Source organism: Scyliorhinus torazame, chromosome 1, assembly GCF_047496885.1.
Source record: "Scyliorhinus torazame isolate Kashiwa2021f chromosome 1, sScyTor2.1, whole genome shotgun sequence".
Lineage (NCBI taxonomy): Eukaryota > Metazoa > Chordata > Chondrichthyes > Carcharhiniformes > Scyliorhinidae > Scyliorhinus > Scyliorhinus torazame.
In genome coordinates, this window is record NC_092707.1 from 44,558,875 (window position 1) to 44,630,963 (window position 72,089).

The following is a 72,089-nucleotide window of genomic DNA, read 5'->3' on the forward strand; positions in this document are numbered from 1 at the left end:
CACCCGCCTTTTTCTTAAACAGAGCCCCAAAAACAGACACGAAACAATAAGAGAAGGCATAACCAATTTAAAAACAGGAAAACAAAATCAAGGGGAAAAAAACAGAAAAAAGGGGCCCAATATAGGCCAACAAGTTGTCTCAAAGTTTGAGAGTTCTCAGACCCCCACCAGTCCTTTTCTTTTAGCAGAGTCCAGCACCTCATCGGGCGCCTCAAAATAGTGATGCTGGTCCTCATGCGTGACCCAAAGACGCGCCGGATACAGCAGGCTGAACTTCACCTGCTTCTTGAAGAAAATAGACTTGATTTGGTTAAAGCCTGCCCCCTTCCTCGCCACCTCCACGCTCAGGTCCTGGTACACCCGCAGGGTACTGTTGTCCCACTTACAACTCCGCGTTCGCTCGTCCCACCGAAGAAAGCATTCCTTGTCCAGGAACCTATGGAATCTCACCACCATCGCCCTCAGAGCGGCCCCCGTTCACGGCTTCCTAGCAAACACTCGGTACACCCTGTCCACCTCCAACGGTCGGGGGAATGCCCCCTCCCTCAGCAGCTTTTTGAACATACCCGCTACGTATGCCCCAGCGTCTGCTCCCTCAGCCCCCTCCAGGAGCCCAATATTTCTTACGTTCTGCCGGCGGGACCGGTTCTCAAGGTCCTCCACCTTCTCTAGGAGCCTTTTCTGCTGTTTCCGAAGCATCCCCTCCTCCAGCTCCACTGCTGTTTGATGCTCCTCAAGTGTCTTCTCAACCTTCTGAATCGCCCGATCCTGGGCGTCCAATCTACTCTCTAGCCGATCGATCGATTCTTTAATAGGGTCCAAACATTCCCGCTTCTGCCTGGCAGAACCATCCTGGATGGCCTGCATTACCGGATCCGTTGGTCGCTGCGCTGCCACCCCAGGGGTCCGGTCCTCGGCCATACTATCTCCCGCTGCAGCTTCAACACAGCTCATGGCTAACTTCTTATTTCTGCCTTTTCGTGTGCTTTTGGTCCTTTTCTCCATACACCAATAGGGGGAAACGGTGCCCAATTGCCTCAGCCTTCGAATTTGCTGTTTAAAACCGGAAAAAAGTCCGGGGGAAAGGTCCAAAAGTCCGACCAGAGCGGGAGCCACCAAATGTGAGACTTACTCCTTCATAGCCGCCACCAGAAGTCCCCTGCTATTTCCAATATTAATAGGACATCCCGTATGGAGTTAGGAAGACAGAGTCTGCACTATTTAAAAAAATCAGGAGCATTATTCCATTCCATGAGCACAGTATTATTACTGCTGCAACATGCGACGGACCTCCAGGTTTGATTCAATGACGGGGTAATTTACGAGACGGAATGAATTTATTTCACTTAATCTAACTGTTTAACAACAACAGCAAAACAACTTTAATTTACGTTGTGCCTATTACATAATGCATCATCCCAAGGTGCGTATTGAAACAAAATATGACACCGAGCCACAAAGGAGGTACGTCAGATTACCTAACTCTTTGGTCAAAAGTATGGGATTTTCCACCCTTACCATTGATGGGGTTTCCCGTCCGCAATGGGTGACCCCTCCCCCCACCCCGGGTGGGTTCCCCAGCAGTGGGGCGGGCGAGCCTCACAAAAGGCCGCAGACATTGGCGGGACCAGAAGATCCGACCAGCGATCAATGGTGTGCCGCTTTGGCCGCCAGAAAACATGGCATGGGGCGGGGGCTGGAAAAACCCACCCTTAAGAGTCAGATCTGAAGAAGTGTCTTAAAAATGAAAGCGAGGTTGGGAGGGAGTTCTCAAACTCAGGGCTGACGCAACTGAAGGCACCGTCACCACTGCTGCAGCAATTAGAATTGGAAATGCACAAGAGACCAGAGTTAGAAGCATGCAGTTATTACAGAAGGTAATTGGTGGAGATCACAGAGATAGGGAGGAACTGGGCCATGAAATAATTTCCCACTTCCCACCATGACCAACTTGTCTCCCAATCTCGTAATCTCATTCAGAAAACAATTAGAAATGGAAATGGTACAAATGCTGCCAATGTGGGAAGATAATGATGCAGGCAACTGTTGAAGAGATAGGCATGTTGGCATGGGTACATATGGAGATAATGAATGGAATGGGATGGAGGATGTGGACAATTGAAGAGAATGTTCTGGGTTAAGGGTTAAACATAGGAATGAGTATGTAAGAGAACATATGAGAGTAATCTTTTTTAGGCGAAATCAAGGGAGAGGACAGGTAAAGGCAGGTGAGGGGGGGGAACAGTAGAGGACGAAAGGTAGGGTGACTGGTAAGAGAATGGGTAAACAGAATCCAGAGGTAATCATGTCGGGAGGTGTGCCACTGCCATTTGACCCTGCAGCAGATAGCTGTCTGAGGTGAGTAATTTATGCTTTTTTGATTGAATCAACCTGGTATCTTGAGAGATTAAAACTCTCACAGGAGCTTGCAAGAAAATGACGAAAACTGACGAGCAGTCTGATGTCCCAGTGCAATTGCATTAGACAGTGAGGAGACCGAAGAAAAACAGTCAGAATGTAAACAGTGTCTGTAGCTTAGTCTCATTAAGCTAATTCACGAATAAATTATCATACTCAACAGCCTCATTTTTACTCCCAGTTAACAGGTCTTCGATGAGACTGGTAATTACAGGAATATTTCTGTACAGTGACACTCGATTGAGAGGGGATGAGAGGGAATGGAGGCAGTGTGTGTATATATAAGTGACATATCCTGGACAGTGGGGAAGAGGTAAGTATGACTGGAGGAGGTGGTGGTGGTTTTATTCAGCTTTGCAGTACTTGAAGCTCTGTGAACAAAAAACAAAAATGACCTCTGGTATGGTGTACAGTTTAAATGTAACCTCCGACCTGACCCAGTAGAGGGAAACAAAACTTTTTTTTTTCACTTTTACCTTCCAGGTTCCGCTTGCGATTTCTTGCAGTCGTTTTTCCCACACTGGACAATTTATGTTGGTAGGGGTGTTGGTGGGTGCGGATTGCTGGAGGAGGTGTGCAAAAGTGGTGTGCAGGAAGTGCTCTATCCGCAGGCATGGGAGGGGAAGCATCATTAAGCTGGTAACTTCTGCCAAAACAATTTACTAATTAATTTCCACTTGATCGACAATTCCTTGTTTGCCCAGGCAGATCCTCTGGATACCAGTGAACAAGCATCAGCTCCATAAATAGCTGTAGGCAGTTGCTTGAATGGGAGACAGGGGATGTATGTAACTGCGTCTGAGGGCCCATTCAGATTGTGAAGGCGATGATTGCTTGCAAAAATATTTCCTTCACACAAACCCCTGTTTGATCGTTTCATTTTATGTTCTCGGTATAATTTTAATGGTGAGTTCTGGCGGGTTTTTTACGTCCACCCATTCCACGAAATGCTGTTTGTGGCTGAACTGTTGCACTTCAGGGAGGGTCACTTTTGTTTTTATTAACACAAGGACAGAAAGGCAGAGTAAAAGAGAAAGGAATCCAGATCGGAATGTCTTCTGTTTGTTGTTCGTGATCATCTCCACCCTGCTCAAGTTACACCTTTCCGGCACTCCCATAATATATTTATATCTGTAACCCAACCAGCTTCTTCTCCTTCATTAAACTGCCTTTGTTTATCGACCCAGCTTATCTATGTGACCACTCTGCTTTACCTGATGTTGTACATCAATCTATTCATTTATCTATCCTATCAGCCTATTTGATCTACCTGCCTCGTGCATCACCTTTCTGACTATTCTCTCACGAATCTAACTTTTCTGTTTTATCTAAGTTATCACTCACTCTGTCTTTATCCCAAATAACTTCCCAGGCTTATCCATCGACCCATTTTATTTAAGTTAGCCTATCTTATCTATCTCTTATCCAAATTATCTCTCTGCATGACATTACATGTCAAACTTATCTAGGTTATCAGTCTGCCTAACTCTATTTATTTCTACCTACTATAAATTATAAATCTACTATTTTGACTCATCCTTTGAGAGTACCAGTAATCAGTTTATCTAATATCAACCCATCTTCCTGATCATCTATCAGTGATCTACATGTTGCTGTACCTTATCTAAGTTACTCACCTGTCTATCTGTATTTTACCTCATCTTCTTGCTGTTAATCTACGGTGCAATCTGTCTGAATGACAGTTTGCCTATGTATTTATTAGCTGACTGATTTCCTGTTAACGCACAGTATATTTGAATTTATTTCACCGCCTGTCCATCATCTTTCTGCATCTCTATTAATTCATGTTTCATCCATCTATTCAGCAGGAGGCACTGCTCTATAAACAAACACGAAGGGAGTGCTGACAGAGGAAATAAATATTAGGGAGCAACTGATTAGCATTTGATCTCAGCTGGGCTCTGTGAGTGGTGCTGTGGAATGCCTGGCTGTCTTTAACGCTGAATAATTTGATTAGATCAGAGGCTTGCCTGCTGCTCATGCAGCGATAACCCGAACAGTGTTACTGAGGCTCTTTCAGATGCTAAAATATATCACTTAATCAACTCCACCATTTCAATTTAGCACAGTTGTTGCATTGCATGGATGATAAGGTTTTAAGGACCCCACAGATTGCCAGCAACTCTGTAAAGGTCCACTTTCCCTGGCTTGACAGTTTTGCCTGCCAGTTTGAGTTGAACCCTGATTCACCAGCCTCAATGATCACCACAAGCGATCTGAGACTGAGACTATCTCGGCACTGCCCACCCCTACCCTCCCACTGTGGATGCTAGAACCATCTTTAATCCGGTTTAATCCAGTTCACAATAAGAGTCTTCCAAAGGGCATTGTATGTATCAAGCTGCTTTGCAAACAACTTCGATCAGAGAGCTCGAGAAAGAGATAGAGAGAGAGAGAGAGACCTTGGTGCTTGCATCCCTGGGCACGTTGCAATTCTGTATACACAAAGAATCATTGAATCATAGAAACCCTACAGTGCACAGTGAAGCCATTCGGTCCATTGAGTATGCACCGACCAGCTGAAAGAGCACCCTACCTGCCCTTTCCCCATAACCCCGCCTATCCGTAGGACACTAAGGGATAATTTAGTATGGCCAATCCACCTAACCTGCAGATGTTTGAACTGTGGGAGGAAACCAGAGGACGCGGAGGAAACTCATGCAGACACGGGGAGAGTTCACACAGTCACCCTAGGCTGAATTGAACCCGGGTCCCTGTGAGGCAGCAGTGCTACCCACTGTGCCACCGTGCCTCCCTGCAAGCACAGTAGTGTCATTTTCAACCCACATCACAAATAGAAGCAAAAAAAGCATGTGGGTACATAGGGAAAAGAGGATGCCAACGTCTATGTCAGCACTGGGCTGCTTGGACAGCATCTTTATGTGCTTCCACAATATATCTTTGCTACTGGTGGAAAGCAACACAAAAGCCAATTTTCCTCTGCTGGTGCACAGGTTTAACAACTGGTTCGAATCCACACTCAAATTTCCTGGGTCCGCTCACTTGCATTATTACTCACAGATCCAGGGGCAGCCTTGGCAGTGCAGCGATGGGAGCAGAGAATTTATATGTGTATTAAATCGAAAGGAATAGTAGCAATGAATGGGAAATGTTAGAATGGGAGAAATCATTCAGAAAGTCTCAGATGGTAGCAGACTTCTCCAAGATTGGAAGGGCAGGGAATTAAGAAGTGAAACAGAATGAAGAAATTAGAAATCAAACGTGAAGTTTCGAGGTTCTATCACTGGTTGTGCCAGATCTTTGGTGCATGTTAGTAATAACGGCGGGGCTGATGACAGTGATTATGAAGTCAGGGTCACTAGCCCCTGAAGCAGAGCTCAGGTGACCATGGGAACAGGAGAGCACCAATGTAGACTGGTTGGACAAACACTTCCATTCTCTGGACTTCATCCCACTTGATTTAGAAGCTGTTCGGACCGAAAGCCCTCACGCTCGATTATCCCTCATACCCTCCATGCCAATTCAGTATCAACTCAATGCCATCTCATAACCCCACACATGCCTCATGGCCCCTGATACCCTCCATTTCACCTCCATAGCCTCTGACCCTGTTTCACCATGGACAGACCTTTTTCTTTTAATAAATTTAGAGTACCCAATTCATTTTTCCAATTAAGGGGCAATTTTTGCATGGTCAATCCACCTAGCCTGCACATCTTTGGGTTGTGGGGGTGAAACCCACACAAACACGGGGAGAATGTTCAAACTCCACATGGACAGTGACCCAGAGCCAGGATCGAATCTGGGACCTCGGCGCCATGAGACAGCAGTGCTACTCACTGCGCCACTGTGCTTCCCGTCCATGGACAGACCTCAGGAGCCAAATAGAAGTTAAATAAATTCAACTTCTAACAATCTAATACAGCTCTCACTCCTGCAAATTTGATCATGTTATGATCCGGGAACAGACCCTCTAATTCTTTGGTGTGGTCTGGTTAGGGACCTTGTTTAAAGTAGACAAAGATTGAGATCCAAGACACTTGTTAATAAAATAAAGTCGCAAGATTCCACAACAAACAAAATAGAAAGATAAAATAATATTTATCTTATACTCTCATGTTCAGTGTTAACATGAGTTACATGCAGGCTCATAGGCAAACTGTGGTCGAACACATTACATTGCATAATAAATGAAAATGCAACCAAGACAGAGTCCATGGATTTCTCAGGAATCCATCCAGATATTAGTAAATGCTGTGAGTCCATCAATCCCTTTCAGTCTCTGTTTCTCTCATGAGGGATTCTAATCATCACATTCAAAGAGCTAGCCTTGGAATTCTCTCCATAAATTTCTCCAACTCGGACTGGCACCATGACAGCCCACATTGTAGAGTTTTTAAAAAAATTTTAGAGCACTCAATTAATTTTTCCAATTTAGGGGCAATTTAGTGTGGCCAATTCACCTACCCTGCACATCTTTGGGTTGTGGGGGCGAAACCCATGCAAACACGGGGAGAATGTGTAAACTCCACACAGACAGTGACGCAGAGCTGGGATCGAACCTGGGACCTCAGTGCCATGAGGCTGCAGCGCTACCACTGCACCACCGTGCTGCCCCTACCTTGTAGAGTTTTAATCTCATCCTCTGAGATTTTGTTCCCCAGGATTCCCAAGTTTGCACTCCAGCACCAACTCACAACTCTTTCAGCTGAGCAGAAGAGTACCACTACAAATGGTCATCTTTGCCTGAATGACCTGCAGTATGGAATAACCAACTGCCTGCTGCCTTCTCATCTCCAGGGCTTCTCCTGAGCTCTCAATGTTAAAAGCCTGCAGCACTTTTATACTTGGCGCCTTTTTCTTTGCACCTCCTCCCAATAGCTCCTTCCCTGGTTCTTTTTCTTACTCGAGGACATCTTTCTGTTCCCTCTTCCTGGCTTCCTTTCTTGGGTTCTCTCTTTGGAACCTTTCTCTTTCCCCTCTCCCTTTCCCCTGTCAGGGACTCTTCTTGATCTGGTGCTCGGCTCCTCGATCCTGTGGTCAGGGATTTGGTGCATTTTCTTTTCATACAGGTGAAATGGACCCTGTTCTCTGCCCGAAGAACTCCTAACAAGTGAATGCACATACGCTGCCCACTGCCGGTCCACCTATAAGTGGAAACTTCCAGGACCTGCTGAGACCTGTAGTGCCCAGACCCCACTCAATGATAAGCTAAGTCGGGATTCCTGACAATAATCAAAAAACTCCCATTCCTAAAATCCATTCAAAGCTTTTAAACCTTTTTGAATGGTTAATCTCTTGCAAAACAAGCTGCTATTCAGACCTCACATCAAAGACAGTGAATCCTGCAATAACCTCTTTAAACTGTTAATCAAGCTATGAACTCAGAACCCCCTGCTGAGATAATTGTGCATTTTGAAACTCATGTGAATCACATCCTGCTCCCTTGTACCTATCAGCATAAAAGTAGATGTGTTGGAAGTGGGGGTAGGCTTCTGGGGCGAGATTCTCCGACCCCCCCGCCGGGTCGGAGAATCGCCGGGGGCTGGCGTGAATCCCGCCCCCGCCGGTTGCCGAATTCTCCGGCACCGGATATTCGGCAGGGGGGGCGAGAATCTCGGCGCGCCGGTTGGCGGGCCCCCCCTCGCGATTCTCCGGCCCGCTGCTAAAATGCCTATCCCGCCGGCGTGGATTAAACCACCTACCTTACCGGCGGGACAAGGTGGCGCGGGCGGGCTCTGGGGTCCTGGGGGCACTCTATTCCTTCCGCCTTCACCACGGTCTCCACCATGGCGGAGGCAGAAGAGACTCCCTCCACTGCGCATGCGCAGGAATGCAGTCAGTGGCCGCTAACGCTCCCGCGCATGCGCTGCCCGGAGATGTCATTTCCGCGCCAGCTGCCGGGGCACCAAAGGCCTTTTCCGCCAGCTGGCGGGACGGAAATTGGTCCAGCGCGGGCCTAGCCCCTTAAGGTTGGGGCTCGGCCCCCCAAGATGTGGAGCATTCCGCACCTTTGAGGCAGCGCGATGCCCGACTGATTTGCGTCGTTTTGGGCACCAGTTTGCGGACATAGGCCCAATACCGGAGAATTTGTCCCCTGCATCTAGCTGCAACCCACCATTTTTAAAGGTCTGAGGAGTCTGTCCAAATCTTTTTTTTTTACATAGAATTTACAGTGCAGAGGAAGCCATTCAGCCCATTGAGTCTGCACCGGCCCTTGGAAAGAGCACCCAACTAACCTACTCACCCTGTCCCTGGAACCCCGTAACTCCACCTAACCATTTTGGACATTCAGGGCAATTTATCATGGCCAATCCACCTAACCTGCACGTCTTTGGACTGTGGGAGGAAACCAAAGCATCTGGAGGAAACCCATGCAGACACGAGGAGAACGTGCAGACTCCACACAGACAGTAACCCAAGCTGGGAATCAAACCCGGGGCCCTAGCGCTGTGAAGCAACAGTGCTAACCCACTGTGCTACCGTGCCTCCCCAAATTCAAAATCTATGCGAATTCAGCACTGAGTTCCCATCTATCTATTTAAGTACCTGTTACAAGTGGCTTTTAAATTTGATTAATGTTCCAAATCATGTATATTTCATTGCTAAAGACAATCTCAAAGTAAGCTTGCCAGTATTGCTAATGCTGGTGATCAGGAAGACCATTTTATTATGGATCTGCCCATTGACCAGCCTTTGTAAACCTTATAAGTTCACTTTGAGGTTTCTGCCAATTGATTGAAGCCCATGCCTCTGAGGCCTGAGGCATGATCATGCTAGTAAAGTCAACACATAAAAGGTCCCAATAAATCTCTTCTCCTGCGATCCAGCAGAGCTCAATTCACTGCAGCCCCCTCATGTCCCACAGCAGGACCACCAAGTAAGAGTGCGACATCTGGGGAGAAGTCTTCCCAAATTTCCTCTCAATTGCTATACTACCTGCAGCCTCAACTATCCAAGTCTTGGTGAATCCTTGTTTCCAATGCTTTGATCGCTTTAATTAGAAAACCTTCTTTTGACAGAATAAATACTTCATCCCACATACTTTTCCTAATTGACCATGTAACCTGGGGGTGTGATGCTAATGACAAATTCCATTTGTTAAAGGCCCACAGTTAAACCAGACTATTAGTTGGATTCCTAGCCCAAAAATGATTTTGCCATTCTATCAGGTACTAAGTACATAAGAACATAAGAACTAGGAGCAGGAGTAGGCCATCCTGCTCCTCGAGCATGCTCCACCATTCAATAAAATCTGGCTGATCATTTTGTGGATTCAGCTCCACTTACCCACCTGCTCACCATAACCCTCAATTCTGGCCTTCTTCACATACCTAATTTTCTTCAATCCATTAGTGTCCAAAAGGTTAGGTGGGGTTTCTGGATTACGGGGATGGGGTGGAGACATGGGCTTAAGCAAGGTGCTCTTTCCAAAGGCAGGTGCAGACTCGATGGCCGAATCGTTCCTTCTGCACTGTAAATTCTATGATCTATGATCTTTGGTGTTTTGCCTTCAGATCTGTGCTCTATAGCTCTGGAATTTCCTCCCTAAAACCTTCTGCCTCTCTACCGCACTCTCTCCTCCTCGAAGGTGGTCCTGAAGACCTAGCTCGCTGACCAAGCATTTGACCACCTAACCTAATGGGTGAGATCTTCTGGCTGTTCACCCCGCATGATCGCCCGGTCCCGCCGATGGTGCACCCCCACCATGGGTTTTCGGGTGTTGTGGGGTAGATTCACTGGGACATTCCATTGGCAGCGGTGGGACCAGAAGATCCTGCCACTGGCCAACAGCAGGCCACCTCCTGCCACTGGGAAACAGGCTGCAGGGAGGCCAGAGAATCTCGCCCCATATCGCCAAAACTCATTTGAATGTTTGTTTGAGAACGCCCCTGTGAAGTGTAAATTTTACTACATAAAATCTGCTCTGTAAATTCTATTGTCTGGATGGTAGATAAATCTCAAATCAAACCATTTATTGGCATCAACAAACTTTTCATTCATATGTCAACAATCATAGCATACATGCCAAATTGTTGGTTTAAACTATATATGTGGCCCATGGCTCCATGATATGTAGCTGTGCAGCCCACAAAACAAAACCTGGAGAGCCCTGCCTTACGGGATGCTCACAGCAGTTCAATGATCATCACATTTGGGATTGCATGGAGCGGCCTGCATGGTGACTGGGAAATGCTTGTTAAATAAAAGCTCCCTCCTTTTTCTTTCTCAGCTCCTATCCATTCCCTTCCCCAGGTCATACTGCAAATTATGCTTATTGTAAAATCACAGTGAATACATTTGTCAGTCACCAACACTTTTGAGTGTAAGGTAACACACTGCTGCCTCAGCAACAAGGATCTTACATGTGACAGTGTTAACTGTCATCCTCATCCATTTGCAGGAAAACAGATGACAGAGGGGCTACATCTGACTGAGAAACTCAATGAACCTTCCTCTTTGTACCCACTGAATAATCCCCCCACTGTTCCAGCTGCCGATCCTGTGCTTTGCCAGGGGATCAAACTCTCACCGAACAGCTTCACTTCAAAGTGGCAATAAACCTCAGTCCCTCTTATCCCTGAGTCAAAAGGATGTGGTTTTCGGGCAGCACGGTGGCACAGTGGGTTAGCCTTGTTGCCTCATGGCGCCGAGGTCCCAGGTTCAATCCCGACTCTGGATCACTGTCCGTGTGGAGTTCGCACATTCTCCCCGTGTTTGGGTGGATTTCACCCCCACAACCCAAAGATGTGCAGGCTAGGTGGATTGGCCACGCTAAATTGCCCCTTAATTGGAAAAAGTGAATTGGGTACTCTTAAATTTATGAAACAAAAAAGAATGTGGTTTTCGGTTCCACTCCATGACTTGAGCTAATATGGCAATGCAGTGCAAGTAGCATTGGAAATACTGTCCCTTGGCTGAGATGTTCAAATGAAGTCTGCGATGGCTCACATAAATATTCGATACCTCAATAGGCACCGTGTGATGAATAAATATGGGGATAACCCAACACCAAAGCCTCCTCCATCACCAAAATCGTACGGCACCTTGCTGTGGGCAAAATGGCTGCTGCATTTTCTACAAGAACTCAGTCACAATGCTTCAAACAAATTCACTGTTGGAGACATTCCTGAGCAATGCATCATTGCTGCAAAAATTAAAGATGTTCTTCCACTCTTTCCCTGCAATTTTTAACAAATAGTTTCAGCTTTATGGGTATAAACAAAACAAGACCACAATGGAAATAAAATAATATAATTCTGACAGAATCATCTCCAGAATATATCACCGCTTAGTGCCTTTGATAAGCAGAACCACTTAATTTGGGGTAAAAAAAATTACCTCCTTTATTGATATGTTAAAACTCAGAGCTGTCAAGCTTGGCTGTGCTACATCTGAGTGAGTGTTGGGTGCAGTTGTTTTTAACTTGTTAGACACACACTAGATTGCAATCATAAATAAATGATTTGCTGTCTCTTCATATTCTGGTTTGTTGCTTTTAAAGGAAATATGTCATAAAAAATCGCACATCTCCAAAGGCAGAATAACTGTTAAATTATCATAATCTTACCTTTCCATTCGCTCCATAATAGACAGCTAAATTTGATTTTCCGTACTGAGGCATGCATGTTGGCTAGTCCCTGGGGGCTGCCATGTTTTTTTTAAACAGCTCCTACACGTCCTTATTGGATTAACCTGTAAAAGTTAAAAAGCTTTCCTTTTTGATTAGCTGCCCCAATTAAACCTGCTCTCAGCACCAACGGCCAAGTCCCACAACCCTCATTGCCTTTCCAACTTTTCTTGCCGTCTAATTTTTCCGCCTTCAGTGTTAAAGGAGTGAACACATTGCAGCTATTTGACACCATGGGCACAGCATAGAAGATAAAAACCGTACTCTTATGACCCTGTTTTATTGTTTGTTCATTCTGGGAAGCGAGCCTCTGGTACTTTAGGTAAATGTGGGCACTTTTCATGAGAATCTACATGTCCAGTGGGTTTTTCAAGCCACTTGACCACAGATATCATAGCAAGGTCCAATCTCACCAACTCTCCACAAACACACTTTCTTCAGGATCAGCAACATGAATTGGGCGGAATTCTCCACTACCCGGCGGGGCAGGGAGTCCCGGCGCCGAGGAGTGGCGTGAACCACTCCGGTGTCGGGCCGCCCCAAAGGTGCGGAATCCTCCGCACCTTCAGGGTCTAGGCCCGCCCCGGAGTGGTTTGTGCCCTACCGGCTAGCGGGGAAGGGGCTTGGCGCCACGCCAACCGGCGCCGAAGGTCCTCCGCCGGCCGGCGCGAGTTGGCGCATGCGCGGGAGTGCCAGCGTGTGCTGGCGCCATCCCGGCGCATGCACGGGAGGGTTCGTCTCCGCATTGGCCATGGCGGAGGACCACAGCGGCCGATGCGGAGGAATAGAGTGCCCCCACAGCACAGGCCCGTCCACAGATCGGTGGGCCCCGATCTCGAGCCAGGCCACTGTGGGGGCGCCCCCCCGAGAACCCCGGAGGCCGCCCACGGAGCTGGGTCCTGCCGGTAGGGACCAACCTTGATTTACGCCAGCGGGATCCTCGTTAAACGGGCGGGACTTGGGCTCATTGCGGCCCGGAGAATTTGGGCGGTCCCAGGACCCATTGAGTTGTGCCGGTCCCCGCCATTCTCTGAGGCGGGTGGCGCGATTCACGCCGACCCCCGCCGATTCTCCGACCCGGTGGGGGTTGGAGAATCCTGCCCAATGCTTTTAATGCAGTGAAAAATTCCAAGGTGCTTTGAAAGCTGAGTGGAATTATTGGATACCCGAGCAAGAGTTAGGGGAGGTGATTAAAAACTCAGTCAAAAAGGTCAAATTTGATAAAGTTTTTGAAAGTTGCGAGAGCGGTAGCAAGGCTGAGCAATTTTGGAACAGTGGGCTATGAGGATATCTCTTGCCCTGAACTCCAAGAGCATATTTTAGCACCTCTAACACTGCTTGACCACCTTTGCTTTGAACAAATTCATTTGTAAGCCTTTGACAGTTACTCAAGCAAGATACGATGCTAACTCACTGGGACTCGTGAGGACTCTTTCTGAAGGTAGTGTTGTAGGTACGGAGATCATTCCGTATGATCAGCGAACATAATTGTTTGACAAGTTCAATACTTCAGGCCCACCTGATGAGACATTCCTAACAAGCCCTCATTCTTAAAGAACAAACGGAGAATCCAGCCCCATGTCTATTTAGCTGGTATTACAGTTTTACACTGGCTGTGGAGGGAAGAGTCTGGTATTTAAGATGCCACTCTTGAATTTTCCTCATATGATATCAAACTAAGAGAGAGAGACTCCACTCTTGAGAAACACCCTTCCTAAAAAGTTAGTTTGACTTGCTGAGCCTTAAACAGAATAATGGTGGCCAGCTTGCAAATGAATGGGCCCGGGTTTATCTGTGAGTCATGTCACAGTAGGACAAATTGGGGAAAAATAAATCATCTGTTAGTTTACTGGTGTTTCTGTACAATTCTAATTATGTTAATTCAGAGCAGATCATGGACAGACCTTGGAGCTTTCCAATCCAATGGTACTGTGTAGGAGGGGCGTAGGAGAGTGTATGCACATAGGCTCAGAGTCAAAGCAACTGATGTTTTGAGGAGGGATTTTACCTCGTTAAAGAGATGAGAGAGTAGAGATAATGAAGGGAATTATTATTTGAGTTGGGATGTTTGCTTTACTGCTGATGAAAATTCATCGATGGTTTGAAAACTGGTGCCCCCCCCCATTCATGAGACAGTGAAGGAAGTGAAAGAAACTGGCGCAAAATTAGCATTTTAGAAATGCCCAAATGGTCCACTTAAAATCTGACCTTCCGGTCCTAAGCCAACCTAAACTGAGTTGAAGTAAGTGTCACTTGTCAGCACTAACTCGCCGCATCGAGTGAGCAGTACGATTTAACACGATCGGCCTCATTTAGTTTCAGCATCCCTCGTGTTCCTCTGACGGGAGTGCAGAAAGCTTTGGGACAATGTTGTCAAGAGATTACTTTGCAGTATGGGATCATTGTTTCTTTGTTGAGAAAACAATTGGCTCCTTTCTGTCCCACAGTGGAGACAATTCCCTTCAGTGGAAGCTTTCAGTTCTCAGACCTCGATTGTTGCCAAGAGGCTTCTACTTCTCCTTTTGTTTAAAAAAAATAACATTGAGTGTAAAACAGTGGTGTGGCCTGAAGTGCCTGTAAACCTGGTAATTGAATATACACATGTCTGACCTGCAAATAAAATCATCAAAAAAACCCTAATATTTCTGCTCATTGGGGAAATAGACCAATAGTAAGCCACAAAACCTTTCCAAAGAATTCCCAAATCAGATACAGGCGTCGCTGTAGAAACAGAATAAAACTTGCAGTGTACAGTTCAGCAGTAATCCTGTGAATTGATTTTCAGGATGTGGGTGACACTGGCAAGGCTGGCATTTAATGCCCATTTCTTGTTCCCCGGAGGTTCCCCAGAAGTTTCTGGGGAAACTGAAAGGTCTGAAGGTGGATAATTCACCTGGACCGGATGGACTACACCCCAGGGTCCTAAAAGAGATAGCTGAGGAAATTGTGGAGGCACTAGTGATGATCTTTCAGGAATCACTGGAGACAGGAAGGGTCGCAGAGGATTGGAAGGTGGCTCATGTAACACCACGGTTTAAGAAGGGAGGGAGGCAGAAGATGGGAAATTATAGGCCGGTTAGCCTGACTTCGGTCATTGGTAAGATTTTAGAGTCTGTTATTAAAGATGAGATTGCGAAACACTTGGAAGTGCATGGTAAAATAGGACTGAGTCAGCACGGCTTTGTCAAAGGGAGGTCGTGGCTGACAAATTTGTTAGAGTTCTTTGAGGAGGTAACAAGGAAGTTAGACAAAGGAGACCCAGTGGACATGATTTATTTAGATTTGCAGAAGGCCTTTGACAAGGTGCCACATAGGAGACTGTTAAATAAGTTAAGAGCTCGTGGTGTTCAGGGTAAGATCCTGGCATGGATAGAAGATTGGCTGACTGGCAGCAATCTTTTTCAGGATGGCAACCGGTGACTAGTGGTTTGCCTCAGGGGTCTGTGCTGGGACCACAACTTTTTACAATATACATTAATGATTTGGAAGAAGGTACTGAAGGCACTGTTGATAAGTTTGCAGATGATACAAAGATCTGTAGAGGGACAGGTAGTATTGAGGAAGCAAGGGGGCTGCAGAAGGATTTGGACAAGCTAGGAGAGTGGGCAATGAAGTGGCAAATGAAATACAATGTGGAAAACTGTGAGGTTATGCACTTTGGAAGGAGGAATTTAGGCACAGACTATTTTCTAAATGGGGAAATGCTTCGGAAAGCAGAAGCACAAAGAGATTTGGGAGTCCTTGTTCACGATTCTCTTAAGGTTAATGTGCAGGTTCAGTTGGCAGTTAAGAAGGCAAATGCAATGTTAGCATTCATGTCAAGAGGGCTAGAATACAAGACCAGGGATGTACTTCTGAGGCTGTATAACGCTCTGGTCAGACCCCATTTGGAGTATTGTGAGCAGTTTTGGGCCCCATATCTAAGGAAGGATGTGCTGGCCTTGAAAAGGGTCCAGCGGAGGTTCACAAGAATGATCCCTGGAATGAAGAACTTGTCGTATGAGGAACGTTGGAGGACACTGGGTCTGTACTCGTTGGAGTTTAGAAGGATGAGAGGGGATCTTATTGAAACTTACAAGATACTGCGAGGCCTGGATACTGTGGACGTGGAGAGGATGTTTCCACTTGTAGGAAAAACTAGAACCAGAGGACAACACCTTAGACTAAAGGGACGATCTTTTAAAACAGAGATGAGGAGTAATTTCTTCAGCCAGAGGGTGGTGAATCTGTGGAACTCTTTGCCGCAGAAGGCTGTGGAGGCCAATTCACTGAGTGTCTTTAAGACAGAGATAGATAGGTTCTTGATTAATAAGGGGATCAGGGGTTATGGGGAGAAGGCAGGAGAATGGGGATGAGAAAATATCAGCCATGATTGAATGGTGGAGCAGACTCGATGGGCCAAGTGGCCTAATTCTGCTCCAATGTCTAATGGTCTTATGGTCTTATGGAGAGGGTTGTGTGGTGATGGCATTGATCACAGGCAGTCCTGTGGTTGAGGCTGCTGCTGCACTCTTGTGATTCTTTGTAGCAGTTCATTTATATTATGTGCCTGCATGCAATTGCAATGTATGTGCTGGCAGAGCAGGGGCTAACATGGGACTGGAGAATAGTACCACCCACGTCATGATGTATAGAGTCACATAGGGAACAGTCTATAAGCCAGCCTCCATGGAACCATAAAATTCTTACAGCGCAAAAGAAGGCCATTCGGCCCATTGAGTATGCACCGACCCTCTGAAAGAACACCCTGCCTAGGCCCATGCCCTGCTATCCCTCCATAATGCCATAACCCCACCTAACCACATCTTTTGACACTAAGCGTGGTCAGCCCACCTAACCTGCACTTCTTTGGACAGAGGAAGGAAACCTTGGCACCCAGACAGACATGTGAAGAATATGTGAATTCCACACAGTGACTGACCCAAGGTTGAGCCCCTGGCGCTGTGAGTGAACAGTGCTAACCATTGTGCCACAGTCCCACCCATGTCCATGGGGGACCATATGTGGGATCTGTAAATAGTTCAAGATTAACAATAAATGGTTCATGTTTCAACATACAAGTCCTTGAGTGACGCTGAGCCTAAAAAATCTGGTTTGTCCCTAAAACAGTGAGCAAGAATTATTAAAAAAAGAGGTTGTTCTTACACTGTAAAATATGTGGCAGCCCCATGGCTCAGCATATCCATATAGAAGCTGGAAGGCAGTTGCACGTTGAAATAAAAACTTGTAAAAAAGGCAGGTAAGCAGAGCAGTGGAAAAATTACGGGCTAAAGTGAGAAACCTGCAGAGCACAGCTAAAAGTTGAAAAGCAGAACCTGCAGAGTTAGAAAAAAAAGAGACCTGCAGAGGTCAAGAAAGAAGCGTGATGCCTTCAAGTTGAAAAAAAAGGCCTCCTGGAGTGTGGGATATTAAAAAAAAGAGAGAAGTTCCAGTCGTGTTCTTTTGGAGGAAAAATGTTTTAAAAGCTCAAGGAGTTTAAAAATAAAAGGCCACAGTTTCTGGGTAGCCATCAAAGATCCAAAAAGCATTGGAAACAGACAACAAAGAAAACCAACAACTGCAGGCAGCTTGAAGTGACATAAACAGTTACTGCCTTGACAGTCTTTTTTTTTAATTAAAAAAAAATAAATTTAGAGTACCCAATTCATTTTTTCCAATTAAGGGGCAATTTAGCGTGGCCAATCCACCAATCCACCTACCCTGAACATCTTTGGGTTGTGGGGGTGAAACCCACGCAAACACGGGGAGAATGTGCAAACTCCACACGGACAGTGACCCAGAGTCGGGATCGAACCTGGAACTCCAGTGCCGTGAGGCAACAATGCTAATCAATGCACCACCGTGCTTCTGCCTTGACAGTCCTAACGGGGCAACAACATTTAAAGCTGTAACTCAGGAATCTGAGGAAATTCGACATGTCCCCATTGACTCTTACCAACTTTTACAGATGCACCATGGAAAGCATCCTATCGGGCTGCATCACAGCCTGGTATGGCAACTGCTCGCACTCAGTTTATTCTCGCTTCCAGCCTCTTCCATCGGGCAGGAGATACAAAAGTCTGAGAACACGCACTAACAGATTCAAATACAGCTTCTTCTGCGCTGTTACCAAACTCCTGAATGACCTTCTTGTGGACTGAACTGATCTCTCCATGTATCTTCTCCACTGAGTAGTAGCACACTCCGCATGCTCACCCGATGCCTGTGTCTATGTATTTACCTTGTGTATTTATCGTATGTCCAATGCTTTTTCATGTATGGAACAGTCTGTCTGGACTGTACGCAGAACAATACTTTTCACTGTACCGCAGTACACATGACAATAAACCCAAATCCAAATCAAATCTACCCACAAAAAAAAACCAAATGACTATTGACAGAAAATTACAAGAGACCCCAGAGAGAGGACAACTCCCAATAAAGCAGTGAGGACAACAAGAGACTCCAGTGAGTGGGAAACTCCCAATCAAGTGCCAAGGGCAACAAGAGATTCCAGAAAGAGGGCTACGCCCGATAAAGCACCCAATGTAACAAGGGACCCCAGAGGGATTGCACCAAAAGACCGCAGAGTGAGGGAGGCAGAAGAACCCAGAGCAAGGGAGACAATATTCAATTCAACCACAAGATGGTTGCTAACCATGCCAGTGCAATTGAACTGCACACACCAAAGAGCATAGTACAGAAGATAGAAATGGCTGAGAAGCACCCAAAAGGCTCAGAAATAGAGGGCGGGATTCTTCATCGTCTGACACTGAAATCGTGAAACGCGATTGGACGGAGAATCAGTTCCGACGCTGAATTTGTGGTGGGCGCCGATTTCATGCCAAATCACAATTCTCCGTCACCTCGATAGCTGCATCAATGCATTCTAGAACACACGTACAGCAAACTTCCTTGGTATATCATTAACGGCCCTGACCTGGTAGTCTCCAGGATCTCTGTGATTCTCTGCCTCAAATGGACCAAATACCAGATGGCGAGGTTCACTTGTGCTTTTAAAAATCATGAAACAGGTGCCATGGCTGCAGAAGGAACAATAGGGGGGGATGGAAAGTGTCCAACATTGCTATTGTTTGCTGACAGTGCTGCTGGCCGGGGGGGGGCTTGTGTCAGGGCCGCGGGGAGTAGCAGGGGGTGGCCAGGAGGTGTGCCATGGGTCAGGATGGATGGGCATGGAACACCATTGCTGTGGCCTGCAAAGCAGCCATGCACACGCTGCTGACTGCCCATTGCGAACTTTGGGCCACAGGTTATTTGGGTCCCCCCCCCAAGGCACCCCCTAGGTGACCTCTGGCCCCAACCGACCCTCAGCCTTATGGGCGCACTCCAGCGCAATCAGTTCCACCTTGTTGGCTGGGACGGTGTGTGAGGGGAGTGAAGTGTGTATATGTAGCTGCAGCTTGTCAGCCTCTTGAGTGTCAATCACGAATCCGCCAAATCTGCTGCCATTTCTCATTGGAATCGATTGTATTCCATGTGGCGCCAGTGCTAGCTCCTCAACGCTCGCAGAATCGGTCCATGTGCGGCACCAGGTTTGCTATCATGGAAGTCCACGAATCCTGCCCTGGCGTCAACACTTAGTCTCAGGAACGGAAAATCCCACCGAGAGTTTCTTGAAAATGCTGACACAGCTCTCAAACTGCAACAGAAGATGGCAGGGCGAAATGAACAGATGGCTGTGAATGAAGGAAAGCTATCTGAGGTAATGCAAAAGAAGCAAAACATGCAAAATGTAAGTGAATCTGTTCTAGAAGATTTGAAGCACAAGATTCGAGATAAGTCAAGGAGCTGATCCACTGACAGCCAGTGTGAGTTGGCAAGAGGTCAACAAGAAAATAAACAGTTGAAGGAACATTTGCTTGTCCTGCAAGGTCAAAATGCGAAAGGAATGCATAACTATTCAGCAACATGAAGAAATGAAGACTGTCTTAAACGGTGGAATGGAAGCAAAGCAGCAAAAACTTGAGATTTTATTGAATTACGGGAAAACGCAAGATGAAGCTATCGGGCTTCACAAAGAAAAGGAAAACCTGTTGAAAGACCTTCACACGTTACAAGAATCCCTCAGGAAAATGTTTGGATTCCATTGGAAAATTGCGAAGAGAAACAAAATTAATTTAATGTCACTCTGAACAAACTGATGAACAAGCTGGCAGAAAGGATTTATATTCCAGGAGGAAGCCAAAAGCTACAAGGAACAGACTGACGCACTGAAGAAGCAATTGAATGACAAAGAGAAGGCAGTGAACGGAAAAGACATAGAAATCTCCAAGCTGCAGACAGGGAAAGAACATGCAGAATAAAGCACTGGATGTCTCAGACCTGCTGAGAAACATTACGCCGAGTTAAAAGATTCATAAGCTTGCTAAACGATTTGAGAATAAAACAGCAAACAAATATTTGTCTGAGTTTGGGAAACAAGTTGAAATGAAGGTTCCGTTTGCAAAATGTACACGTCCAGCGAGAACATGGCGGACACCACAGAAAATAAAATTTCAGTCCGCTCGAGGAATGAACAGAGGGCACATTCCCTTCGGAAGAAATGGGGAAATTTCTACATTGTATGTAGAAAAACGAGTTGTTAATAAAGAGAAACACAACTTGAACGAGTGCAAAAAGTGAATCCAATGGAACATCCAAGTGCCAGGAACTCAGAGTACTATTACCATTCCTCCAAACGTAACAGACTAATACGCGGAAGACTTGTCAAGCCTCAGGACTGTCTGAATTTGTAAAGACAGAGACTTGAGGTGGGAGGAGATGGGATAAAAAGTAAAGATTGCTTTGTAATTCTCAGTTGCAAGGGAGGAAGAGGTACGATTGAGAGAAAAAGTGGATGTTGTATTATATGCCTGTAGCCCATTGCAATGTAAAGGTGTTCGGCAGAGCAAGGGTTAATGAGGGATTGAAGAATAGGACTGTCCACAGTATGTCCTAAAGAGTTGCATTGTAATAGACACAGAGAGAACACTCTGTAAGACAGCCTGCATGGTGAAACAATTCCATGTATGACAACATCTGGGATCTGTAAATAGTTTAAAATTAAAAATAAATGGTTCATGTTTAAACATACAAGTCTCAAGATCTCATCATTGAGACATCTAAAGAACCCATTATGTAACAGTAGGTGCAAGAGAGCAACTTGCCAGAGGCCAGTTAAGATTCAGTGACATTGCTGTGGGACTGGAGTCACAGGTAAAGGTGACAGGTTTCCCATTTGGGCTGTTATGATGACCTGTCAGCTTCAAGGTAGGTATTTGGTTATGGCTCAGTAATCGCAAGGTTGTGGGTTTAAGTCCCAATTAGAACCATAGAATTCCTACAGTGCAGAAGGAGGCCATTCGGCCCGTCGAGTCTGCACTGACCCTACCTAGAGCCACTCCCCCGCCCTTTCACTAGGCTTATCTCCCCTGAGCTTTAAACACAAAATTGAGGCCAACATTCCATTGCAGTACAAAGTGGATGCTGCACAGTTGGAGGTGTCCACTCTCAGTTGGGATGTTAAACAGATGCCCATCTTCCATCTCATTTGAATGTAAAAACTCCCATGGAATTATTCAGAAGAAGAGCAACGGAGTTCTCCTCTGTTATCCCTGAATTAGCATCACTAAAAAGCAAAGTGGCAGTCAAATTGCTTTGCGGGAATTTGCTATGTGGAATTTAACGGCAACATTTCCTACATTACAAAAGTGACTACACTTCAATTGTCGCTCATTGTCTATCATGTGCTTTTGGACATCTTAATTTAATGAAAGCCAGCATATAAATTCAAGTCTTCCTTATCTCTCACCACAATTAAATGTGGAATAAAACTTCCTATACACTTTAAATAAATTAGTTCATGGGATGTGGGCATTGCTGGTTCGGCCAGTATTTATTGCCCATTCCTAATTGCCCTTGTTCAGAGGCCATTTTAAGAGTCAACCACTTGCTCTGGGTCTGGAGTCACATGTGGGCCAGACCAGATAAAGATGGCAGGTCTCCTTCCCTGAAGGGCATTGGTGAACGGGATGAGGTTTTACAACAAATGGTAATGGTTTTGTGGTCATCACTAGACGTTTTAATTTTAGATTTTTCTTGGCCCGTGAAGCACTCTAAGGTCAGGTGCAGGATAATTGGGTGCAGTGAAAATTTCCCATTGCGCTGTACATCAGAAATCGAAAGTCAGATGCATCACAGTTAAACACAGAATAAAGCTCTCTTTACATTCTTAGTTCAAGACGAGCACCGTTGGATACAGAGTAAAAAACCCTCTGTACTGCTGATGAAAGACGGCATGAGGAGCAGGATTCAGAGCAAGATTCTTCCACCAGTGTCCTAATACTGGGGTAAGATTGTCTCTGCTTTTAATTCTAGCATTCTTTACCATTTTGTTCAAAGCTACAACCATATGCAAGATTCACCATCGTGCCTTAGCTCCAAACTGAAAACAACATCTAATACTGTACCAGTCTGACATTTCCATTTCTCATACTGTCATCTTAATGGCTTTTCTGAGAGGGATTGCTAATTTAATTTCAATTTGTGGCAAATAATAGGCAGGTCTCATGCTGCAAATCCAGACCTACCACGAACTGGATTGAGATTGCTCCACCCCATTTCTCTGTGGGCCTCTCTGCCGGCAGCGGGATTAGGCATTCACCCGATCTGTCTAAAGGCTGAAGCCATGCCCAGCTTCTGGAGGTGAAAAGACACTGTCTAACACATGCCACCACAAAGTAAGCCAATCAAAACTGCGTCTCAATCCATTGAAAAATCCCCGCCATTACAACAATTCACTGATAATTCAATAGAATTTGTTTTTCTATGGGATCCATCAGCATGCAGCAAACTAACTCAAGCTGTTGTGTGTGAGGGGAAGGCGGTAGCTGTGCTGTACATTTTTATATTTAGTTTTGAACCTCTCTCTCTGTAGAAGTGTGAATACTTTGTGTGTGTGAGTGTGTATGTGTTTTTTTTTCTTGCTATGTTAAGGGAGCGAACACTGACAGAGACAAGTGACAGCTCTCTAATTATACCCAGGCTGCGCTGGTGTTCTTGTAGTGGATACGTTGCTCATTTTATTCAGCTCTTCTCATTGAATAATGCATGCCGGTCCCTATCAGTATTCCGCCAGTACCTCGGGGAACCTCAAGGATAACTAGCTGATAACTGATCCCATCTAAATCTTTCCACTTTTATCAGGAACAAGAGGGAAAGAAAATCCACAGGACACATTAACCCATTCTGGAGAAATCGAAGGTGCACCAGTTATTAATATCATGCTTAAAATGGATGCTCATCTTAAATTCTGTTTCTTTTTGTTTCAATATAATGATCCCATATGGATGTGTAATTGAGTCTACTTCAAGACTTTGAGGGACCTGTCTGTGCCCTGCTATGATTCTGGAATGGAATATTTCATTGGATACTTTGGGAGTTGAGAGTCTATTTATAACATAGCATGCTATCTGTTTACGGGTTGACAGTAATGTGCAGATCACAAAGAAGCTGTTCACTGTCATATGGTTTTGGTACCTGTCTGAGATATTAGACAAAGGAATACAGGCTCCTTTGTCACCAACACAACATGTCCTGTTCTTAGACACCCCGTTCTTTTACCCTGTGCTACTGACCCAGTTTAGGGTGCATGGGTAGCTGCCGAGGGGCTGGTTTAGCTCAGTTGGTTGGACAGCTGGTTTGTGATACAGAGTGAGGCCAACAATGTGGGTTCAATTCCCACACTGGCTAATATTATTCAAGAGGGCCCTGCCTTCTCAAACCTGCTCCTTGGCCTGAGGTGTGGTGATCCTCAGGTTAAATCGCCGCCAGTCAGCTCTCCCCCTCAAAGGGAAAAGCAACCTATGGTTACCTGGGACTACGGTGACTTTACTTACTTTATTGGATGAGCACAGGCTCACATCCATTTTTTTGTATTTTCTGAATTAAGCTCCCCTATCATTTGATGTCAGTCACTTGTTCATTATCAGCCATGATTTAATGGCGGAGCAGACTCGATGAACCGAGTGGCCTACTTCTGCTCCTATGTCGTCTTATGGTCTTTATAGTTTCTAAAATAGAGGCAAAGCCGTTATCTGTGCCACCCACCTTTCTAGGAAACTACTTATACATTGCAAATTTCCATTTCTGTCAAATACCAGCAAAGTAAAATGGATTTATTCAATCAAATACAAGATGGCGGGCGACAACTGGGGCTGTGAACGCCTACTGCGGAGACGTGCTAGCTTAAATCTTGGGTAACGTCAAGCCAATGCCAACCCTTCTGTTTCCAATATACCAATGCATTTCTGCTTTCTTCCTCTGTCTGATCCTTGCTGTTTTTTGACAGTATCACCAACAAAATGCATTTGCTTTTCTCAAGCCTATAATCAACAGTCTTATATGCAAAGAGGTGTGCCCTTTCTTACCCTTGGAGTTGTCATGACATCTTGGGCTGGGCAGCACGGTGGCGCAGTGATTAGAATGCGGCACCAAGGTCCCAGGTTCGATCCCGGCTCTGGGTCACTGTCCGTGTGGAGTTTGCACATTCTCCCCGTGTTTGCGTAGGTTTCGCCCCCACAACCCAAAAAGATGTGCAGCGTAGATAGATTGGCTATGCTAAATCACGGTAGCACAGTGGTTAGCACTGTGGCTTCACAGCTCCAGGGTCCCAGGTTCGATTCCCAGCTGCGTCACTGTCTGTGCGGAGTGTGCACATTCTCCCCGTGTCTGCGTGGGTTTCCTCCGGGTGCTCCGGTTTCCCCCCACTAGTCCCGAAAGACGTGCTGTTAGGTAATTTGGACATTCTGAATTCTCCCTAAGTGTACCCTTATAGGCGCCGGAATGTGGCAACTGGGGGGTTTTCACAGTAACTTCATTGCAATGTAAGCCCACTTGTGACAATAAAGATTATTATTATTATTGTTATTACAAACAACACAGAAAGTAAAGAGTCATTGAAAGGGAAATTAAATATTAACAAAAATAAAAGTATAAGGAACTTTGATGCACTGGGATGACTTCCAGTTAATGTCTTTCTGAAATTCAGGTTTTCATTTTGGTACTTTTTCTTTCTAGGTTGAGATGATTTTCTCTGCGAGAGCAAGAAAGAAAGAGAGAGTGAGAGTGAGAGCGAGAGCAAGAGCGTGAGAGGGAGCGAGAGAGCGAGGGAGAGAGATCTAAACACTTCTACTAAGTTCTCTCAGAAAGCATCACACAGAAACCAATCACTGACTGTTGTCAGGCAGAACACTGTCCCTGGCCAAACACTGGTTGCCAGTTAACCAAGAGAGCCAACTCCCTCCAAAGCTAGTTCCAAAGATCCACTTGGTACCGAGGAGTCTGGCTTCTCCTCTCCAAAATATGAGGCCTGGGCATACAGTGTCCTGGCAAATAGATTGTTTCAATTTTGAGTCTTCTGCTTAAAGGCATATCCCGATTCTGGGCCCACAGGCCAAAATAATAAAAGAAAATAAAAGAAATGTGAACAAAGGAAATAAACATTAAGGACTCTTACAGAATGTATATTCCAATTCAATAATTCCGCAGCAAGCTTTGGTGAGTTTAAAATAAAGATTATTTATTCTCACGCACAAACCCCAAATTAACACACACACACACAAATTGGATATAGATAAAGTTGGTGTACCTTTACATATTACAGTTAATTCAGTATCTGATTTCTGGCCTCCCATGTGGAAGGTCAGTTGTTTCTTGAATGGATTTGATGGTTTAAAGTTGAAGTGAAGATTTTGCAAAACAAAGGGGGCTGGATTCTCCGCAACCCGATGCCAAAATCGCAGCCGGCGCTGGGGCTGAGAATCCATTTCCGCGCACGGAATCGGGACCAACGCCGGTTCCCCGATTCTCTGGGCCCCGAAAAGCGGCGTCCTCAGAAAGTACGCCATGCCGCATATCCCCTACTTGCGGCCATTTCTGGAGGCCCGCCCCGCCATTCTCCGCCACCGATGCTGTGGACCACTGATGGTCGGGGTGGGCCGAACGGAGGGCAAGGGGTCCTCATATGGGCCCGGGGTATTTTTGGGCGGGCGGTCAGGATTAGGCGTGCTGCCGATCGGATGCACTATGTTTAAGGACCAGCTCCATGGTCTGAGTCCGCCATGGAGCACGGTGTGGCCGTTGGAGACCACCGCCATGCGCATGCGAGGCCTCTGACCCGGAACTGTGGGGGCCCGTATCCGCAGCAAAAGCTGCTAGTTTCATGCCGGGTCCCTGCTAGCCCCCTGCAGGGTTATGAATATGTGGCCCTTTCATGCCAGTTTTTCTGGTGTGAAAGTCCACAGTTTTTACGACGGCCTGGAGACATGGTCCCAAAAACAGAGAATCCAGCCCAGGGTTCACAGCAGGTTGCAAAGTTTCTTACGGTAGAATGTCTAAGAAGTTGGTTCTCAGGTGAACCTTGAAATTGGAATAGGGCAAGTACTTTAGCTGCTTGATGACTTTTAGCTGGTTTCAGAGTCTGGTTCTCAGTCTGGCTGATGACTGATGGTTCTGATTAATCTGTTGCGTCCTGAGGTAATATGGGTGTAGTCCCTGGAACTTATTTGGATAACATGACCACTGGGTTAATACTTCTGAGGCAGACCCAGTCTGGTTTGGATGGGGGGGGAAGCCATTTATTTTGATCTAACCTGCTGTCCAGTATGAAACATGGAGCCAAGCAGTCTGGAAACTCCAAAGACTTTAGTTGTTGGCTCATCCTTACAGCATGAGATGTGTGAATTCGACAATGGCTGTGAGGTACCCTCATCTGAGCTCTTAAATAGCTCTTTGTTGGAAACTTGACACTGTCTGTAACCCAAATGTAAAGGTCATATGATTTGCAACAGCCATCTTAACATCTTGTTTGTATCCAATTTTTGAAAGTATTGACTGAAAGTTCATCATATGACATGCCTATGCTGGACATAACAACAGGTGTACTCCACAATATTTACGCACTTCTTGTCTGCACCCATTTTTAATGGTAGGTTCCGTTTCTTCAGGTTAAAGTTCAAAAAGGAAATGTGTTCATGTAATACATTTGAGAATCAATGCACAAACTTGCAGCATCAACACTGGAGGAGTTGTTAAGAATAGGCAAAGGGTACCAAGTTTAGCAAGACCACTTTTTTCAGCTATCCAAACCATATCCCTTCTATTGCGTTTTACGACGCCCTGTGCTGGTGCACAGTCAATTCCAGACCCACTAGACCCGGAGTCACAACACAATTGAATTAAGCAATCATTCTTTAAAAAATACCCAAAGACTTTGGCCCTTGGCTGCCCCATTGTTACAGTCACCAGGGGCGAAATTCTCCAGAAACGACGCGATGTCCGCCGACTGGCGCCCAAAACGGTGCCAATCAGACGGGCATCACGCCGCCCCAAAGGTGCGGAATGCTCCGCAACTTTGGGGGCCGAGCCCCAACATTGGGGGCTAGGCCGACGCCGGAGGAATTTCCGCCCCGCCAGCTGGCGGAAACGGCCTTTGTTGCCCCGCCAGCTGGCGTGGAAATGACATCTCCGGGCGGCGCATGCGCGGGAGCGTCAGCGGCCACTGACAGTTTCCCACGCATGCGCAGTGGAGGGAGTCTCTTCCACCTCCGCCATGGTGGAGACTGTGGCGGAGGCGGAAGGGAAAGATTGCCCCCACGGCACAGGCCCGCCCGCGGATCGGTGGGCCCCGATCGCGGGCCAGGCCACCGTGGGGGCACCCCCCGGGGTCAGATTGCCCCGCGCCCCCCCCAGGACCCTGGAGCCCTCCCATGCCACCTTGTCCCGCTGGTAAGGTAGGTGATTTAATTTACGCCGGCGGGACAGGCAATTTATCGGTGGGATTTCGGCCCATCCGGGCCGGAGAATCGAGCGGGGGGGCCCGCCAACCGGCGCGGCGTGATTCCCGCCCCCGCCAAATCTCCGGTGCCGGAGACTTCGGCGCCCAGCGGGGGCGGGATTCACGCCAACCCCCGGCGATTCTCCAACCCAGCGGGGGGTCGGAGAATGTCGCCCCAGGTTTGTAAATTTAAACACAATTAATTTTTATTTATAACAAGAACTGATAATGAAATATGCAGCAAATGTAACTCGTTACCTATTATCTAATTTCTAATCTCCCACTTTAACTGCTCCTCCCCCCCACCCTCTATATACAAAGAGAGACAGAGACAGAGAGAAAGAGACAGAGAGACAAGAGCAGGTCCTTTCCCTGTGTGACCAGGATTCAAACTGATCTCTTTGGGTCTCATTCCACTTGCGTAGGACCCAATAACCACCTGTTACTGGGCAGAATATGGCCTTTTGGCCAATTCATTGGCCACCAGCCAGTCAATCAAACTAAGCCCACACTTGGGTGCCGAAAAGCCTTGAGTTCTCCTGTTCAAAGAACCAGCACCATTTACTATGTTGCAACTTTTTGAGTTGATTGTTGATTGACTTAAAGATACATGCCCATTAAGCATCTATCAATAAAAAAACGTTACTGGCAAAAATAAAGGGGAAATAAGGGAATCATCAGGAAAGACCCTTACATACCTGCCTCCATAAAAGGAATGAAATGTCAGGACAGGAATGAAATGAGGTCCAAGACAAAATCACAAACACACATCAATGCATTCATTCCCATTGCAGAAGTTCCCTTCCCAGTCTCCACATTGGTGACTTGTCAGTCCTTAAATGTGTGACAAAGCATCCACAATCATTGCAGATTGGTGGTCCCTGATCGCGGGCCAGGCCACCTTGGCCCCCTCCCCCGAGGCCGGATCCCATCTCCCTCCCCCGAGGTCCCCGCTAGACGGCCGACATGCCAGGTCCCGCCGGTATCCATTTCACGCCGGTGGGACTGGCTGAAAACGGGCGGCCGCTCGGCCCATCATGGCCCGGAGAATTGCCGGGGGGGGACCACTGCCAACGGCCCCCGACCGGCACGGCGCGATCCCCGCCCCCACCCGAAAACCGGCGCCGGAGAATTCGGCAACTGGCGTCGGAGCGGCTGGGCGGTATTCACGTCGCCCCTCAGCGATTCTGCGACCCGGCGGGGGGGTCGGAGAATCCGGCCCTTAAATGTCTCAATAAACGCAAGTGGATTATGGTCTGTTTAAACTAAGCTTTCTTTCTTGCCATGCTAGCATATACTTAAAAGTGTTGAAGGATTAGTAGCACTGCCCCCACGCCCATGTCACTGGCTTCTGTGGCCATTTTAATGGTCTGGGTATGTCCGGGGCGACCAGCACCGTCTGGCTCACTAACATAGCCTTCACGCTCCCAAGCCCTACTTGATGTTCGGTGGACCACAGCGGTTTTGCTTTTTTCTGTAGCAGATCCAACATGGCATCTCTTTCAAATTTAAATGTTCAGCAATCACGTAAGTTATCTCTAGCACCCCAGTTTAGCTAGTACCTCCATTTTTAATTACCTGCCAATTCGACTAGCTTGTCTTTTAAAGCCCTTTTAAATAATTGCAATCACATGTGGTTAATTGGGGTTTCACCACTTAGAGTCACTGATACATAAAGGGAGATGAATGAATCAAGGCTGCAGCTGGTTTGTGGAAGCTGTCAATCACAGCCCACAACTAGAACATTAAGAATGACTTGCAGCTAATGGCTCTGAGGGGCTGAAGCACAGGTCACAGCTGTTCTCCTTTGATGAATGGCCACGTGGCTTCCAGACAAGTGTTACAGATGTAATTCTTTTTCACTGCCACTATCTGGACTGCTCTCGAGCTTTTCTGGGGGGGTGGAGTTTGTGGGGGGGGAAATCTTTAGAGGGGCCCTTTAGTCAGGGATCGCCGTAGTGGGTCCCTTTTGTTAGGAAGTCTCTGTGGGGGGTCCCTTTAGTTCAGAGATCCCTTGGGGGGACCTACCTATTGCAGATGTCCCTGACGGGGCCTCCCAATGCAAGTGTCCCTGGGGGGGTCTCCCTATTGCAGATGTCCCTGCTGGGGGTCTCCCTATTATGTGGGGGTCTCCCTATTACAGGAGTTCCTGGGGGGGGGGTCTCCCTCATTAGGTGGTCCGGGGGTGGGGGTTCAGGTCACCCCCATACTTGGGGAAGGGAGGGGCACCAGGCAATCTGGGGGTGGGGTTTGCTTTGTGTTGTGGGGGAGGTGGATTGAGGGCTGATTTGCGGTGCGGGGGTGGTGAACAGAACGGGACTTCGCAATCGAGCTGCCTGCTCAAAATGGTGGCCTGATAGAGGGATTCCCTTGGGAATCTCTTGTATTCCTCACCATGCAGAAATTTGCATGGCAAGGGATACAGAATTTCATCCCGATTTGTGTTCCCAGGGGATTGTAAAATGGGTGCAATTCTCCTCCAACGGGAGAACATAGGGTGGGATTGTCCATTGGCCGACCCCAAAATCGCAAAACGCGATTGGGCAGAAAATCGGTTCCAACACCTAAATCGTGGCAGGCGTCGATTTGACGCCAAATCGCGATTCCCTGTCACCTCGATAGCAGCGCAATGCGTTCTGGAACGCATGTAGAGTAAACACTGTTGCATGTCATTATTTGGCCTGACCCGGTATTTCCCGGGTCCTCCACCATTCTCCTCCTCCGATGGGCTGAGTTTGACGTTGTGGTTCACTTCTGCTTTAAAAAATTGTTAAACCGGCTTGGTAGCTACTGGAGGAGGGAGAGAGGGTACTAAAAGTGTCCAACATCACCTCTGTGATAATCTAGTGGAAGGCCTAAAGGACAAATTGGATCAGAATGAATTCCTCACATGTGCCATTTTCACATATCTTTGAACAGCAGTTGCCACTTTCTGTCCAATTGTGCAACCTGTTTTGTAACCTGTAATCTAAAGCCTTCTTCCTCACATGTTGACCTGCCTCCCTGGCAGTCCAGGACAATAAATGTACATTTCCAACAATGGATTTTGTTTGACGTCAAATCCAAAGGAGACTCAAGTTAACAGGTGAATGACACGTTTAGCGGAGTGTTTCATGGCGGCTGCAGAACTGAGAAACATTGCGCTCTCTTATGGCACTTTGTCATTTTTTGGTCTGGGGAGGTTCTCCCCGCCGAGGCTGCACTCAAGAGGGATTTCTTCGAGGAAAGAGGCCGCACTTAGAGGAAAGGCTCCTCGCAAATCGGGGCGCTATTTTGGAAGGCTGCCCGATTCTTCCTTTCAGCTCCAACCCGGCTCTTTTGGACCCCTCCAACCTTGGGGAAGTCTCTTGGAACCAGCCCCCACTCAGCCCCAATCTACCTGGCAAGGCCCCCCGAGCCTGAACCCTGGCAGTGCCAACCTTTTTTTTTTGTTTGTTTGTTTTTTAAAATAAATTTAGTGCAGTGTAAATTTAGTGTCAATTTAGTGTAAATACAAATTTAGCAGTTTTAAATTCCTAGGGGTGCACATCTCCAAAAATCTGTCCTGGTCCACCCACGTCGATGCTACCACCAAGAAAGCACAACAGCGCCTATACTTCCTCAGGAAACTAAGGAAATTCGGCATGTCCACATTGACTCTTACCAACTTTTACAGATGCACATACAAAGCATCCTATCTGGCTGCATCACAGCCTGGTATGGCAACTGCTCGGCCCAGGACCGTAAGAAACTTCAGAGAGTCATGAACACCGCCCAGCCCATCACATGAACCTGCCTCCCATCCATTGACTTCATCTACACCTCCCGCTGCCTGGGGAAAGCGGGCAGTATAATCAAAGATCCCTCCCACCCGGCTTACTCACTCTTCCAACTTCTTCCATCGGGCAGGAGATACAGAAGTCTGAGAACACGCATGAACAGACTCAAAAACAGTTTCTTCCCCACTGTCACCAGACTCCTAAATGACCCTCTTATGGACTAATTTCATTAACACTACACTCTGTATGCTTCATCCGATGCCAGTGCTTATGTAGTTATATTGTATATGTTGTGTTGCCCTATTATGTATTTTCTTTTATTCCCTTTTATTCTCATGTACTTAATGATCTGTTGAGCTGCTCGCAGAAAAATACTTTTCATTGTACCTCAGTACACGTGACAATAAACAAATCCAATCCAATCCAATCCCAATTAATTTTTTTTCCAATTAAGGGACAATTTAGTGCAATCAATCCACCTATCCTGCACATCTTTGGGTTGTGGGGGTGAAACCCACGCAACACGGGGAGAATGTGCAAACTCCACACAGGCAGTGACCCAGAACCGGGATCGAACCTGGACCTCGGCGCCATGAGGCAGCAGGGCTAACCCACTGCGCTGACCTGGCAGTGTCAACCTGGCAGTTCCCCTTGCATCCTGGCAGTCTCAAACTCCCCACGTGCCCCACACGGTGGTCTTCAATGGCCTTGGAGACTCCCCCCCAGTTGTCATGATGACTGGTTTACGTTTGTGTGGACCAGAGCTAAAAGGCACAGCCGGTGAGTCCCAGGCGCCGGGTGAATCTGGCGTCTAGGTATTTTAAAAAAAATTTAGAATATCTACTTCTTTCTTTTTCCAATTAAGGGACAATTTAGCATGGCCAATCCACCTACCCTTCAATCTTTGGGTTGTGGGAGCGAAACCCACGCAGTGACAGGGAGAATGTGCAAACTCCACACGGACAGTGACCCGGGGCCGGGATCGAACCCGGCTCCTTGACGCTGTGACGTAGCTGTGCAACCACTGCGCCAGCACGCGCCCTCATCCAGGTATTACGGCTCATTTCAATATTCAGATCTGGATCTAGGCCAGCGGGGGTGAGATCCAGATGTCACTGAGCGGGGGCGAGATCCAGATGTCGCTGGGTGGAGCGAATTGGGTGTCTCGTGCAAGGTTTCATACCCACACTAGAGCCCGATTGAGGAATCACATGTGATTCGCTGAATCGCGTCCTGCAGCTTTCCAACACACCCGTCACATGCCTCCAATGCAAGTAAACACTTCTAGAGGCTGCAAATATTGAATTGGGTTTATGCACAGCTCCGGGCCCCAGAGAGAATGATGTGGCGGACCCGGGACAATTGCAGGTTTGTCTGGGTCGAACCCCGCGTGCGAGCCATCGTGACCGGCAGGGTGTTCATAAAATGCAGGGCGGCGGCAAATTCCTCATCCGCGGCAGGTGCTGTTGGTCTAGTGGAGAGGAGGAGGCAGCCGAGCACGGCTGGATGGGGAATCTTCATACCTGACCGGTGCTCCACTATAAATTTGTACGCAGCCAGCAGCAGGTCCCACCATTGGATCCTCGCCAATGTGATCGGGGGAATCGCCCAATTCTCATGAAACAAACCCAGCAATGGTTTGTGGGTGGTGTATACTGTATGCGTGCCCATAGACATATTGGAGAAATTTCTTCACAACAAAGACAACAGCTAGTCCCTCTTTCTCAACTTGCGCGTAATTTTGTTCCGTGTCAGCGAGCATTCTGGATGTGAACGCTATGGGCCATTCTGAACCATCATCCTCGCCGTTCACAACGGTGAGGATGGCCCCACCCCATAGGGTAATGTGTCGCCAGTTAAAAATAGTGGCTTGGAAAGGTCAAAATTGGTGAGCAGATTAGAGGAAGACAACTGTTGCTTCACCACAGGGAATGCCTTCTGTTATGACTGGGCCCATTCCCAAGGATGTCCCTTCTTCAACAAGTGATGGAAGGGGTTGAGAGTGTCACCAAGTTTGGGATGGACTTCCAATAATAGTTAACTAAAGCCAAGAAAGAACGCAACTCCGTTTGCCCTCCTGGGACAGGGGATTTGATGGCCCGTACCCTGTCTTCTAAATGGGTGTATGCCATGGTTGTCCACCCTTTTCTCCAAGTATGTGACCCGCGGGGCATTGAGAACTCATTTTTCCCAATGGAGACAGATATCAGCCTTCTCAAAGTGCTGGAGAACCTTGGCCAGTTTGTCCAAATGTTCCTGGTCAAAAGATCCGGTGATGAAAACATCATCACGATGGATGGTAACTCTGGGTTCCCCCTGCAGAATGTTCTCATTCACTCTTTGGGAAGTTGTGCATGCCAAGGTAACTCCAAACAGTAGCTGAGTTTCCTCATAAAACCCCCTGTGGATGTTTAGGTGACAAACCGCTGGGAGGTGGGTTCCACGACCAACTGCAGGTACGCATGGTTCATGTGGAACTTTGTGAAGTTTCTGTCACTGCTGAGCTTGGTGTGGGGGTTCGCGATTCAAGGGACTGGGTAACAGTCCAGGCGGGAGACACGGTTGACCGTCATCTTGTTATTGCCACATAGGTGCATGGCCCCATTAGGTTTCAGTACGGGCACCACAGGAGTGGCCCAGTCAGCGAACTGAATGGGCCAGATAATGCCGAATCACCCCAAATGGTCCAACTCTGCATCCCCTTTTGGTCATAAGGCGTACCGGACCGGTCGAACTTGGAAATAGCGGGTCGGCGCTAGCGGGTCCATTGCTGATCCTAGCCACTGTTCCTTTGAGTGTCCCCAAGCCTTCCTCCAAGATCTCAGGGTATTTTGGCAGAATCCCTTCATGACCATTCGGGCTCATATGGCAGGCTCTCTTCCAGTTTCAGGTGTTGTAGCCAGTCGCGGCACAATAAATTTGGCCTCCCACCGCGGACCACCACCAACGGCATCCATGTTGATTGTTGGCCATACATCGCTGGGATGAAAGAGGTGTCTTCAATGGCCAATGGTTCCCCCGTGTATGTGGCCAGCCTGTTATCGGTATCAAGGAGAGCCAGCATGTGTGGTGGCTAACGACGGAGACCGCCGTTCCAGTATTGAGTTCCATACTGATGGAGTGTCCATTTACCCACAACGTCATCTGGATCGGGGCCATCCATGGTGTGGTTACACAGTGTAGCTGATGATAGGAGTCATCCTCACTGTCCACATAGTATGCGCTGTCACGAGGGGTGCAGTCGCACTGGGAGGGGCAATGGGGGATGGGGTCCTCACGGGGTTGCCTTGGGCCCTGGTTCCGGTATCCGGCGTCCTGTCAGTGGCCGCTGTCTTGGCTCCCCTGTTCGGGAGAGCTGTCTCAGAGGCCTTCAGGCACCATGTGGCGGCGACCACCATTTCAGCGACATACATCCCACTTCTGGTATCCCTCGCTCAGCGCTCTCGTGGGCGACGGCAATTTCAACTGCTCGCTGCAGAGTGAGGTGAGTTTCCTCTGCGTGGCTGCATCATAGATGCTACAGATGAACTGGTCTCGCAGGCATTTGTGCAAGGTCGGCCCCTATTCGCTAGTTTTGATGAGCTTCTGCAATCGCGCCAAAAATGTCGCCGTTAGGCTCCCCTTGGGCCCGGGTGACTAGATAAAAGCGGAGCCTGTGGACGATAGTCGGTGGTTTTGGATTTCGGGGTTCCCCAACCAGGCCTACTAACGTGGCAAAGGACCGGGAATCCGACACATCTGGATGGGCTAAACTCTTGATGAGTGCATGGGGCAGTCCACCAATGACCATCAGTAAGATAGGCTGGCAGCACGGTAGCATTGTGGATAGCACAATTGCTTCACAGCTCCAGGGTCCCAGGTTCGATTCCGGCTTGGGTCACTGTCTGTGCATCCTCCCCGTGTGTGCGTGGGTTTCCTCCGGGTGCTCCGGTTTCCTCCCACAGTCCAAAGATGTGCAGGTTAGGTGGATTGGCCGTGATAAATTGCCCATAGTGTCCAAAATTGCCCTTAGTGTTGGGTGGGGTTACTGGGTTATGGGGATAGGGTGGCGGTGTTGACCTTGGGTAGGGTGCTCTTTCCAAGAGCCGGTGCAGACTCGATGGGCCGAATGGCCTCCTTCTGCACTGTAAATTCTATGATAATCTAAAAGACCACAGTTTGTCTTGAAAAAATACTGCATTCATTCAATATACTGGAGCGGCACGGTGGCTCAGTGATTAGCACTGCTGACTCATGGTGCTGAGGACCCGGGTATGATCCCGGCCCTGGGACACTGTCTGTGTGGAATCTGCACATTCTCCCCGTGTCTGAGTGGGTTTCACCCCCACAAACCAAAGATGTGCAGGTTAGGTGGATTGGCCACGCTAAGTTGTCCCTTAATTCGAAAAATAAACAAATTAGGTACTCTAAAATTTTTTTTAAACACTCAATATACTGAACCCAGTCCTTGGTACTCACATCGAACGACTCCAGCCTCCCAATGTGGGGCATCTCAGTCGGCTGAAGGGAGGCCTTCTGAGGCCTTGATGCGTGGTCTGGGTATGCAATATATGGTGTCGGTGGCAGCTCCACCTCAACTTCGTCGCCAGTGTAGAACCCGATGAAGCGACCACATGGGGACACACAGTTGGGTACAAGACAACCACAGGTTTATTTCTCATTACAGCAATCTCTCCACTCCCTGAATAGTCTTCCTCCCCGAGGTTTATATACCGAAAGACTCCCCTTTGTCGTGTTGGGTGTTCTGATGTACAAACGATCCAACACGGCTGGAGATGGTGTAACTCAATTTTATTAACTCTTTAACTATAACAGCACACTGCTAACTTGGGTACGTGCATTACCAGCTAATCTTTGGACCCTGTCCTATTACTCTCTGGGTGAGGCACTCAGCACATGGTGAATGTCTGAGTGGCAGGCTCTGAGCTCGGTGCTCTGAGCTGGCTGCTGCTGGAATGAGCGGGAACTGTAGTGTCCCCTGTTTTTATAGTGCGTGTGCTCTCACTGGTGATTGGCTGCGATGCTGTGTGTGTGTTGGTTGGTCCTACTGCATGTCCATCAGTGTGTGTTTGATTGCACCATGATATGCTGATCTAAATATCATGACATCCCCCCTTTTCGCAAAGAATATGTGCCTACATGATGATAAATAAAGAAGCGTGGTGAGTGCATCTAATCATGCATGTGCAATATTTACAACAATATGTACATGTGGCTATGCTATGTACACAGGAAGGGGCCAGGTGCAGAAACTAACTATGTTACACCAAGAATGAAACCAACGTCATTAACAAACAATAACAAGATCTTAAACAGTATGGCAAAAAGTCAAAATCTTAAACAGTATGGCAAAAAGTCTGAAACAGTGTGTCAACAAGTCAGTGAGTCCAATATGAAAAGGTTCATAAATTAAGTCTCTCAGGTGGGCGACGAATTTGGGTTGACCACCTCAAAGGTGGGTCAGGATCCACCGGCTGAGGAACGGGCCGGGCCACGGTTGAGTGAGGAGGATGCAGGGTGTCCGGAAGGTCAACAAAGTCCATTGCAGGGACAACAGGAGGGCGTGGCACCAGTGCAGGATCACGTAGCGAGCGCGGAACCAGACGAAGGGCACGCCGATTGCGGCGGTGAATAGAGCCATCAGGCAGGCGAACCAGGAACGAGCGGGGAGCTATCTGTCGGAGAACCTTAGCGGTTGTCGACCAGCCGCCCTCCGGAAGGTGTATGCGGACATGATCTCCAGGCACCAGGGCAGGAAGATCAGTCGCCCGAGCATCATGTGTCACCTTTTGTTGCTCGCGCTGTTGCTGCATCCGCCGAAGTACCGGAGCATGGTCGAGGTCTGGGACGTGAATGGACGGCACAGTGGTCCTGAGGGTGCGACCCATAAGCTGTTCGGCCGGCGATAGGCCCGTGGATAGTGGGACCGAGCGATAGGCCAGCAAGGCGAGGCAGAAGTCAGATCCTGCATCAGCAGCCTTGCAGAGGAGCCTTTTAACAATATGGACGCCCTTTTCTGCTTTGCGATTCGACTGAGGATGCAGAGGACTGGACGTCATGTGTGTGAAGTTGTATGAGCTGGCGAAGGAAGACCATTCCTGACTCGCAAAGCAGGGGCCATTGTCTGACATCACGGTGAGCGGAATGCCGTGGTGAGCAAAGGTCTCCTTACAGGCCCGGATGACAGCCGATGACGTGGTATCGTGCAGGCGTATGACCTCTGGATAGCTGGAAAAGTAGTCAATGATGATGATGTAGTACCTGCCGAGCGCATGGAACAGGTCCACGCCCTCCTTCGACCAGGGGGACGTGGCCAACTCATGGGGCTGAAGGGTTTCATGGGGTTGTGCCGGCTGGAACCGCTGACAGGTGGGGCAATTGAGCACAGTGTTAGCAATGTCCTCACTTATTCCCGGCCAGTACACAGCCTCTCGGGCCCTCCGCCAGCACTTCTCAACGCCGAAATGGCCTTCGTGCAGTTGTTCTAAGACAAGCCGGTGCATGCTGTGTGGGACCACGATGCGGTCTAGCTTCAGGAGGACACCATCAACGACTGCCAAGTCATCTCGAACGTTGTAAAACTGTGGGCATTGTACCTTGAGCCACCCGTCCGTCATGTGGCACATCACACATTTCAGAAGGGGGTTGGCCGCAGTCTCACGTCGAATGTGGGCAAGGCGTTCGTCAGTGGCCGGCAGATTGGCAGAAGTGAAGGCTACATGTGCGTCGACTTGGCAAACAAACCCCTCAGGGTCGGACGGCGTGTTGACTGCCCTGGACAGAGCGTCTGCTATGATGAGGTCCTTACCCGGGGTGTAGACAAGTTGAAAGTCGTACCTCTGGAGTTTGAGCAGAATGCGCTGGAGGCGAGGGGTCATATCGTTGAGGTCCTTTTGAATGATGCCAACCAGCGGGCGATGGTCAGTCTCCACGGTGAACTGGGAAAGGCCAGACGCATAGTCGTGGAACTTGTCAATGCCCGTCAACAGGCCTAGGCACTCTTTTTCAATCTGCACATAGCGCTGCTCTGTGGGGGTCATGGCCCGTGACGCATAGGCGACTGGGGCCCATGATGAGGCGTCATCCCGTTGCAGGAGGACCGCCCCAATGCCGAATTGGCTGGCGTCAGTTGAGATCTTCGTCTCCCTTGCAGGATCAAAAAACGCCAGTACCGGGGCGGTGGTGAGCTTGACCTTGAACTCCTCCCATTCACGCTGGTGGGTGGGAAGCCACTGGAATTCAGTTGTCTTCTTGACAAGGTGCCGGAGAGCTGTAGTGTGGGAAGCAAGGTTGGGGATGAACTTCCCCAGGAAGTTGACCATTCTGAGAAAGCGTAGCACTGCCTTCTTGTCTGTGGGCTCCTGCATGGCCGTGATGGCTGCCACCTTGTCGGCATCCGACCACACCCCCAACTGGGAGATGTGGTCCCCCAGGAACATCAGCTCGGTTTGTCCAAAAGAGCATTTGGCTCGGTTAAGACGCAGGCCCTGGTCCCGTATCGATTTAAAGACGCGCTGGAGGTGACTGATGTGCTCCTGCGCTGTGGTGGACCAAATAATGATGTCGTCTACATAGACGCGCACCCCTTCGATGCCCTCCATCGTCTGTTCCATGATGCGATGGAACACTTCAGAGGCCGATATGATGCCAAATGGCATCCTATTGTAGCAGTATCTGCCAAATGGAGTGTTGAAAGTGCACAGCTTCCTGCTGGACTGATCCAATTGAATCTGCCAGAAGCCCTTTGAGGCATCAAGCTTTGTGAATATTTTTGCCCGAGCCATCTCGCACGTGATCTCCTCACGTTTGGGTATGGGGTAGTATTCCCTCAGTATGTTGTGATTTAAGTCGTTCGGGTCTATACAGATCCGGAGCTCGCCAGAAGGCTTCTTGACGCACACCATGGAGCTGACCCATGGAGTCGGCTCCGTTACCCGGGGAAGCACTCCTTGGTGCTGAAGGTCCTGCAGCTGCTGCTTGAGGCGGTCCTTGACGGGTGCTGGAACCCTGCGAGGTGCATGAACTATTGGGGTGGCATCCTGTTTTAGCCGGATTTTGTATGTGTAGGGCAGTGTGCCCATGCCCTCGAAAACATCCTGGTTGTGCGTGAGGATTGAGTTGAGCTGCGCCCTAAAGTCTGCATCTGGGAAATCGGACGTGCCTTCTGGAGAGAGAGAGTGTACACGCCGAACGAGGTGGAGGATTTTGCATGCCTGTGCGCCTAGCAGAGAATCCTTTGAGGAGCCCACGATTTCGAATGGTAGTGTGGCTTTACGTGAGTTGTGTGTCACTTCGAGCTGGCACAACCCCGTGGCGGGGATGACGTTGCCATTATAGTCAACGAGCTGACAGTTGGATGGCAGAATAGGTGGTTCAACCTTCAGGGTCTGGAATGCCGATCATGCGAGGAGATTGGCGGAGGCGCCAGTGTCCAGGCGGAATCTGATCTGGGATCGGTTGACCGTCAGGGTGGCACACCACTCGTCGTCCGGATCAATGCTGTGCACTGACAGCGGCTGGTGCATTCGACTCGGGGACAGCTTGTTCTTGTTGATGACAGCAACGCGGAAGGGCTCCCTGTCCTCAGTATCTTGGTCTTTGTGACGTCGGGATCGGACTCAGTGAACGTGGTTTGAATTGCCCGAATGTTTCTGCGAGGCTGGCTAAACGGGTACGAGTTGGCAGGGTGAGCTGCTCGACAGCAGGCAGCATAGTGGCCCAACCTGCCACAGCGTAGGCATTGTCACGCTTTGGCAGGACATTGCCGCTTTAAATGGGCAGAGCCACAGTTGCTGCACGTCGTCCCGTCAGTGCGTTTGTTGCGCCACCGCGCATGCGGGGTGCGGTCTTGCGTAGTGCGCGCCTGCACATCGCGTTCCTCTGCATCAGCGTCCCCTCTTTTGGCGCGTACAAGCACAGGAGTCCCCGGAAAGCGCGCAAAATGACCGGCCTCCTCCAGGCCGCGGCCCGGGAATTACTCGATCGTCTAGACCCGCTCCGCCACGTGGGGCCCGTGCCGCGCCGTTTCGGCCGCCTGGATGTGTGAGTATCGGCTGATGCCGTTCTCATGGAGGACGCAGGTCTCGACGGCAGGAGCCGAAGGAGCTTCTGGCGCAGGGTGTCCGACATGACTCCGAAAACTATCTGGTCGCATATCATGGAGTCAGAGGTGGTCCCATAGCCGCAGGACTGCGCGAGGATGCGGAGGTGTGTTGAGTAAGACTGGAAAGGTTCGTCCTTACCTTGCAGGCGCTGCTGGAACAGGTACCTCTCGAAGCTCTCGTTTACTTCAACGCTGAAGTGTTCGTCGAACTTCAGGAGCACCGTCTTGTATTTGGTTTTGTCCTCGCCGTCCGTAAATGTAAGGGAGTTAAAGATGTGGATGGCGTGTTGTCCCGCCGTGGAGAGAAGGGCAATCTTCCTGGTGTCCGATGCATTCTCCCTGTCTGTGGCCTCGAGGAAGAGTTGGAAGCGCTGCTTAAACAGTTTCCAATTGACCCCGAGATTGCCAGCGATTCGGAGCGGTGGCGGCGGGTTGATGCTGTCCATGGTGCAGGACGGCGGATTGCTGATACATTGCAGGTAGGTCTCACAGGCGCTGGCTTGCGTCCACTTCTGGTATCATGTCGTGTTGGGTGTTCTGATGATCCAACACGGCTGGAGATGGTGTAACTCAATTTTATTAACTCTTTAACTATAACAGCACACTGCTAACTTGGGTACGTGCATTACCAGCTAATCTGTGGACCCTGTCCTATTACTCTCTGGGTGAGGCACTCAGCACATGGTGAATGTCTGAGTGGCAGGCTCTGAGCTCGGTGCTCTGAGCTGGCTGCTGCTGGATGAGCGGGAACTGTAGTGTCCCCTGTTTTTATAGTGCATGTGCTCTCACTGGTGATTGGCTGCGATATTGTGTGTGTGTTGGTTGGTCCTACTGCATGTCCATCAGTGTGTGTTTGATTACACCATGATATGCTGATCTAAATATCATGACACCCTTGTTAAGGGGAAGTCCCACCCTGTTCATAGGGGAAGTTTGTATTCTGAGGTGGTCATGGGGAAATGGAGTGTGCACATCACGTGACCTCCAAGGGGAGGATTTTGTTCAAGTTGGTGCCAATTTTGAATTATCCAGGAGCTTGGAGAGCTAATCATTCCCTGTTGCTTTCATCATGGCAATGTCGCAGCCAATCAGAGCTGACCTTTCAACCAATCACCACCCTTTCTCCTACAGTTTAAATTATGGCGATCCTTTGAAATTTGGCATTCTTGCCTTTGTCCTGATCATGGCAGGGCAAAAATCTTCGGCAAATGTCTCTCTTTTCAATAATATTCAAGTCTTTCTTCCTTCAACTTTGGCAACGCAATACCAAAAAAATTTTGAAGTAAATAATTCAGAAATAAACAACATGTGATGCATTTTATGGCCGCAGAAAATATCAAATGTGAAATACTCATGCGGGTGGAAGAGATCGATTGGTTACAGTGAATGGAAGATTTAAGGGTCATCATTGAAGCTCCAGTCACCATCACTGGTGGGAGGAGACTAATGACACCTCACTTAAGGGGGTTAAAGGTGAAGGTTGTAAATATTCTTTTGTAGACCTTCTGAAAGTAGCTAACTTGGTACTGAGGATGGAACAACATTCCCTTCTCGCACTTTGAGAACTGAACAGTCAACGGGGCCGAAATAATAACAGGAAACCATGAGTCTGCTTCTGCTCCCCTGGGTAAAACAGGGGTGAGATTCTCCGACCCCCCGCCGTGTCAGAGAATCACCGGGGGGCGGTGTGAATCCCGCCCCCGCCGGCTGCTGAATTCTCCGGTGCCGGAGGTTTGGCGGGGGCGGGAATCGCACCGCGCCGATCGGCGGCCGCTGGCAGCGCCCCCCCCCGGCGATTCTCCGGCCCACGATGGGCCGAGTGGCCGCCCGTTTTCGGCGTGTCCCTCCGGTGTATGTTACACCAGGTATTTGCCGGTGGGACCTGGCTGCGCAAGCGGCCTCCGGGGTCCTCGGGGGGGCGCGGGGTGATCTGGCCCCGGGGGGTGTCCCCACGGTGGCCTGGCCTGCGATCGGGGCCCACCAATCCGCGGGTGGGCCTGTGCTGTGGGGGCACTCTAATCCTCCGCACCGGCGGCTGTAGCGGTCCGCCATGGCTGGTGCGGAGACAAACCCCACTGCGCATGCGCTAGGATGACGCCAGCACACGCTGGCGCTCCCGCGCATGCGCCAACTCGCGCCGGCCGGTGGAGGCACTTTGGCGCCGGTTGGCGTGGCGCCAAGCCCCTTCCGCACCGCCGGGAAGGGGAGAATCCCGCCCCAGGTCTGCCAATGCTTGGATTTACTCAAAGCTCTACTTTATCCGTACAGGCTCAGTGGAAAGGAGCTAACTACATTGAAACAACAAAAAACATTCAAGCATCTCACGGATATTAAGCGAGGATCTCTTCCAGAAAAACCATTCCAATCAAACCATCGCTCCTTGACATTCAATGGCATTACCATCACTGAATTCACCCACTATCAACATCCTGGGGGTTACTGTGGCGCACAAAGACTCCGTGAGACGAATAGAGTGAAGTCGATGAGGCTTTATTAAGCGTGTCTGTTCCCCAGCAGCCCGATAGTAAACTGGCCTGCGGGGGAAGGCACCGGCTTCTTATACTTCGCCTTCAGGGTGGAGTATGAGGTCAACGGCCAACCAGGACCCGGGATCTGTCAGCCAATGACATTAGGGCTTCCAGTCCCACATGACCCCCAATACATACTACCACATTCACCCCTTGTCAAAAATGAACCCGGCGTGGTGATGCTTCGTATGGTGGTAAGGGTTTACAGTACTGGTCCTGGGAGGATAGAACAGTTACATGGTAGTACAGTATTGGACCGTATCGTCCTGTTACAACTATTTACAGAGGATATAGGAAAAACAAAATGTTCATTGGACAGTCCATCTTTGTTTTACATCGACGCCACGAGTCGGTCGGGCGGTCTGGTCATCCGTGTCGATCGCCTCGGCCCCGGCGGTGGTGGTGGTGCTTGTACCAGCGTTGTCGCCTCCGGGAGCCGCACGGTTTCAGCTGTCGGTGCAAAGGGGAGGGGGACTGATCCTCCTGGGAAGGGGGCGGTCGCGGGGTGCGGCGGTGGCAGGAAGGGGGGCGGTTGGGTTGATGGTGCCGGGGGTGTGTGCGTGGTGCCGGCGGGCGCCAGATCCCGCAGGGAGACCGTGTCCTGTCGGCCGTCAGGGTACTCCACGTAGGCGTACTGGGGGTTTGCGTGGAGGAGGTGAACTCTTTCGACCAACGGGTCCGCCTTATGTGCCCGCACGTGCTTTCGGAGCAGGATGGGTCCTGAGGCCGCCAGCCAGGTCGGCAGCGACGTTGCAGAGGAGGACCTCCTAGGGAAGACAAGGAGACGCTCGTGAGGCGTTTGATTAGTGCTCGTACATAATAACGACCGGATGGAATGGAGAGCGTCCGGGAGGACCTCCTGCCACCGTGAAACTGGGAGATCCCTGGACCGTAGGGCCAGTAGGACGGCCTTCCAGACCGTGCCGTTCTCCCTTTCTACTTGCCCGTTCCCCCGGTGGTTGTAGCTGGTCGTCCTGCTTGAAGCTATGCCCTTGCTGAGCAGGAACTGGCGCAGCTCGTCATTCATGAAAGAGGACCCCCTGTCGCTGTGGACGTATGCGGGGTAACCGAACAGCGTGAAGATGCTGTTCCGGGCTTTAATGACTGTGGCCGCGGTCATGTCCGAGCAGGGAATAGCAAAAGGGAAGCGGGAGTATTCGTCCACTACATTAAGGAAATACGCGTTGCGGTCGGTGGAGGGGAGGGGCCCTTTGAAATCGAGACTGAGGCGTTCAAAGGGACGGGAAGCCTTAATCAGGTGCGCTCCATCTGGCCTGAAAAAATGCGGTTTGCATTCTGCGCAGATGTGGCAGTCTCTTGTGACTGTACGGACCTCCTCTAAGGAGTATGGGAGATTGCGGGACTTGATGAAGTGGTAAAACCGAGTGACCCCCGGGTGGCAGAGGTCCTCGTGGAGGGCTTGGAGGCGGTCAATTTGTGCGTTGGCACATGTCCCGCGGGATAGGGCATCAGACGGCTCGTTCAGCTTTCCGGGCCGGTACAAGATCTCATAGTTGAAGGTGGAGAGCTCGATCCTCCACCGCAAGATCTTGTCGTTCTTGATCTTGCCCCGCTGTGCATTATCGAACATGAAGGCTACCGACCGTTGGTCAGTGAGGAGAGTGAATCTCCTGCCGGCTAGGTAATGCCTCCAATGTCGCACAGCTTCCACTATGGCTTGGGCTTCCTTTTCCACTGAGGAGTGGCGGATTTCTGAGGTGTGGAGGGTTTGGGAGAAGAAGGCCACGGGTCTGCCCGCTTGGTTAAGGGTAGCCGCTAGAGCTACGTCAGAGGCGTCGCTCTCGACCTGGAAGGGGAGGGACCCGTCGATGGCGCGCATCGTGGCCTTTGCGATGTCCGCTTTGATGCGGCTGAAAGCCTGGCAAGCCTCTGTCGACAGCGGGAAAGTCGTGGTCTGTATTAGGGGGCGGGCCTTGTCTGCGTACTGGGGGACCCACTGGGCGTAGTATGAAAAGAACCCCAGGCAGCGTTTCAGGGCTTTTGGGCAGTGCGGGAGGGGAAATTCCATGAGTGCGCGCATACGTTCGGGGTCGGGGCCTATTATCCCATTGCGCACTATGTAGCCCAGAATGGCTAGCCGATCGGTGCTAAAAACGCACTTGTCCTCGTTGTACGTGAGGTTCAAGGCTTTGGCAGTCTGGAGGAATTTTTGGAGGTTGGCGTCGTGGTCCTGCTGATCGTGGCCGCAGATGGTTACATTGTCGAGGTACGGGAACGTGGCCCGTAACCCATGTTGATCAACCATTCGGTCCATTTCTCGTTGGAAGACCGAGACGCCGTTTGTGACGCCAAAAGGAACCCGTAGGAAATGGTATAATCGCCCGTCTGCCTCGAAGGCTGTGTACTTGCGGTCACTTGGGCGGATGGGGAGCTGATGGTAGGCGGACTTGAGGTCCACGGTGGAGAAGACTTTACACTGGGCAATCCGATTGACCATGTCGGATATGCGGGGGAGAGGGTACGCGTCTAGTTGTGTGTACCTGTTGATGGTCTGGCTATAGTCAATGACCATCCTTTGTTTCTCCCCTGTCTTCACTACTACCACCTGCGCTCTCCAGGGACTATTGCTGGCCTGGATTATGCCCTCCTTTAGTAGCCGCTGGACTTCGGAGCGAATGAAGGTCCGGTCCTGGGCGCTGTACCGTCTGCTCCTAGTGGCGACGGGTTTGCAATCCGGGGTGAGGTTCGCAAACAAGGACGGGGGTTGCACCTTGAGGGTGGCGAGGCCGCAGATAGTGAGTGGGGGTATGGGGCCGCCAAATTTAAACGTAAGGCTCTGTAGGTTACATTGAAAATCTAAGCCCAGCAAGGTGGGGGCACAGAGTTGGGGAAGGACGTTAAGTTTGTAGTTTTTGAATTCCCTCCCCTGTACCGTTAGGGTAACTATGCAGAATCCCTGGATCTGTACGGAGTGGGATCCTGCAGCTAGGCAAATCTTTTGTGCGCTGGGGAAGGTAGTTAAGGAACAGCGTCTTACCGTGTCGGGATGTATAAAACTTTCCGTGCTCCCGGAGTCGACTAGGCATGGCGTCTCGTGGCCGTTAATTAGGACCGTTGTCGTCGTCGTCTGGAGAGTCCGGGGCCGAGCCTGATCGAGTGTAACCGAAGTGAGCCGTGGTTGTAGTAGTGGGGTGGGGTCCGTTGTTGCCGTCCAAGATGGCGTCGGGGATGGACAAAATGGCCACCCCCATACATCGCCCGTGGCTGAGGGGTCACAAGATGGCGTCGGGGGTGGACAAAATGGCTGCCCCCATGCGTCGTACAGGTCGGGGGCGGTCCAAGATGGCGGGGCCCCTCCTCCCCTCGTGGTGGTCGGGACCCAAAATGGCGGCGTCTGCGGGTCGCACATTGAGTGCTGGGGGTCTGGGGGGCGCTAGGACCGCGCGGAGTTCCTGCATTGCGAGCGCCCGGGCCGCGGGCGCTAGGACCGCGCGGAGTTCCTTGACTGCGAGCGCCAGGGCCGCGGGCGCTAGGACCGCGCGGAACTCCCTCGCCGGGGACAGCGGTGGTCGGGGCCCAGGCCGGCGGGTCAGTACCGCGAGCGCTGGGACCGTGCGGAGCTCCCTCGCCGGGGACGGAGGTGATCGGGGTCCAGGTAAGTTGCGCCGGCGGGTCAGGCGTGGGGCGCGGGACGGGGGTGAGGCGGCGCCGGCGGGTCAGTCGTGGGGCCGCGAGCGCTGGCACCGCGCGGAGCTCCCTCGCCGGGGACGGAGGTGATCGGGGTCCAGGTAAGTTGCGCCGGCGGGTCAGGCGTGGGGCGCGGGACGGGGGTGAGGGCCCAGGTCGGCGGCGCCAGCGGGTCAGTCGTGGGGCCGCGAGCGCTGGCACCGCGCGGAGCTCCCTCGCCGGGGGCAGCGGTGGTCGGGGCCCAGGCCGGCGGGTCAGGCGTGGGGCGCGGGACGGGGGTGAGGGCCCAGGTCGGCGGTGCCGGCGGGTCAGTCGTGGGGCCGCGAGCGCTGGGACCGTGCGGAGCTCCCTCGCTGGGGACAGCGGTGGTCGGGGTCAAGGTAGGTGGCGCCGGCGGGTCAGGCGTGGGGCGCGGGACGGGGGTGAGGGTGGCGTTCGGGATGCAAAAACCCCCCTCCTCTCCGTGGAGAGTGTTGGCCGGCACCCAAATCGGGAGCGCTGGCAGCGGGTCGTACATGGGCTGCGGGGAGGGGGGTTGGGGAGCGTAGGCGGCGTGCAGGGCTCCCAGTTCTCCCGGGGCCGCGGTGGTCGGGACCCAAAATGGCGGCGCCTGCGGATCGCACATGGCGTGCTGGGGGGGTTGGGAGGCATAGACTGCCTGTAGGGCTCCCTGTGGCCCCGGGACGGCGGCGACCTCGCGGGACCGGCACACCACATCATAGTGGCCCTTTTTCCCGCAGCTTTTGCAGATGGCTGCGCGGGCCGGACAGCGTTGTCGGGGGTGCTTCGCCTGGCCGCAGAAATAACAGCGGGCGCCCCCGGTGCGACTCGGCGTTTGGACCGCGCAAGCCTGTGGCGTGTCCAGGGGGGGGGGGGTAGGGGGTTTGCCGCGGCGGGTACGTACGGGGCCCAATGGCCTGCCGCGTGGTCGGGGCCGTAGGCGCGGGTATTACGCGCGGCTACGTCCAGCGAGGCTGCCAGGGCCCGTGCCTCTGAGAGTCCTAGCGACTCTTTTTCTAGAAGTCTTTGGCGGATTTGGGAGGATTACATACCTGCAACAAAAGCATCGCGCATTAACATGTCCGTATGTTCGTTTGCATTCACCGACGGGCAGCTGCAGGCTCTTCCCAAAATCAGCAGCGCGGCGTAGAACTCGTCCATCGATTCTCCGGGAGCTTGCCGTCTTGTCGCGAGCTGGTAGCGAGCGTAGATTTGGTTAACTGGGCGAACGTAGAGACTTCTCAGTGCTGTGAACGCCGTCTGGAAATCGCGGGTGTCTTCAATGAGGGTGAAAATCTCCGTGCTCACCCTCGAGTGCAGGACCTGCAGTTTTTGTTCGTCTGAGACTCGGCCTGTGGTCGATGTGATGTAGGCCTCAAAGCAAGTCTGCCAGTGTTTGAAGGCTGCTGCCGCATTCACTGCGTGGGGGCTGATCCTCAGGCATTCTGGAATGATCCTGAGCTCCATAGTCCTTTTTAGACACGCTTAATAAATTGTGGCGCACAAAGACTCCGTGAGACAAATAGAGTGAAGTCGATGAGGCTTTATTAAGCGTGTCTGTTCCCCAGCAGCCCGATAGTAAACTGGCCTGCGGGGGAAGGCACCGGCTTCTTATACTTCGCCTTCACGGCGGAGTATGAGGTCAACGGCCAACCAGGACCCGGGATCTGTCAGCCAATGACATTAGGGCTTCCAGTCCCACATGACCCCCAATACATACTACCACAGTTACCATTGACCAGAAACTGAATTGGACTAGCCATATACTGTGGCAACAAGAGCAGGTCAAAGGCTAGGAATCCCTCGGCGAGTAACCCACCTCCTGATCCCCTCAAAGCCTGTCCACCATCTACAAAGCACAAGTCAGGATTGTCATGGAATAAGGCCTTTGACAAGGTCCCTCATGGCAGACTGGTACAAAAGGTGAAGTCACACGGGATCAGGGGTGAGCTGGCAAGGTGGATACAGAACTGGCTAGGCCATAGAAGGCAGAGAGTAGCAATGGAGGGATGCTTTTCTGATTGGAGGGCTGTGACCAGTGGTGTTCCGCAGGGATCAGTGCTGGGACCTTTGCTGTTTGTAGTATATATAAATGATTTGGAGGAAAATTTAACTGGTCTGATTAGTAAGTTTGCGGACGACACAAAGGTTGGTGGAATTGCAGATAGCGATGAGGACTGTCGGAGGATACAGCAGGATTTAGATCGTTTGGAAACTTGGACAGAGAGATGGCAGATGGAGTTTAATCCGGACAAATGTGAGGTAATGCATTTTGGAAGGTCTAATACAGGTAGGGTATATACAGTGAATGGTAGAACCCTCAAGAGTATTGACAGTCAGAGAGATCTTGGTGTACAGGTCCACAGGTCAATGAAAGGGGCAACACAGGTGAAGAAGGTAGTCAAGAAGGCATATGGCATGCTTGCCTTCATTGGCCGGGGCATTGAGTATAAAAATTGGCAAGTCATGTTGCAGCTGTAGAGAACCTTAGTTCGGCCCCACTTGATGTATAGTGTTCAATTCTGGTCGCCACACTACCAGAAGGATGTGGAGGCTTTAGAAAGGGTGCAGAAGAGATTTACCAGGATGTTGCCTGGTATGGAGGGCATTAGCTATGAGGAGAGGTTGAATAAACTTGGTTTGTTCTCACTGGAACGAAGAAGGTTGAGGGGCAACCTGATAAATGTCTACCAAATTATGAGGGGCATAGACAGAGTGGATAGTCAGAGACTTTTTCCCAGGGTAGAGGGGCATAGGTTTAAGGTGCGAGGGGCAAAGTTTAGTGATGTACGAGGTACGTTTTTTACACAGAGGGTAGTGGGTGCCTGGAACTCGCTGCCGGAGGAGGTGGTGGAAGCAGGGACAATAGTGACGTTTAAAGGGCATCTTGACAATTACATGAATAAGATGGGAATAGAGGGATACGGACCCCGGAAGTGTAGAAGATTTTAGTTTAGACGGGCAGCATGGTCGGTGCAGGCTTGGAGGGCCGAAGGACCTGTTCCTGTGCTGTAATTTTCTTTGTACTTTGTTCTACTCCCCACTTGTCTGAATGAATGCAGCTCCAATATATATTCAAGAAGCTTGACACCATCCAAGACAAAACAACCCGCTTGATTGGCACCTCTTCCACAAACATCAGTCTCTCCACCACCAATGCACAGTAACAGCCGTGTGTACCATCTACAAGATCTACTGCAGGAACTCACCAAGGCTCCTTGGGCAGCACCTTCTAAACCCATACCCACTTTCATCTAGAGGGACAAGGGCAGTTGGGGGAATGGCATAATTTGCATTTCACCTATATGGTGTTGACCAAACAGTGCTCTAGTTTATCACGGGAGGGAATGCGAAGCTCCCTCTATGCTGTGCAATGACTTCTTCCCAGAGTATGGTTTCACAGGCACTGGTTGCTTCACCAAAATGGCCGGTCTGCTGTGTGGGCCAATAGGCAATAGGTCTCTGTGGACTGTTTGACTCTTAGATGGCCTCATGGCTGAGCCTGACCATGTTCTCACCTGATATTCATTCATACAATTTCAAATACAAATGTAGGAATAATTTCACAGATTCACAGAATTCAGATTCACAGAATTTACAGTGCAGAAATTTGATAGTCATCAGGCAGCTCAGCAACTCCTTCTCAGGAACAATTACAGATGAGCAACAAATACTGGTTTTGCCAATAACACTCATCCCTCACGAATGAATAACAAAAAGGCGCAGTAATCCAACACACTTCCCTTCACAAAATGTCCTTTCCCTACTCCATCTGCCCAAGTCATGCTCGCTGTTGCTGAATCCATTTGTGTCTCTGTTCACAAGCTCTGGCTTAAAACTGCAGCAACATACAAGGTGCAATGAATTTTCACTGACATAGCCTCTGCCCTATTTGTACTTCTGCCTGTCCAAAAGAGTTTTAAAAAACGGCAGCCAAAAGGCCAAACCACCTCCGTTGTGTCTGTGTTGAAGCAAAGTAACCTGGCAAATACCGTGCTTGCTGATGTGTGCCATAGGGCTTGACATACCCGCACTAGAAGAGATATAATAAGGCTAACATCATATCCCTACTTGTTCTCAGTCTCCCCCCACTTGCCCTCCAGCTGAACAAGGTACACGTGAGCATGTTTTCGATGTTGTGCTGCTTAAATCCATTACCTATTTTTCCCTACCCTGAATTCCCCCTTTCTTTTTTATTCTTCAATCACAATCTCATTTCTTTTAATTTAGTGTATGTCTATCCTTATTGTTCATTTCTCTCTTTGCATTCCTCTCTTTTGCTGTCTCTCTCTCTCTCGATTTGCCCCTCCCCCATCCCCCTCACTGCCTGGATTTTAATCCCTCTTCCTCACATGGATCGGTTTTCAGACAGATGCAGAGCCGTGCCCTGAAGTCAGGCTATTTAGTCTGGTTTCCATGACCTCGTCTGACTGAGCTGCAAAAGTTCCAGCTGCACGTTCCTTCTCAGCCTTATTCATCGCAATGGCTTCAAGGCTCAACACAGCAGATTCACAGATATCGAATCCCAGCCAAACACAATGGCCCCCTTCACTGGCCAAAAGTACAGTACCTGATAGCCGAGAGACCCCGGTTGATTATAAACTTATAGCTCAACTGGTAAAGTATTGGACAAGGAGTATACACAAGTGATTTATACAGTGCACCAATACACAGGGGCGCCTCTACATTGTTGAAGCAATGTCAGTGACAACTCAGATACACTTAGGGCTATGTGCTTTTCCTCCTCTTTGCATCTGTATTTAAATTAAGCTTTATTGTAACCCATTACCTGCTTCAGCTGTCCTTTCCCCCTACAATATTCAGGCTCTTACAATTCAATCTTCACCACTTCGGTACAATAACACCTTGCATTTATATAGTGCCTTCAACCTGATTTTTAAAAAAAATTCCAAGTATTTTCCAGGGGCCGAATCAGACTAAATTCAACACAAATCACAAAAGAAGATATTAGGATGGGTCACCAATAGCTAGCAAAGGAGGTATGAATTACGGAGTGACTGAAAGGGGAGAATGGTACCGAGGTTTGAGGGAGGAACTTCCAGAGCCTCGGGCCTAGGCAGCTGAAAGGCATGGCTGCTGACTGTGGAGTGATGAACGTGGGAAATGCACAGGGGGCCAGAGATAGAATCATCGAATTTACACTGCAGAAGGAGGCCATTTGGCCCATTGAGTCTACACCGGCCCTTGGAAAGAGCACCCTACTTAAGCCCACACCTCTACCCTATCCCCACACCTCTACCCTATCCCCACACCTCTACCCTATCCCCACACCTCCACCCTATCCCCACACCTCCACCCTATCCCCATAATCCCACCTAACCTTTTTTGGACACTAAGGACAATTTAGCATATCCAATCCACCTAACCTGCACATCTTTGGTCTGTGGGAGGAAACCGGAGCACCCGGAGAAAACCCACGCAGACATGGGGACAACGCCGCACAGACACTGACGCAAGCCGGGAATCAAACCTGGGACCCTGTGAAGCAACTGTGCTAACCACTGTGCTACCATGCAGCCCAATAATACTGATTCACGTTTATGTTTCTCCACATTTTTCAGGCGTTTTACACAGGCCTTCTTCAGCTGAGGGTTCTCAATAAAAATATGCATTTCTCTCGCCAAACAAAAAGTTCCTTCACTTCTCCCTAATTAAAGACCTAAGCACATGCCCAGACATGGCACACGGAAAGCCGGGTTCATGAGGTGCCCTGTCATCTTTCAGTGAAAGATTTTGGCCTTGAGTTGAGTGGTGTAGGCCTTGCTCCCCTCAGCTTTCTAGTTTATACTTGCGACATCCCGATGAGTTATCTTTCAAATTGTGGTAGTATGTATTGGGGGTCATGTGGGACTGGAAGCCCTAATGTCATTGGCTGACAGATCCCGGGTCCTGGTTGGCCGTTGACCTCTAGCTCCGCCCTGAAGGCGGAGTATAAGAAGCCGGAGTCCTCCCCCGCAGGCCAGTCTACTATTGAGCTGCGGGGGAACAGACACGCTTAATAAAGTCTCATCGACTTCACTCTATTCGTCTCACGGAGTCTTTGTGCGCTACAATTTATTAAGCGTGCCTAAAAAGGACTATGGAGCTCAGGATCATTCCGGAATGCCTGAGGATCAGCCCCCACGCAGTGAACGCGGCAGCAGCCTTCAAGCACTGGCAGACTTGCTTCGAGGCCTACCTCAGAACGACCACCGGCCGGGTCACAGAAGACCAAAAACTACAGGTCCTGCACTCGAGGGTGAGCACGGAGATCTTCACCCTCATCGAAGACTCGGAGGATTTCCAGACGGCGTTCGCAGCACTGAAAAGTCTCTATGTCCGCCCAGTTAACCAAATCTACGCTCGCTGCCACCTTGCGACGAGACGGCAAGGTCCCGGAGAATCGATGGACGAATTCTACGCCGCGCTGCTGATTTTGGGATGAGCCTGCAGCTGCCCTTCGGTGAACGCAAATGAACACACGGACATGTTAATGCGCGATGCTTTTGTGGCAGGTATGAATTCCTCCCAAATCCGCCAAAGACTTCTAGAAAGAGAGTCGCTAGGACTCTCAGAGGCCCGGGCCCTAGCAGCCTCCCTAGACGTGGCCGCGCGTAATACCCGCGCCTATGGCCCCGACCGCGCGGCAGCCCATTGGGCTCCGTACGTACCCGTCGCGACAAACCCCCCCCCCCCAGACACCCCACAGGCTTGCGCGGTCCAAACGCCGAGTCGCACCGGGGGCGCCCGTTGTTATTTCTGCGGCCATGTGAAACACCCCCGACAGCGCTGCCCGGCCCGCGCAGCAATCTGCAAGAGCTGCGGGAAAAAGGGCCATTACGCGGTTGTGTGCCGGTCCCGCGAGGTCGCCGCTGTCCCGGGAGAACAGGGAGCCCTGCAAGCCGTTTACGCGCCCCAACCCCCCCCAGCACGCCATGTACGACCCGCAGGCGCAGCCGCTCTGGGTCCCGACCACCGCGGTCCCGGGAGAACAGGGAGCCCTGCACGCCGCTTATGCTCCCCAACCCCCCTCCCCGCACCCCATGTATGACCCGCCGGCGCTACCGCTTTGGGTCCCGGCCACCACTCTCCACGGAGAAGAGGGAGTTTTGCGCGTCCCTAATGCCCCCCTAGCCCCCACCCCGCGCCCCACGTCTGACCCGCCGGCGCCACCAACTTGGGTCCCGACCGCTGTCCCCGGTGAGGGAGCTCCGCGCGGTCCTAGCACTCCCCAGCCCCCCCAGCGCCCCATGTGCGACCCGCAGATGCCGCCATTTTGGGTCCCGGCCACCATGAGGGGAGGAAGGGCGCCGCCATCTTGGACCGCCCCAGACCTGTACGACGGGTGGGGGCGGCCATTTTGCCCACCCCCGCCGCCATCTTGTGACCCCCCAGCCACGTGCGATGTATGGGGGCGGCCATTTTGTCCATCCCCGACGCCATCTTGGACGGCAACAACGGACCCCACTCCACTACTACAAGCACGCCTCGCTTCGATTACGCTCGATCAAGCTCGACCCCGGACACTCCAGACGACGACGACAACGGTGGTAATAAACGGCCACGAGACGCCATGCCTAGTCGACTCCGGGAGCACGGAGAGCTTTATCCACCCCGACACGGTAAGACGCTGTTCCTTGACCACCTATCCCAGCGCACAAAAGATTTCCCTAGCTGCAGGATCCCACTCCGTACAGATCCAAGGATTCTGCATAGTTACCCTAACGGTGCAGGGGAGGGAGTTCAAAAACTACAAACTAAACGTCCTTCCCCAACTCTGTGCCCCCACCTTGCTGGGATTAGATTTCCAATGCAATCTACAGAGCCTTACGTTCAAATTCGGCGGCCCAATACCCCCACTCACTATCTGCGGCCTCGCAACCCTCAAGGTGCAACCCCCGTCCTTGTTTGCGAACCTCACCCCGGATTGCAAACCCGTCGCCACTAGGAGCAGACGGTACAGTGCCCAGGACCGGACCTTCATTCGGTCCAAAGTCCAGCGGCTACTAAAGGAGGGCATAATCCAGGCCAGCAATTGTCCCTGGAGAGCGCAGGTGGTAGTAGTGAAGACAGGGGAGAAACAAAGGATGGTCATAGGCTATAGCCAGACCATCAACAGGTCCACACAACTAGACGCGTACCCTCTCCCCCGCATATCCGACATGGTCAATCGGATTGCCCAATATAAAGTCTTCTCCACCGTGGACCTCAAGTCCGCCTACCATCAGCTCCCCATCCGCCCAAGTGACCGCAAGTACACAGCCTTCGAGGCAGACAGGCGATTATACCATTTCCTAAGGGTCCCTTTTGGCGTCACAAACGGGGCCTCGGTCTTCCAACGGGAGATGGACCGAATGGTTGATCAACATGGGTTGCGGGCCACGTTCCCGTATCTCGACAATGTAACCATCTGCGGCCACGACCAGCAGGACCACGACGCCAACCTCCAAAAATTCCTCCAGACCGCCAAAGCCTTGAACCTCACGTACAACGAGGACAAGTGCGTTTTTAGCACCAATCGGCTAGCCATTCTGGGCTACGTAGTGCGCAATGGGATAATAGGCCCCGACCCCGAACGTATGCGCGCCTTCATGGAATTTCCCCTCCCGCACTGCTCAAAATCCCTGAAACGTTGCCTGGGGTTCTTTTCATACTACGCCCAGTGGGTCCCCCAGTACGCAGACAAGGCCCGCCCCCTAATACAGACCACGGCCTTCCCTCTGTCGACAGAGGCTTGCCAGGCCTTCAGCCGCATCAAAGCGGATATCGCAAAGGCCACGATGCACGCCATCGACGAGTCCCTCCCCTTACAGGTCGAGAGCGACGCCTCCGACGTAGCTCTATCGGCCACCCTTAACCAAGCGGGCAGACCCGTGGCCTTTTTCTCCCGGACCCTCCACGCCTCAGAAATCCGCCACCCCTCAGTGGAAAAGGAAGCCCAAGCCATAGTGGAAGCTGTGCGACATTGGAGGCATTACCTGGCCGGCAGGAGATTCACTCTCCTCACTGACCAATGGTCGGTAGCCTTCATGTTCGATAATGCACAGCGGGGCAAAATCAAAAACGACAAGATCTTAAGGTGGAGGATCGAGCTCTCCACCTTCAACTATGAGATTTTGTATCGTCCCGGAAAGCTGAACGAGCCGTCCGATGCCCTATCCCGCGGCACATGTGCCAACGCACAAATTAACCGCCTCCAAACCCTCCACGAGGACCTCTGCCACCCGGGGGTCACTCGGTTTTTCCACTTCATCAAGTCCCGCAATCTCCCACACTCTTTAGAGAAGGTCCGTACAGTCACAAGGGACTGCCACATCTGCGCGGAATGCAAACCGCATTTTTTCAGGCCGGATGGAGCGCACCTGATTAAGGCTTCCCGCCCCTTTGAACGCCTCAGTCTCGATTTCAAAGGGCCCCTCCCCTCCACCGACCGCAACGCATATTTTCTTAATGTGGTGGACGAATACTCCCGCTTCCCTTTTTCCATTCCTTGCTCTGACATGACCGCGGCCACAGTCATTAAAGCCCTGAACAGCATCTTCACACTGTTCGGTTACCCCGCATACGTCCACAGCGACAGGGGATCCTCTTTCATAAGTGACGAGCTGCGCCAGTTCCTGCTCAGTAAGGGCATAGCCTCTAGCAGGACGACCAGCTACAACCCCCGGGGGAACGGGCAAGTAGAGAGGGAGAATGGCACGGTCTGGAAGGCCGTCCTACTGGCCCTACGGTCCAGGGAACTCCCAGTTTCACGGTGGCAGGAGGTCCTCCCGGACACTCTCCACTCCATCCGGTCGTTATTATGTACGAGCACTAATCAAACGCCTCATGAGCGTCTCCTTGTCTTTCCTAGGATGTCCTCCTCTGGAACGTCGCTGCCGACCTGGTTGGCGGCCCCAGGACCCATCTTGCTCCGAAAGCATGTGCGGGCACATAAGGCGGACCTGTTGGTCGAAAGGGTTCACCTCCTCCACGCGAACCCGCAGTACGCTTACGTGGAGTACCCCGACGGCCGACAGGACACGGTCTCCCTGCGGGATCTGGCGCCCGCCGGCAACACACACCCCCCCCTTCCTGCCACCGCCGCACCCCGCGACCGCCCCCTTCCCAGGAGGATCGGTTCCCCTCCCCTCAGGCCCGACCAAGAATAAAGCCCAAGCGGAAACAGTAAGGCTCCCGGAGACGACAACACCGGTACAAGCACCACCACCACCGGGGCCGAGGCGATCGACACGGACGACCAGACCGCCCGACCGACTCGTGGCGTCGATCTAACTCAAAATATGGACTTTTCACAAGAACATTTTGCTTTTCTCCCTATACCCTCTGTAAATAGTTGAAACAGGACAAAATTGTACAATACTGTATTGCCATGTGAATGTTTTTTTTCCACCCAGGACCAGCCCTGTAAACCCTTACCACCATACGAAGCATCACCCCGCAGGGTTCATTTTTGACAAGGGGTGAATGTGGTAGTATATATTGGGGGTCATGTGGGACTGGAAGCCCTAATGTCATTGGCTGACAGATCCCGGGTCCTGGTTGGCCGTTGACCTCTAGCTCCGCCCTGAAGGCGGAGTATAAGAAGCCGGAGTCCTCCCCCGCAGGCCAGTCTACTATTGATCTGCGGGGGAACAGACACGCTTAATAAAGCCTCATCGACTTCAGTCTATTCGTCTCACGGAGTCTTTGTGCGCTACACAAATGCACGCTATGTGACATTGTGTGGAGCGGTGGGGGGGAGGGCGGGGGAGGGGGGGGGGTGGGGGGAGGGGGGCGCGACATGCTCCCCCCAGCTCCACAGATTTTCTGGAAGACTGTTCCTTGCCCACTATCAGCCTATCCCCTCCTCACCCACCGACATCCGGGGCGTTGCCAGGGAGGCAACCAGACCAGCTTCACCCCTGTGGAACTGGCAAGCTGTCTCCGTAGGCACCCGATTGGTGTCAGCAGCTCTCTGGCAACATGCTGATGAGGTCCAAGATCTGAGGCCCAATTTTTGAGCAAACCTCTGACCCAGTTTCTTACCCAACCGCTTAGTGCCTGCTTCAAGAACAGAAAATGGGCTGAAACTAATTTCGATCCCCCCCCCCGAAAGGTCCTCGATTAAGGAAACAAAGCAGTGTTTTTCTGATCTTAAAAGGGAAATTTCATTCCCAATGCCTGTGATTCACAACAACAACACTACTCCCCCTGCCTCCGCCGATCATCATTCACATTGAGCTGAGGCAGATGATGAACAAATTACATTTACTTCTTTATATTTTGAATCAGACTTTGTGGGAAACATCTGGCGATGGCAAGATCAGCAGAAAAGGTCTTGTTTAAACAGGATTCCTCCCACTCCTGTCAGACAGTGCTGCACCAATCCCTTTGCAGCTTCATATATTTCCGCAAGAATCTCCTGTTAATACTAGTGATGGAGAAAAACTGTATTCGAGGCAGCTGGCGGGCTCCTGAGATGACAAACACACATCCTTCCTTGGGATTGAAATACCCAAATTTTACTGTGTGCAGCATTAGGAACGTGGCAGTAATCGTTTCTCCAGATGCTTTATGATCAGTTTTTCCCACTTGCCCTCCTCAAAGTGTTGATCCCTTACCGTGAGACAATTCCGCAGCCGTCAATAGCTTCACTACTCCATCCAAGGGACCACTCACCATGTGTGTGCTTCAGCAGGCTAACTGCTGTGGGGGAGGTGAGGGGGTTGGGTGGGTGGGGGGGGGGATTGGTGTGGAGGGACAGGGAAGACTATTCACGGTCAAATGTGGCACTATACTTTAATTTTCCAAGAACCCTGTACCACAGACAGAGCCTCACCAGTGACTATTGGAGGCCTTAAGTACCGCGTGTAATCTGCTCCATGTTTACATGTACCAAATTCAGAGCCTCCTTGAAGACAGTAGGAGGCCTCCTATTTGTATTTAAATGGCTACTTAATGAGTCCCCACCTGAGTTATCAAGTGAAAGCATTACTCACAATGGAAGCCTTTCTCTAGTAACTGGGAACAGAGGCAGGGTCAGTGATGGTTTTCCCAAAGTCAAACAATTTAATTATTTGTCTCATTTTATTTTCATTCTTGTGTATTCAGCTGAATATTTGAAATAAGAGAATTATTGCAGGTGGCACGTGGAACAACCCCTCCACCTGAATGTTGCAGCTCGAACCACATCCGACATTGAAACCCATGCAATGACCTGCACCATTGTTGATCTCCCCACAGGACTCATGGAGTACAAGCTTCACAGATAGGGGGCAGAGGTCACCCAGCTAGAGCTCGTTACAAATGGACATAAAAGCCGTCCCAAAGCAGGGCCTGATGTCGTTAGTTCTCCCAGCAAGGATTGTACTGGGAGCGAGCTGCTGCCTCGAGCAGGTTATTGTATATAGTTAAATAAATCTCTGTTCTCTTACCGCTGACTTCCTCAAGTTACTAAACTGGCGACGAGAGAAAAAGGAAACTCCGGACTCGCTCGTGGAACTGCCTAGCCTCCTGGTAATTTGCGCGTAGGGACATAACAGTTCAAAATACTGCTATTCGGGAAGTTGAAAGCCTTTGATCCAGGCCTTTAAAGTCTGGAGCCAGCATGTGGAGCGCATTAGGGGCGGATGCTCCGCCTCGCCATGCCACATTTCTGGCTCACCACGCCGGCGGGATTCTCCGTTGCGCCGGCCGTTCAATGGGGTTTCCCATTGTGGGACAGTCCCACACCATCGGGAAACACCCAAGCGCTGGCAAAACGGAGCATCCCGCCGGCAGGGAATCCCACCCTAGGTGTTTCTTCCAGGCGAACGGGATTTTGGGGGAAGACTGTCAGAAAATCTTCCTCCTGACCGCCTGCAGCCACGAATTTTGTGATCATAAAAAGCCTGACTTATCTGGCCACATTGGACTCCAAATCATTTGATGAGATGGTTACTGAGCATTATGACCCCAAGCCGAACACCATTATGCAGTGGTATCGTTTTAATACGGCAGTGCGGTCTCCGGGTGAATCAGTCACTGATTCTTGACCAGCCTAAGATGGCAAGCTGAATTTGGGCCTTCCATCTCCGAACTGTTGAGGGATAGGCTAGCGTGTGGCATAAATAACATGACCGCTCAGAGGAAGCCGTTGGCAGAGCCCACCTTGGATTTGAAACATCCATCGAGATTTTGCTGTCACGAGAGCACGCGGAAAAAGGAGTGCAGGAGCTGTAGGAGTAAATGGGCTATGGTGTCCATAGTCTGGCCCGCCCTTCATTTTGAACTTCGTTTGCATCATGGGATGGTGCCAGTCTGATCAGACCTCCTCTGAACGGGCAGCCCAGAGGCAATTCCGCAGTCAGGTCAGGACCTTCGGAGCTAGCACTGAACGGTGGGATACCTCCCTCGAGGATAATAGGGAGAACCAGCCATTGGTTCAATGTGTGATCGGAGAACTCGCGATAGTCAGAGCCACCAGTTGCAGCGCAGAGGACACCGTCGACAACAGCCGCTGAGATCACCATGAACCAGGGCCTTGCACTTGGGCCCCCTGCATGAGGAGGACTGTTTAATGCAGCTGAACTGCGTTGCGTCCCCGAAGTTAGCACCGCTCTGGGTCACGTTATAAGTCAATGGTCACCCTGTGATAATGGAAATGGACACTAGAGCTGCCATCGCCATCGTGGACCATTGAATATTTTGCCATCTCAGTGCGGAGATCATGGGCGGAATTCTCCGTAATCGGCGCGATGTCCGCCGACCGGCGCCAAAAACGGCACAAATCAGTCCGGCATTGCGCTGCCCCAAAGGTGCGGATTCCTCCGCATCTTAAGCGGCCGAGCCCTAACCTTGAGGGGCTAGGCCCGCGCCGGACCGATTTCCGCCCCGCCAGCTGGCGGGAAAGGCCTTTGGTGCCCCGCCAGCTGGCGCGGAAATGACATTGCCGGGCGGCGCATGCACGGGAGTGTCAGCAGCCGCTCACGGCATCCCTGCGCATGCGCAGTGGAGGGGGTCTCTTCCGCCTCCGCCATGGTGGAGACCATGGCGAAGGTGGAAGGAAAAGAGTGCCCCAACGGCACAGGCCCGCCCGCGGATCGGTGGGCCCCGATCGCGGGCCAGGCCACCGTGGGGGCACCCCCCGGGGCCAGATCGCCCCCCGCCCCTCCCCAGGACCCCGGACCCGCCCGCACCACCTTGTCCCACCGGTAAGAGAGGTGGTTTAATCCACGCCGGCAGGACAGGCATTCCAGCAGCGGGACTTCGGCACATCCGGGCCGGAGAATCGCCGGAGGGGGCCCGCCAACCGGCGCGGCGCGATTCCCGCCCTCACCGAATCTCCGGTGCCAGAGAATTCGGCAACCGGCGGGGGCGGGATTCACGCCAGCCCCCGGCGATTCTCCGACCCGGCGTGGGGTCGGAGAATCCCGCCCCATGTCACTATTGTCGGGCGACACGAAAGCGGAAATAGCCAACTGTCCCAGTGTGCCTTTGAATATTGTGGGGACCCCTCTGTAAAAACCAGTGTAATAAGACATGAATATGTCTGTAAATACCAGATACACATGAGCAATTACTTTGATAAACTGGAAAGCAATAATAAAAATAAGAATATCGTGGGGAGCACGGTGACTCCAGTAACACAGGGGCAGCAGTTGGTCCGTCTTCTCCTGGTTGTGGTGCAGGGACTTGGGCCCAATTTGTTGGGATGAGCTGGTTATGAGTCGTCCGTTTGAATTGGTAACAGGTTTTGCGAATGGGCACTGGCAAATACCCCATAGTGTTCCAGGAGGGCCCGGGCAGGATAAAGGGGGCCAAGTCCATATCGATGTGGATCCTGATACTCAACCCCGGTATTTTATGGTGAGACCTGTCCCTTGCGCATTGCTTGCCAAGGTCGACATGGAGCTTTGGTGCCTGCAAGGTCCGGGAATCGTAGGCCCAGTGCAGTTTGCGGAATGGGCCACACGCGTGGAGTCGGTCATGAAGCTGACAAATTTTGACCAACTCCGGAGATTTTAAGCTTACCGTGAACAGAGATCCACACCTGGACTGGTATCCGATGCCTAGAGTGGAGGCTGTTCCTTCACGAAGCTTGACATGAGACATACTTATTTACAGGTGGAGCTAGACCCGGAGTTCAGGAAATGGGCAACCATAAACTCCCATCAAGGGTTATTTGAATACACCTGCCGCCTGTTTGGGGTTTCATTGGTTCTGATGATTTTACAGTGGGTAATGGAGAATATCTTGCGGGGCTTGCCGAAGATGGCCGTCGATCTGGATAACGTGCTCATCATGGGCACAATGGAGAAGGAGCATATCCACAACTTGCAGGAAGTGTTCGGCGGTTTCCCAAGAAGGCGTCCAGCTGAAGAGGAGTAAGTGTGTGCTCCACGCTAGAGGGGTGACCTATTTAGGTTACAGGGTGGACAGGGATGGTCAACACCCAGTGGATAAGATTAGTGCTATAAAAAAAACCAAATAGACCCCAAAGAATGCTACTGAGCCCCGGTCATTCCTAGGCCTAGTTAACTACGATGGGAAGTTCACTGCAAACTTGGCTTTTTTATTGGCTTCACTCCACGTATTATTGAGGAAGGACCAGGAGTGGTCCATTGCGACAGACCACAAGCCACTACTCGGCCTTTTTAGGGAGAATATGGGAATCCCACCATTGCATCTGATAGAATTCAGTGTTGGACGCTTCAGCTCTCCATGTATAAATATTCATTTCAATACCACCTGGGTGTGCAGATTGCCCATGCCGACTCCTTCAGCAGTCTACCCTTGCCCATGTGTGCCCCATCTCCACCAGTGGCAGATAAGGTGGTTACAACTCTCAACTTTATGCACAGCTTACAGTGACAGCTACTCAGGTGCTTGCATGGGCAGAGCGGGATCCGGGACTGGCAAAACTTTGCCTCATGCTGTTCAGCGGTGGAGAAAACGGGGTTCTTCGGCCTTTTGTTCAGAAATTCTCAGAACCTAGCGTGGAAGATGGTGTCATATTGTGGAGAGTAGGGCAGCACGGTGGCACAGTGGTTAGCATTGCTGCCTCACGGCGCCGAGGTCCCAGGTTCAATCCCGGCTCCTCGTCACTGTCCGTGTGGAGTTTGCACTTTCTCCCCGTGTTTGCGTGGGTTTCACCCCCACAACCCAAAGATGTGCAGGGTAGGTGGACTGGCCACACTAAATTGCCCCTTAATTGGAAAAAAAAGAATTGGGTACTCTAAATTAAAAAATATATATATTGTGGAGAGTTTGCGTGGTCATCCCACCGCAGGGTCAGGAGACCCTGCTGCAGGACCTTCACAGTGGTGCAGAAGGTCCCCACTGTTGGTGGCTGAAGGGGGACTTTTGGACTTTAGGGGTGGAAACCACCCAGCTGGAACTTGTTACTAACGAACATAAAAGCAGGCCCAAAGCAGGGCCTGGTGTGGTTAGTTCTCCCAGCAAGGACTGCACTGGGAGCAAGTTGCTGCCTCAAGCAGAAAAGTGTATATGGTTAAATAAACTTCTGTTCTCTGACTGCTGGCTTCCTCAAGTTACTAAAAGACGGCATCTTACTGTCAGTGTCTCAAAGAGGCAATAAAACCCTTGAATGGATGAGTTTCAAAGGACTTTAATGCCTGTTTCAGCCAGTAATTCTGTGCATTGAATATTTGGCCTTTACCAATAAGTCACGCTCTACACTTTAGGCTCATAATAAGAATGCATCTTCGCGTCCCTGGTAGCCCGGCGGAGCATTTTGCTACTATGGAAAGATGCGAAGCCCCCTAGTGTGGAAGCTTGGATCAGTGACATGGCAGGGTTCATCAAGCTGGAGAGGATAAAGTTTGCCTTGTGAAGGTCTGTGCAAGGGTTTTTCAGGCGGTGGCAACCGTTCCTAGACTATCTCGCGGAGCGTTAGGAGGAGGTCAGCAGCAGCAGCGAGCCCGGGGGGGGGTGGGGGGGGGGGTTCTTTTGGAGTAGCAATTGGGTTAAGGTGGGGGTTTTCCCTATTTGCGTTTTGTACTGTTATATGGGGGGGGGTTATTGTATCTGGGGGAAATCCTATGTATAATTTCTGCTTTGTTTCTTTTTCTTGGGGGGGGGGGTTTGTTGAAAATTTGTTGAAAAATTTGAATAAATATATATATTTTTAAAAACAGTTGAGGTCCCAGTACTGCTCCCTGTGGCACGCCACTCATTACATCTTACCAACCTGCAAAGACCCATTTATGGCTACTCTCTACTTCCAGTTAGCCAGCCAATCTTCGAGCGATGCCAATATGTTGCCTCCTGTAAAATGAGTTGCCTCCTGTAAAATTTTTCACAGTAACATTTGATGTGGCACTTCATCAAATGCCTTCTGGAAGTCTAAATACAGTACATCCAACAGTTTCCCTTTATCCATGGCACATGTGAGTTCCTCAAAGAACTCCAATAAGTTAGTTAAACATGATTTCCCTTTCACAAAACCATGGAAATGAAATGAAATTTGCTTATCGTCACAAGTAGGCTTCAAATTAAGTTATTGTGAAAAGCCCCTAGTCGCCACATTCCGGCACCTTTTCGGGGAGGCTGGTACGGGAATTGAACCGTGCTGCTGGCCTGCCTTCAAAGCTAGCGATTTAGCCCAGTGTGCTAAACCAGCCCCACTCTGCCTGATTACATTGAGCTTATCCAAGTGCCCTGTTGTAACTTCTTTAATAATAACTTTTATTTTTTACCCTATGACAGATGTTAAGCTAACTGGCCTGTAGTTTCCTCCTTTCTGCCTCCCTCCCTTTATGAATATAGGAATTACATTTCCTACCTCCCAGTCTAATGGGATCTTGCCCGAATCCAGGGAGGATTGGAAAATTAAAACCAATTATCTCACGAGACACTTCTTTGAAGACCCTAGGATGAGGTCCATCAGTATCCGGGCTCTTGTCAGCCTGCAGCTTTAACAATCCACTCAGAACCACTTCTCTGGTGGCACTCCGCCACCCGCCCCGGAGATATAAGTAGCTGTGGGACAGCAAATGGGAAAGTAACTAACAGCTGTAGCAGGGCAGGAAAAGAAACCTGCAGGCGCAGGAGAGTGAGAAAGAAGAAGGAGAAGGAACACCCTTGGTGTTGGGTGGAGGTGTTGAGTTTGGGTGGGGTGCTCTTTCCAAGAGCCGGTGCAGACTCAAAGGGCCTCCTTCTGCACTGTAAATTCAATGATAATCTCTGATTAATCTAGGACAAAGGTTCGGCACAACATCGTGGGCCGAAGGGCCTGTTCTGTGCTGTATTTTCTATGTTCTATGTTCTAAAAGAAGGGAAATCAAAAATTGGAAACAAAGAAAGGGAGGAATTGAGGGCAGAAAGATTTGTATTCATAGTGTCCGTTTCATAGATTATCATAGAATTTACAGTGCAGAAGGAGGCCATTTGGCCCATCGAGTCTGCACCGGCTCTTGGAAAGAGCACCCTACCCAAGATCCACACCTCCACCCTATCCCCATAACCCAGTAACCCCACCCAACCCTAAGGGCAATTTTGGACACGAAGGGCAATTTATCATGGCCAATCCACCTAACCTGCACATCTTTGGACACGCACACACGGGGAGGATGTTCAGACTCCACACAGACAGTGACCCAAGCCGGAATCGAACCTGGGACCCTGGAGCTGTGAAGCAATTGTGCTATCCACAATGCTACCATGCTGCCCCACAAGAATGCCACAAGGTATTCCAAAGAGCTTAACAGCCAATCATGTGCTAATGCAGCGTAGTATAAACGAGCATGTGAGAGTGAGGAACGAATCTCGGGGAGGCAGTGGTGTAGTGGTATTGTCACTGGTCTAGTGATCCAGAGACCCAGGGTAATGCTCTGGGGTCCTAGGTTCGAATCCCACCCCAGCAGTTGGTGAAATTTGAATTCAATAAAACGAAAATCTGGAATTAAAAGTCTTATGATGACCATGCAGCCATTGGCGATTGTTATAAACACCTATCTGGTTCACTAATGTCCTTAATGGCGACATGGTAGCACAGTGGTTAGCACTGTTGCTTCACAGCGCCAGGGTCCTGGGTTCGAATCCTGTCTTGGGTCATTGTCTGTGCGGAGTCTGCACGTTCTCCCTGTGTCTGCGTGGGTTTTCTCCGGGTGCTCCAGTTTCCTCCCACAAGTCCTGAAAGACGTGCTGTTAGGTAATTTGGACATTCTGAATTCTCCCTCAGTGTACCTGAACAGGCACAGGAGTGTGGCGAAGAGGGGATTTTCACAGTAACTTCACTGCAGTGTTAATGTAAGCCGACTTGTGACAATAAAGATTATTAAAATTATTAGGGAAGGAAATCTGCCATCCTTACCTCCAGACCCACAGCAATGTGGTTGACTCTAAAATGCCCTCAGGGATGCGCAACAAATGCTGGCCCGGCCAGCGATGCCCACATCCCATGAACGAAAAACGAAAATAGAAATCCTGTGACTGATGTGGTTCAGGGAACGCACTCCGCAACCATGAGAGAACAGTGAGTGCCCAGAGGAGAAGTGGGAGAGTTTGAGCATAGGCCAATTGCCAAGAAGCAACAGCAGTACTGGACCACCACGATGGAGGAGCAAAGTTCTCCCTTCACTGGTGTGGGTGTACATTGGGAAACCATTCAGCAGTCTGAATGTGAACTCATTAGTCACCAGAGCTGAACACACGTTTGCAAACAGTGCAAACCTCATTCACGCTTTCTGACCCAGAGATGAGCTTGCTACCAACTCACCACAGTTGACTCGACATAATATATTGCACAACCTTTCTATGATAAACAAGTACAGCAGCACACAATGATTCTCACAGACATGGCTGGGTGCTAAATGTTAAAATGTAAACTGTATCAGTCCTATTAAATACAGCATTACATGGAAAATGCCTCTTTTACAACCTGTTTGTAAAAATTTATGATTTAGGACGAATAATTTCTCTATCTTTGTGAAAATGATGCAATTCCAAATCTACGCTCCATTAACAAGTAAATGAGGGCAGGACCCACAAGACATCAGAGGGCTGCAAGGGAGAGAAGGCTTCATAAGCTGGTTGAAATCTCTGAGAGCAGGAAACCATGGCTGGATGCATAACTGGAGGCTTAATCCCATGGCCGCCTACTTCCAATCATCAAACTTTCTTTGCTCCATCTTCCAATTATTATACAATTAACAAACACAAGTGATTTTCAAACACAAATTTTCAAGGAAAATGTTTTTAAAAACCACGTTTTTATAACGAGTAAAAGAAGGACGTGCATTTATAAAGCACCTTTCACAACCTCAGGCTTTACATTCAATGAAGCACTCTTGGAGCACAATCACTGTTGTAATATCCCTATGATTTTTCGTGGCAGTGGAGTAATTAGGAGATTAATCTTTGATTCCTGGAGACCCCAGGACAATTGTAAATGGGTTGGCAAAACTCGGAGCATACGTCTTTCAATGGCACCCTGTTATGGTTCTTATACAAGGAGTCGAAATGTGCGGAGAATAGCATTGTGGCCAAGGGAATGAAATAATATCACAACGCATCAAACAGCCACTCAGAACATGATGGAGCTCAGCTGTGATACACCCATAGTGGAATAGTCTGAGGATGCTACCTGCCTAGGGCCACACATAAAGAAAGATTTACATTTATATGCCGCTTTTCATGACCAGCGGATGGCTCAAAGCGCATTACAGCCAATGAAGTAATTTTGAAATGTAATCATCACTGTTGCAATTTCGTAAACACAGCAGCTAATTTGTACACAGTGAACTCCCACATATAGTAATGTACTAATGGCAAGATAATCACTTCATTTTGCAATGGTTATTGAGGGATAAATATTGGCCAGGGCACCAGGAATAACTCCCCTGCTCTTTGAAATCGTGCCATGGGATCTTTAACCCCCACCTGTCAGGCAGCTGGGTCCCCAATTTACTCTCTCATCTGACCGGATTCTCTGCTCCCCCAGCTGCAGAATTCCTGGCTGCACGCTGTTTGCTGGCAGTGGGATTCCATCCTCTCGCCACTTTTCCATTCAAACCACCCCACGCCGTCGCCAAACCCGCTGGGAAGGATGCACTGCCAGCCGCAAAAGTGAATCCCGACGACTGAAGAATTCCAGCCAATCTCCGACAGTGCAGTACTCTCTAAAGACACGATTCTCCAGAAAAACTCCTCAGTTCATTTGTGCGTGTTTCTCAGGGAGTTTCCCGTTGGCTCACCGGTGAGTTCCCCACCGCTATTCAATGATACGTAGGGCACGATGTTCCCAAAAGGGAACAACATTCCCAAGTGATCACGTTTGGCCATGTGCTTCCCGGCACTCCCAGTGCTGAGAAACACATGGCTATTCAACGCAAGTCATGTTGAATAAGGGACCTGAACGGGGAACGCACGGCCAAGGCAGCTCAGAGCCCCGTTTTGTACAATGGGGAGCTCCAATCGCCAGAAATGCCCGTGGTAGGAAATCAGGATGCCATTTTTAAATGGCATCCCGATCTCCGAGGCCCACAAAAGAAATCCCCGACCTCCCTCCAGTCCGAACCATAATGGCGGGCAACCCCGGACCGATCCTGCGCATGCAAAAAAATGCCAACTTGGCAGTGCCACCAGGGCACCTTGGCAGTGTCAGGCTGGCACCCAGGTGGCACTGCCAGGGTTACAGGCCAGCACTGCCTCACACTAATGTGCAGATTTGCCAAAATACGCGTTCATTGCGGGCTGGATTCCCCTTGCAATGTCTCGCGAGATTGCGTCGAATCTTGCGAGGCGCTGCGAGCCGGGTACATCCCGGGATCAACAAAGAACAAAGAACAAAGAAATGTACAGCACAGGAACAGGCCCTTCAGCCCTTCAAGCCCGTGCCGACCATGCTGCCCGACTAAACTACAATCTTCTACACTTCCTGGATCCGTATCCCTCTATTCCCATCCTATTCATGTATTTGTCAAGATGCTCCTTAAATGTCACGATCGTCCCTGCTTCCACCACCTCCTCCGGTAGCGAGTTCCAGGCACCCACTACCCTCTGCGTAAAAAACTTGCCTCGTACATCTACTCTAAACCTTGCCCCTCTCACTTTAAACCTATGCCCCCTAGTAATTGACCCCTCTACCCTGGGGAAAAGCCTCTGGTCACCCAGCTTTCACCGGCCATGCTGCACCGCGGCGAGCTGTTTTTCTGGTGCAGGGTGCCGGAGGATCCCGCCCATTGTCACTTTTTGGGGTCCTGGGGAATTTCTCACCCATTTAGCCCACACTTCAAATTTTTTTTAGTACTGGGGAGTTGAACTCAGAGATCGGGACACCATTTTGAAAGGGTGGCCCAATCTCTCAGTGAGTTTGTGGGTCCCACACACTCCACCCATGGGCAATGTCACCCCACCACACACCCCATTACCCCACATCCTCTAAGTGAGGACACCCCGCTATGGGCCCCTCGGTGCACCACCTCTTTATCCCCCCCACCCCAAGCCTCCTTACAGCACTCCCTTCCTTCCAAGATCCCCAACCCTACTTACCTGCCCTGCACACCCACCCTTCAAACCCCCCCTCCACCCTTTCATGGGCATGTCCATGGTCCCTGGTCCTTCGCAGGGCAACCCTGACACCCAGGCACTGACACCCTGGCCCCTGGGCAGTGCTCCTGCCATCTTGGCAGTGCTAAGGTGCCCACATTCATGGGGAAGGGCCAGGGTGCCACCCTGCACTGACCATCCAGGGATCTCTGATGACCTGGGAGACCCCCTGGTTGCCGTTCCGCCAGGTCCACGTAATGGGACCAGCACTGATCGGCGCCCGGTTGCAGCCTCCCTGGGGAGGCCGGAGAATTGAGAGAGGCCCGTGGCTATCGGGCGTGAATGCCTTAAGTAGACTTACGACCTAAGTTCGCGAGCATCATTTGGCCCTCCCCCTTTGGGGTGAAGTTCCGACGTCTCATGGGTGAATCCTGTTAGGCTCAGAGGCTTCCTGGAGGTCCACGAGAGGGCTCTCCCGAGATTCTCCGGCCATGCTCTGCTTTTGCTTGAACATAATGAGGCCAGAGAATCGCACCCTTAAGTATTACCTTGATTTTTCTTCTCCGGCCTTGGAGTCAAACTTGAAACCTGAGCCTTCTGATTCAGAGGCAAGGGTGCTACTAACTGAGCCACAACAGGCTCACATGAAGAACAGTTATCTGGACGAGCTACCAAAAGCTGGACAATCCCTCTGAAAGTGGACGCAGAAACAGTTAAGCCGATCGAGAGAGGAGCTGAGGAAACAAAGAGATTTGTGCATCAGAGTGAGAACAAAGAGTGAAAACACAAGACAGCTTTTATCAACCACAGAAAATATTCATTAACATTCATTTTTTCCAATGTTGTCTCTGAAATCTGTAATCAATCAATATCCTTCTTTGAAGATAGGATCAGGACTCATTCACAGCTTTATCACTCAAGTGTTAACCAGTGACATGCGATAATTATCAAACCTCACCACTGACTGCAATAATTTACAACTTGTGTTTCACCACAATACGGAACAAGCAGCAATCTGCCCCAATAGCTCTTAGTACAAATCACAGAGATGTTTGAACATGGTGCAGAGCTGGTTAAATACCCAAACAAAATAGAAATAGGCAACAGGTAGGCCAACAGTTCTGGGAGAGAACAGAGAGGTTAATATTTCAGACCTAACACTTTGTGGGAAGTATCCACATGTGTTAACAAACGTTTGTGCTACTGTTTTCTTTTATTTATTTACAGGATGTGGGCTTCGCTGGCTCGGACAACATTTATTGCACATCCCTAATCGCCCTTGAGAAGGTGATGGTGAGCTGCCTTCTTAAACTTCTGCAGTCCATGTGGTGTAGGTAAACCCCGCAGTCCTGTTAGGGAGGGAGCTCCAGGATTTTAACCCCGCCTCAGTGAAGGAACGGTGATATATTTCCAAGTCAGGATGGTGAGTCGCTTGAGGAGAACTTGCAGGATGTGTTGTTCCCATGTGTCCATTGCCCTTTTCCTTCTAGATGGTAGTGGTCGTCGTGGGCTTGGAAGGTGCTATCTAAAGAACTATTGTGAGTTAGGGCCACAAATGAGAAAAATAGATGACAGGCCAGGAGTAGCTGCATTGGCTGTTGGAATTGGCCCTGCAACGAACAGATGTCATTAACTATAAAGAAAGACTTGAATTTTGGCAGTGCCTTCACAACCTCAAGATGTAGGGGCTTTTCACAGTAACTTCATTTGAAGCCCACTTGTGACAATAAGCGATTTTCATTCATTTCATGTTGCCAAACAATTTACAGCAATTGAAGGGGTTTTTGAAATACTGTTGTAATATTAAAAATGTGGCAGTCAAATTACACTCTGTAAGGTCTATATTACACGTTGATGGGGGGGATAAATGTTGGGTGCGATTTTCCGGAAATATTTCAGTGTGGGAGCGAGTGGAAACAGCTGCGAGCTTCCCGGTGGTCGGCCCGGCAAGTTCTGCAACGCTATTCAACATTAATTGGTCCACTTAACGAGGCTCCACAGTTTTCATGCTGCAAATGAAGGCTCGCCAGCCGATCTGCTGGGACCGCTAACAAGGTCGAGCAGCACTTAAACAACACTTGCTCAGCCAACCCCACTCAGCTGGCAGCACATGGAGGCAAGAAAATCGACCCCAGGATTCAGGGATGCAGACCTGGGGAGGCACGTCGATGTCAGGAGGGATGTCCTGTTCCTCGAGGGACCCAGAGGGTGAGCCACCGGGCAGCCAGTGCCCACTAGGATGAAGCGGCTGTGAGCTCGGGGAGTGTAACCAGGAGGTCTGGCTTCCAGTGCAGGGAAAAGGTCAACGGCCTACACGGGCAGCACAGGTGAGTTGACATCAACGTTCCCCTCCCCCCTACAAGATCTTTCCGCCCCAACACAAGAATCCACCCCCAACCCTTCAGGCGGTCCCCAACCCTCCCTTCACCTCCCTCTCCCTTGAACCCCTTCAAACCTTCCTTCATATCCCCCCTCCCACCATTGTGAACCGCGTATGCAGCTGATGATGCCCTCTCTGTGTCTCCACAGGAGAAGCTCTCCCACAATCGCCGGGAGAGGGCCCAGACTGGCGGAGGCGTGCCGGACATAGGAATCCTCACCACCTTCAAGGAATGGGCCGTGGAGGTAATGGGATTGACCGAGGGCAGAGCAGTCATCAATGCGGAGGTTGGCAGACGCCGCAGAGATAAGGATCCACCGGGCACCACCAGGAGGACCTGTCAAATGCGAGTTA

The 72,089-nt window shown here is 50.3% G+C and overlaps 1 long non-coding RNA gene across 1 annotated transcript; it reads left to right on the forward strand.

Moving 5' to 3' along the window:
- Window positions 1-2,605: 2,605 nt before the first annotated feature.
- LOC140429405 (uncharacterized) lies at window positions 2,606-25,849 on the forward strand. Its single transcript, XR_011949082.1, has 4 exons — window positions 2,606-2,731; window positions 22,246-22,359; window positions 23,216-23,272; window positions 25,088-25,849. It is a non-coding gene; the product is annotated as an uncharacterized lncRNA (long non-coding RNA).
- The last annotated feature ends 46,240 nt before the right edge of the window (window positions 25,850-72,089 follow it).